General features: G+C 45.1%; 2 protein-coding genes across 3 annotated transcripts; both read right to left on the bottom strand.

The window, feature by feature from the left end:
• Positions 1-22,004: 22,004 nt before the first annotated feature.
• LOC125541423 (uncharacterized) lies at positions 22,005-23,140 on the bottom strand. Its single transcript, XM_048704842.2, has one exon. The coding sequence runs from the start codon at positions 22,696-22,698 to the stop codon at positions 22,120-22,122; it is 579 nt and encodes a 192-aa protein (XP_048560799.1). The 5' UTR covers positions 22,699-23,140; the 3' UTR covers positions 22,005-22,119.
• Positions 23,141-31,300: 8,160 nt separating this feature from the next.
• On the bottom strand, positions 31,301-33,431 carry LOC125541422 (WAT1-related protein At5g64700-like). 2 transcript variants are annotated; one of them, XM_048704841.2, is made up of 7 exons: positions 33,132-33,416; positions 32,973-33,038; positions 32,772-32,888; positions 32,448-32,691; positions 32,216-32,374; positions 31,958-32,109; positions 31,301-31,722 (listed from the first exon to the last, which is right to left on the bottom strand). In XM_048704841.2, exons 1-7 carry the CDS (start codon positions 33,305-33,307, stop codon positions 31,563-31,565), a joined length of 1,074 nt encoding a protein of 357 aa, XP_048560798.1. In that variant the 5' UTR covers positions 33,308-33,416; the 3' UTR covers positions 31,301-31,562. The 2 variants fall into 2 exon arrangements, with proteins under 2 accessions (XP_048560798.1, XP_048560797.1); XM_048704840.2 differs by having other exon boundaries at positions 32,772-33,038; positions 33,132-33,431.
• Positions 33,432-72,089: the final 38,658 nt, after the last annotated feature.

Genomic DNA, 72,089 nt, shown 5'->3' with positions numbered 1-72,089 from the left:
ATGTTATTTGGTGTTTGCATTGAGCATAATATGATTGGATCATGTTGATTGCAATACAGTTATTCATTTAAGTCAAAGAATAATTGTTATTCTGTTTACATGAATAAAACCTTCTGTGGTCACACACCCAAGGTGAATGGTTTATTGAATCTCGATCGTAGTGATACACATATTCATAATATTGAAGCCAAAAGATAAAAAGTTAATAATGATAGTGCAACCTATTTGTGGCACTGCCGTTTAGGTCATATTGGTGTAAAGCGCATGAAGAAACTCCATGCTGATGGGCTTTTGGAATCACTTGAGTATGAATCACTTGATGCTTGCGAACCATGCCTCATGGGCAAGATGACTAAGACTCCGTTCTCTGGAACAATGGAGCGAGCGACTGACTTATTGGAAATAATACATACTGATGTATGTGGTCCGATGAGTGTTGCGGCAGGTATCATTATTTTCTGACCTTCACAAATGATTTGGGAATATATGGGTATATCTACTTGATGAAACATAAGTCTGAAACATTTGAAAAGTTCAAAGAATTTCAGAGTGAAGTGGAAAATCATCGTAACAAGAAAATAAAGTTTTTACGATCTGATCGTGGAGACAAATATTTGAGTTATGAGTTTGGTCTTCAACTAAAACAATGTGGAATAGTTTCACAAATTCATGCCACCTAGAACACCACAGCATAATGGTGTGTCCGAACGTCATAACCGTACTTTATTGGATATAGTGCAGTCTATGATGTCTCTTACCGATTTAACACTATCATTTTGGGGTTATGCATTAGAGACAGCTACATTCACGTTAAATAGGGAACCGTCTAATCCGTTGAGACGACACCGTATGAACTATGGTTTGGCTAGAAACCTAAGTTGTCGTTTCTTAAAGTTTGGGGTTGTGATGCTTATGTGAAAAAGTTTCAGCCTGATAAGCTCAAACCCAAATCGGAGAAATGCGTCTTCATAGGATACACAAAAGAAACTGTTGGGTACACCTTCTATCACAGATTCGAAAGGCAAGATCTTTGTTGCTAAGAGTGGATCCTTTCTAGAGAAGAAGTTTCTTTCGAAAGAAGTGAGTGGGAGGAATGTAGAACTTGATGAGGTAATTGTACCTTCTCCCGAATTGGAAAGTAGTTCATCACAGAAATCAGTTCTAGTGATTTCTATGCCAATTAGTGAGGAAGCTAATGATGATGATCATGAAACTTCAGATCAAGTTACTACCGAACCTCGTAGGACAACCAGAGTATGGTCCGCACCAGAGTGGTACGGTAATCCTTTCTGGAAGTCATGTTACTAGACCATGACGAACCTACGAACTATGAGGAAGCGATGATGAGCCCAGATTCCGCAGAACGGCTTAAGGCCATGAAATCTGAGATGGGATCCATGTATAAAGAACAAAGTATGGACTTTGATTGACTTGCCCAATGATTGGCGAGCCATTGAGAATAAATGGATCTTCAAGAGGAAGACGGACGTTGATAGTAGTGTGATACGTCTCCAACGTATCTATAATTTATGAAGTATTCATGCTATTATATTATCAACCTTGGATGTTTTATATGCATTTATATGTTATTTCGTATGATTTTTGGGACTAACCTATTAACCTAGTGCCCAGTGCCAATTTCTGTTTTTCCTTATTTTTGAGTTTTACAGAAAAGGAATATCAAACGGAGTCCAATTGACGTGCCAATTTTTGACGATTTTTTATGGACCAAAAGAAGACCCCGGAGTAAAAGAGTTGGGCCAGGAGAGTCCTGAGGCGTCCATGAGGGTGGGGGGCGCGCCCACCCCCAGGCGCGTGGGCCTGCCTCGTGGACGCCTCGGGCACCTCCTTGACGTCAGACCGACGCCAAAAATTTCTATAAATACAGAAACCTCGGAAAATTAACCTAGATCGTGAGTTCCGTCGCCAGAAGCCTCCATAGCCACCGAAAACCAATCTAGGCCCTCTCTGGCACCCTGCCGGAGGGGGCCATCATCACAGGAGGGCATGGAGGAGGATCCCGGAGGGGCCATCATCACCATGAGGGCCAAGGACCAGAGGGAGAACCTCTCCACATCTACGGGGAAGGCCATGGAGGAGGAAGCACAAGGGGGATAACCTCTCCTCCTCTCTCTCGGTGGCACCGGAGTGCCATCGGGAGGGGAATCATCGCCGCGGTGATCTTCTTCATCAACATCACCATCCTCATCTCTTTTACGCGGTCCACTCTCTTGCACCCCGCTATAATCCCTACTTGAACATGGTGCTTTATGCCACATATTATGATCCAATGATGTGTTGCCATCCTATTATGTTTTGAGTAGATATCCTTTGTCTTTGGGTTGATTGATGATCTAGATTGGTATGAGTTGTATGTTTCACTTTGGTGCTGTCCTATGGTGCCCTCCGTGTCGCGCAAGCGTGAGGGATTCCCGCTGTAGGGTGTTGCAATACGTTTATGATTCGCTTATAGTGGGTTGCGTGAGTGACTGAAACACAAACCCGAGTAAGGGGGTTGTTGCGTATGGGATAAAGAGGACTTGATGCTTTAATGCCATGGTTGGGTTTTACCTTAATGATCTTTAGTAGTTGCGGATGCTTGCTAGAGTTCCAATCATAAGTGCATATGATCCAAGTAGAGAAAGTATGTTAGCTTATGCCTCTCCCTCATATGAAACCACAATAGTGATTACCGGTCTTGTTAACGATTGCCTAGGACAATTCCGCACACTGATCCACCATTATTCCACACTCGCTATTTATAATATTTAGTAATATATTCTAACTTTATGATAACAGCACCTACTTTCGTATTTTAGCTCTCCGATATCATGCAAAGTTATCCACTTCATACCCACAACATAGTTTTATTTCTCGTTGCTAGTTGGAAGCAAACGTTCGGTGTATGTAGAGTCGTATCAGTGGCAGATATGGCTTGAGAGAATATTGATCTTACCTTTAGCTCCTTGTGGGTTTGACACTCCATACTTATCACTTCCACCTTTGGAAATTTCTATGATGATTCCCTGCACTTGGGGATTATCAAGCTCTTTTCTGGCACCGTTGCCGAGGAGCAATAGCGTGGGGTTGATATTTTTGTGTATGCTTGTTTGCTTTCTCCACTAAGTAGATTTTGTTTTTCCTTTTTGTTTCTATTTAGTTGTGGGTGAAACATACAAAAAATTTAAAAGAATGAAAATACCAAAAAAAATTACTTGCCTCTCATGCCTAAAAAGTTTTTCAAAAAGAGAAGTGATTGGAAAGTTATGCATTGAAGAAGTGAGGGTCGACCATGAGCACTTGTGTTCATGCTCACGGAAACAATGTAGAATTTTTCATGGAAGTTTCTCTGTAAATAATTATCCCCTTATACATATATCCATTGTATTATAAAAATAATGTGCCAAGCTTTGGTTTTAGGATGATTAGATTGCTTGTTTACTATGTGCAGAACAAAAACAGAAACTTTGGCTGTAGCGCGTGATTTTACATTTTTTTACTGGAAATTCAAATTTGTCTAAATCTTTTTTCACATTACTTATATATAAATTTTTCAAATTTTCAAATTTATTTCATAATTTATGGAGTTACAGAAGTTTACTAAACCTTCAGATTACTACAGACTGTCCTGTTTTAGACAGATTCTGTTTTTCGTGTGTTGTTTGCTTATTTTGATGAATCTATGGGGTAGTATCGGGTGGTATGAACCATGGTGAAGTTGGAATAGATTATATATAGTTCTAATATGAATTTGGAATGAGTTTTCAACAGTACTTAAAGGTAGTGATTTGCTTTATTATACTAACGGATCTCACAAAGTTTTTGTTGAAGTTTTTTGTGGATGAAGTGTTCGAAGAACGAGGAGTTACCGATGTGAGAAGAATAAAGAGAGGAAAGGCTCAAGCTTGGGGATGCCCAAGGCACCCCAAGTAAATATTCTAAGGATACTCAAGCATCTAAGCTTGGGGATGCCCCGGTTGGCATCCCATCTTTCTTCTTCAACAATTATCGGTATACCTCGGTTTTTGTTTCATTCACATGATTTGTGTCCTTTGTGTTTTTTGTTATTCCTTTATGAACCATGCTAGTATGAGATAGACCTTCATTGATTTATAGAATGCTTCATGTGCTTCACTTATATATTTTAAGTACGATCTTATAGAATTGCTCTTTGTGCTTCACTTAAATCTTTTGAGTATGGTTTTATAGAATGCTTCGTGTGCTTCACTTATATATTTTGAGCTTGGATATTGGTTAGTCTATATTAATTGAAGAACGCTCCATGAACTTCACTTATATCTTTTGGAGTATGAATAACACTATCATCTAAAGCGGGGTTGGAAGAGTGTCAACTTTAGGAACTAGTGATCCCGCTATTCCGAATGAGGAGAATTTTGCTTATGTGGAGAGTAGTAAAATTTCTATGCTCGTAGATCATGAAAAGAATGCTTTATGTGATGGTAATATTGTTGAAATAATTCATGATGCTACTGAAAGTTATTATGAGATAGGAATACATGCTTGTAGGAGTGCAATAATATCAAGTTTTCTTCTCTATGTGCTTAAAGTTTTGAAGTTATACTTGTTTTGCCTTCCTATGCTAGTTGATTATTGTTCCCATAAATTGTGTGCTCACAAAATCCCTAGGCATAGGAAGTGGGTTAGGTATAAATGTGCTAGTAATATTCTTCATGATGCTCTCTTTATGTTCAAGTCTTATCTTTCATGTGAGCATCATTGAAATCATCGTGCCTAGCTAAAAGGAATTAAAGAAAAGCGCTTGTTGGGAGACAACCCAATATTTACCCTTACTGTTTTTGTGTGTTTACATGATTAAGCTACTGTAGTAATCATGTTTTATAGCTTTTGTTTCAATAAAGTGCCAAGTAAGACCTTTGGGAAGACTTGGGTGAAAGTTAATGTGATCTTGCTGTAAAAAAACAGAAACTTTGCGCTCACGAGATTAGCTGCCATTTTTTTACAGAAGAGTGCTTTGGTGCTGATTCTTTTTGCAGAAGATAAATAGAAAAATTCCTCACGTCCACCAATTTATTTCATAATTTTTTGGGTAGCAGAAGTATGGTTAGTGTTCAGATCATTACAGATTGTTCTGTTTCTGACAGATTCTGTTTTCATTGCATAGTTTGCTTGTTGTCTAGTTTCCATGACTTATATTCCTCAATATAAATTGTAGAAATGATATGGTACAGTAGGCATTGTGTGAGAACAATTATGATCTTTGTCTTTGATAGTACCAAGGTGAATGGCTTACTCTTTATCATACTAACCTATCTCATGAAGTTCCGTTAAGTTTTGTGTGATTGAAGTTTTCAAGCTTTGGGTGAGATATCGATATGAGGAGAATAAGGAGTGGAAAGAACCTAAGCTTGGGGATGCCCAAGGCACCCCAAGGTAATATTCAAGGAAGACTCAAGCGCCTAAGCTTGGGGATGCCCCGGAAGGCATCCCCTCTTTCGTCTTCAAAACTATCGGTATACCTTACTCGGAGCTATATTTTTATTCGTCACATGATATGTGTTTTGCTTGGAGCGTATTTTCAATTTTACTTGATGTTTGAATAAAATCATTGGATCTAAAATATTAAATCAAAAAGAATCCTCCCATGGCTAGTTAAATTATTTGACTACTCAGTGTCCTTCACTATTATCTTTTGGAGTAGTTTGTCATTTACTCACGTGCTTCACGTATATCCTATGAGTAAATGGTTGAATAATTGAATATCATAAGTCTGAATTTATATATTTTTCATATGCTTATACCATGGGGAGTAATGACTTTACACAGAATAAGTATAGGTAGTAAACTCATTGAAAATTAGCAAACGTAGAATTGGTCACTTGAACAATTCATGAAAGAGTACTGAAGGAAGATAGATTTCACATATAAATATACTATCTTGAACATCTTTTATAATTGTGAGCACTCATTAAAATATGACATGCTAAAAGGTTGACGTCGGACAAGGAAGACAACTTAATGGGTTATGTTTTCTTATATCTGAAATAAAGTATATTGTCATGGATCATCCAACATGTTGAGCTTGCCTTCCCCCCTCATGCTAGCCAAATTCTTTGCACCAAGTAGAGATACTACTTGTGCTTCCAAACATCCCTTAAACCAGTATTGCCATGAGAGTCCACCATACCTACCTATGGATTGAGTAAGATCCTTCAAGTAAGTTGTCATCGGTGCATGCAATAAGAATTTCCCTCTAAATATGTATGATCTATTATTGTGGAGAAAATAAGCTTTATACGATCTTGTGATGTGGAAGAAATAAAAGCGATGAGCTGCATAATAAAGAGCCATATCACAAGTGGCAATATAAAGTGACGTTCTTTTACATTAAGATTTTGTGCAACCAACCATAAAAGCGCATGACAACCTCTGCTTCCCTCTGCAAAGGGCCTATCTTTTACTTTTATCTTCTACCTTATGCAAGAGTCATGGTGATCTTCACCTTTCCTTTTTTACATTTTATCCTTTGGCAAGCACATTGTGTTGGAAAGATCCTGATATATATATATATATATATATATATATATATATATCCAATTGGATGTAAGTTACCATGAACTATTATTGTTGACATTACCCTTGAGGTAAAAGGTTGGGAGGCGAATCTATAAGCCCCTATCTTTCTCTGTGTCCGATTAAAACTTTGAACCCATAAATATCACGTGAGTGTTAGCAATTGTGAAAGACTAAATGATAGTTGAGTATGTGGAGTTTGCTAAATCAAAGCTCTGACATAGACCCTTCCTAAAAATAAGATGAATTGCAATTGTTTGATGACTGAGAATATAGTTTGTTAGTTTCAAGAGAGTTTATGATCTATACTTTAACATGTGAATAGCTTGTTACTTGATCATGAAAAGTTTTATGAAGATGAGCTACTGTTATGATATATAATGATGCTATAAAAAGTGATTGAAACTATCATTGATGAAACTTATGCACTTGCTAGCATTCACACTTCATAAATTATTTCTTTTATCATTTACCTACTCGAGGACGAGCAGGAAGTAAGCTTGGGGATGCTGATACGTCTCCAACGTATCTATAATTTATGAAGTATTCATGCTATTATATTTTCAACCTTGGATGTTTTATATGCATTTATATGCTATTTTATATGATTTTTGGGACTAACCTATTAACCTAGTGCCCAGTGCCAGTTTCTATTTTTCCTTGTTTTTGAATTTTACAGAAAAGGAATATCAAATGGAGTCCAATTGACGTGCCAATTTTTGACGATTTTTTATGGACCAAAAGAAGAACCCGGAGTAAAAGAGTTGGGCCAGGAGAGTCCCGGGGCGTCCACGAGGGTGGGGGGCGTGCTCACCCCCCCAGGCGCGTGGGCCTTCCTCGTGGACGCCTCGGGCACCTCCTTGACGTGAGACCGACGCCAAAAATTCCTATAAATACAAAAACCTCGGAAAATTAACCTAGATCGAGAATTCCGCTGCCAGAAGCCTCCGCAGCCACCAAAAACCAATCTAGGCCCTCTCTGGCACCCTGCCGGAGGGGGCCATCATCACCGGAGGGCATGGAGGAGGATCCCGGAGGGGCCATCATCACCATGAGGGCCAAGGACTAGAGGGAGAAACTCTCCCCATCTAGGGGGGAGGCCATGGAGGAGGAAGCATAAGGGGGAGAACCTCTCCTCCTCTCTCTCGGTGGCACCGGAGTGCCATCGGGAGGGGAATCATCGCCGCGGTGATCTTCTTCATCAACATCACCATCCTCATCTCTTTTATGCGGTCCACTCTCTTGCACCCCGCTCTAATCCCTACTTGAACATGGTGCTTTATCCCACATATTATGATCCAATGATGTGTTGCCATCCTATGATGTTTTGAGTAGATATCCTTTGTCTTTGGGTTGATTGATGATCTAGATTGGTATGAGTTGTATGTTTCACTTTGGTGCTGTCCTATGGTGCCCTCCGTGTGGCGTAAGCGTGAGGGATTCCCGCTGTAGGGTGTTGCAATACGTTTATGATTTGCTTATTGTGGGTTGCGTTAGTGACTGAAACACAAACCCGAGTAAGAGGGTTGTTGCGTATGGGATAAAGAGGACTTGATGCTTTAATGCCATGGTTGGGTTTTACCTTAATGATCTTTAGTAGTTGCGGATGCTTTCTAGAGTTCCAATCATAAGTGCATATGATCCAAGTAGAGAAAGTATGTTAGCTTATGCCTCTCCCTCATATGAAACCACAATAGTGATTACCGGTCTTGTTAACGATTGCCTAGGACAATTCCGCACACCGATCCACCATTATTCCACACTCGCTATTTATAATATTTAGTAATATATTCTAACTTTATGATAACAGCACTTACTTTCATATTTTAGCTCTCCGATATCATGCAAAGTTATCCACTTCATACCCACAACATAGTTTTATTTCTCGTTGCTAGTTGGAAGCAAACGTTTGGTGTACGTAGAGTCATATCAGTGGTAGACAGGGCTTGAGAGAATATTGATCTTACCGTTAGCTCCTTGTGGGTTCGACACTTCATACTTATCACTTCCACCTTTGGAAATTGCTACGATGATTCCCTGCACTTGGGGATTATCATAGTGTTGCTATCTACAAAGCTCGAATTGTCGCAAAAAGGTTCTCGACATGTTCAAGGTGTTGACTACGATGAGATTTTCTCACTCGTATCGATGCTTAAAAGTCTGTCCGAATCATGTTAGCAGTTGCCGCATTTATGAAATCTGGCAAGTGGATGTCAAAACTGCATTCCTTAATGGATATCTTAAAGAAGAGTTGTATATGATACAACCAGAAGGTTTTGTCGATTCAAAAGGTGCTAACAAAGTGTGCAAGCTCAAGCGATCCATTTATGGACTGGTGCAAGCCTCTCGGAGTTGGAATATACGCTTTGATAGTGTGATCAAAGCATATGGTTTTATACAGACTTGCGGTGAAGCATGTATTTACAAAGAAAGTGAGTGGGAGCACTACAACATTTCTGATTAGTATATGTGAATGACATTTTGTTGATCAGAATTAATGTAGAATTTTCTGGAAAGCATAAAGGAATGTTTGAAAGGAGTTTATCAAATAAAGACCTCGATAAAGCTATTTACATATTGAGCATCAAGATCAATAGAGATAGATCAATACGCTAGATATATTTTCAATGAGTACATACCTTGACAAGATTTTGAAGTAGTTCAAAATGGAAAATTCAAAGAAGGAGTTCTTGCCTGTGTTGCAAGGTGTGAAGTTGAGTAAAGACTCAAAACCTGACCACAACAGAAAATAGAAAGAGAATGAAAAGTCATTCCCTATGCCTCGGTCATAGGTTCTATAAAGTATACTATGCTGTTTACCAGTCCTATTATATACCTTAGCATCTTTCTGGCAAGGGAGTACAATAGTGATCTAGGAGTAGATCACTGGACAATGGTCAAAATTATCCTTAGAGGACTAAGGAAATATTTCTCGGTTATGGAGGTGATAAAAGAGTTCGTCGTAAAGAGTTACGTCGATGCAAGCTTTTTATATCGATCTAAATGACTCTAAGTCACGATCTGGATAGATATCGAAAGTGGGAGCAATTAGCTAGAGTAGCTCCGTGCAGAGCATTGTAGACATAGAAATTTGCGAAATACATACGAATCTGAAAGTTGCAGACGCGTAGGCTAAACTTCTCTCACAAGGAAAAGATGACCACTCTTTGGGTGTTAATCACATAGCGATGTGAACTAGATTATTGACTCTAGTAAACCCTTTCGGTATTAGTCACATGGAGATGTGAACTAATCACATAAAGATGTGAACTAGATTACTGACTCTAGTGCAAGTGGGAGACTGAAGGAAATATGCCCTAGAGGCAATAATAAAGTCATTATTTATTTCCTTATATCATGACAAATGTTTATTATTCATGCTAGACTTGTATTAACCGGAAACTTAGTACATGTGTGAATACATAGACAAACAGAGTGTCACTAGTATGCCTCTACTTGACTAGCTCGTTGAATTAGAGATGGTTAAGTTTCCTAGCCATAGACATGAGTTGTCATTTGATTAACGGGATCACGTCATTAGAGAATGATGTGATTGACTTGATCCATCCGTTAGCTTAGCACGATGATCGTTTATTTTGTTGCTATTGCTTTCTTCATGACTTATACATGTTCCTATGACTATGAGATTATGCAACTCCTGAATACCGGAGGAACACTTTGTGTGCTACCAAACGTCACAATGTAACTGGGTGATTATAAAGGTGCTCTACATGTGTCTCCGATGGTACTTGTTGAGTTGGCATAGATCGAGATAAGGATTTGTCGCTCCGATTGTCGGAGAGGTATCTCTGGGCCCTCTCGGTAATGCACATCAGTATAAGCCTTGCAAGAAATGTGACTAATAAGTTAGTTGCGGGATGATGCATTACAGAACGAATAAAGAGACTTGCCGGTAACGAGATTGAACTAGGTATTGAGATACCGACGATCGAATCTCGGGCAAGTAACATACCGATGACAAAGGGAACAACGTATACCGTTATGCGGTTTGATCGATAAAAATCTTTGTAGAATATGTAGGAGCCAATATGAGCATCCAGGTTCCGCTATTGGTTATTGACCGGAGATGAGTCTCGGTCATGTCTACATAGTTGTCGAACCCGTAGGGTCCGCACGCTTAATGTTCGGTGACGATCGGTATTATGAGTTTATGTCTTTTGATGTACCGCAGGTTGTTCGGAGTCCTGGATGAGATCAGGGACATGACGAGGAGTCTCGAAATGTTCGAGACGTAAAGATCGATATATTGGAAGGCTATATCCGGACATCGAAAAGGTTCAAAGTGTTTCGGGTATTCATCGGAGTTCCGGAGAGTTACGGGAATTCGCCGGGGAGTATATGGGCCTTATTGGGCTTTAGGGGAAAGAGAGAGGGGAGGCTGCGCCCCCCCAAGGCCTAGTCCGAATTGGACTAGGGGGAGGGGCGGCGCCCCTGATAACCCACAAGTATAGGGGATCGCAACAGTTTTCGATAAGTAAGAGTGTCGAACCCAACGAGGAGCTAAAGGTAGAACAAATATTCCCTCAAGTTCTATCGACCACCGATACAACTCTACGCACGCTTGACGTTCGCTTTACCTAGAACAAGTATGAAACTAGAAGTACTTTGTAGGTGTTGTTGGATAGGTTTGCAAGATAATAAAGAGTACGTAAATAAAAAGTAGGGGCTGTTTAGATAAAGACACAACTAAATTAGTTTTAGTAAAGAGCTTTTGTCATCAAGAAGGTTATTTGTCCCTAGGCAATCGATAACTAGACCGGTAATCATTATTGCAATTTTATTTGAGGGAGAGGCATAAGCTAACATACTTTCTCTACTTGGATCATATGCACTTATGATTGGAACTCTAGCAAGCATCCGCAACTACTAAAGATTCATTAAGGTAAAACCCAACCATAGCATTAAAGTATCAAGTCCCCTTTATCCCATATGCAAACAACCTACTTACTCGGGTCTGTGCTTCTGTCACTCACGCCACCCACCATAAGCAAATCATAAGCATATTGCAAACCCTACAGCGGGAATCCCTCACGCTTGCGCGACACGGAGAGCACCATAGGACAACACCAATAATAAAACATACAACTCAAACCAATCACGATCATCAAATAGCCATTAGGACAAAACAGATCTACTCAAACATCATAGGATAGCCATACATCATTGGGAAATAATATATAGTGTTGAGCACCATGTTTAAGTAGAGATTACAGAGGGTAAGAGAGAGGTTACACCGCTGCATAGAGGGGGGAAGAGTTGGTGATGATGGCGGTGAAGTTGTTGGTGAAGATGGCGGTGATGGTGATGGCCCCGGCAGTACTTCGACGCCACCGGAAGCAAGGGGGAGAGGCCCCCCCTTCTTCTTCTTCTTCCTTGACCTCCTCCCTAGATGGGAGAAGGGTTTCCCCTCTGGTCCTTGGCTCCCATGGCGTGGGAGGGGCTAGAGCCCCTCCGAGATTGGATCTATCTCTCTATTTCTCTCTGGTTCTGCGTTCTCTTCTGGCTCTGTTTCACCGTTTCGTGTATATATGGAGATCCGTAACTCCGATTGGCCTGAAACCTTCGCCGTTATTTTTTTTTCCGAAAATTAGCTTTCTTGCGGCAAAAGAAGAGCGTCAACCGCCTTACGGGTGGCTCACGAGGGTAGGGGCGTGCCCCCCTACCTCATGACCACCTCGGGCACCGTCTCGCGTGGATTTTTCTTCCGGAATTTTCCAAATATTCCAAAAATAAGCTCCGTCCGTTTTTATCCCGTTTGGATTCTGTTTGGTATGGATATTCTGCGAAACATAAAACATGCAACAAACAGGAACTGGCACTGGGCACTGGATCAATATGTTAGTCCCAAAAATAATATAAAAAGTTGCCAAAAAGTATATGAAAGTTGAATAATATTGGCATAGAACAATCAAAAATTATAGATACGACGGAGACGTATCAGCATCCCCAAGCTTAATTCCTGCTTGTCCTCGAGTAGGTAAATGATAAAAAAGATAATTTTTGATGTGGAATGCTACCTAGCATAATCTTGATCATATGTCTAATCATGGCATGAATATTAAGACACGAGTGATTCAAAGCAATAGTCTATCATTTGACATAAAAACAATAATACTTCAAGCATACCAACCAAGCAATTATGTCTTATTGAAATAACATAGCCAAAGAAAGCTCATCCCTACAAAATCATATAGTCTGGCTATGCTCCATCTTCACCACACAAAGCATTCACATCATGCACAACCCTGATGACAAGCCAAGCAATTGTTTCATACTTTTGACGTTCTCAAACCTTTTCAACTTTCACGCAATACATGAGCATGAGCCATGGACATAGCACTATAGGTGGAATAGAATATGATGGTGGGGGTTATGTGGAGAAGACAAAAAAGGAGAAAGTCTCACATCAACTAGGCGTATCAACGGTCTATGGAGATTCCCATTAATAGATATCAATGTGAGGACTAGGGATTGCCATGCAACGGATGCACTAGAGCTATAAGTATATGAAAGCTCAAACTGAAACTAAGTGGGTGTGCATCCAACTTGCTTGCTCATGAAGACCTAGGGCATTTGAGGAAGCCCATCGTTGGAATATACAAGCCAAGTTCTATAATGAAAATTCCCACTAGTATATGAAAGTGATAACTCAAGAGACTCTCTACATGAAGAACATGGTGCTACTTTGAAGCACAAGTGTGGTAAAAGGATAGTAACATTGCCCCTTTTCTCTTTTTCTCTCATTTTTTTATTTTTTTGGTGGGCTTCTTTGGCATCTTTTTTTATTTGGGCTTCTTTGGCCTCTATTTTTTATTTGGGCTTCTTTGGCCTCTTTTATTTTTTTGTAAAGTCCGGAGTCTCATCCCGAATTATGCGGGAATCATAGTCTCCATCATCCTTTCCTCACTGGGGCAATGCTCTAATAATGATGATCATCACACTTTTATTTACTTACAACTCAACATTACAACTCGATATCTAGAACAAAGATATGACTCTATATGAATGCCTCCGGCGGTGTACCGGGATGTGCAATGATCTAGCGTAGCAATGGCATAAAAAACGGACAAGCCATGAAAACATCATGCTAGCTATCTTACGATCATGCAAAGCAATATGACAATGAATGCTCAAGTCATGTATATGATGATGATGATGGAAGTTGCATGGCAATATATCTCAGAATGGCTATGGAAATGGCATGATAGGTAGGTATGGTGGCTGTTTTAAGGAAGGTATATGGTGGGTTTATGGTACCGACGAAAGTTGCGCGGTACTAGAGAGGCTAGCAATGATGGAAGGGTGAGAGTGCGTATAATCCATGGACTCAACATTAGTCATCAAGAACTCACATACTTATTGCAAAAATCTATTAGTCATCGAAACAAAGTACTACACGCATGCTCCTAGGGGGATAGATTGGTAGGAAAAGACCATCGCTCGTCCCCGACCACCACTCATAAGGAAGACAATCAATAAACACCTCATGCTCCGACTTCGTTACATAACGGTTCACCATACGTGCATGCTACGGGACTTGCAAACCTCAACACAAGTATTTCTCAATTTCACAATTACTCGACTAGCATGACTCTAATATTACCATCTTTATATCGCAAAACTATTGCAAGGAATCAAACATATCATATTCAGCGATCTACAAGTTTATGTAGGATTTTATGACTAACCATGTGAATAACCAGTTCCTGTCATCTCTCTAAATAGATATAAGTGAAGCACGAGAGTTTAATTCTTTCTACAAAAGATATGCCCGTGCCCTAACAAATATAAGTGAAGCAAAAGAGCATTCTACAAATGGCGGTTGTCTAAGTGAAGAAAAACAGGCAATCCAAACTTCAAATGATATAAGTGAAGCACATGAAGCATTCTATAAAGCCATACTCAAAAGATATAAGTGAAGTGCAATGAGCATTCTATAAATCAACCAAGGACTATCTCATACCAGCATGGTGCATAAAAATAAAAATAAAAATAAAAACCTAAATGCAAAAGACGCTCCAAGATTGCACATATCGCATGAACAAAACGAATCCGAAAACATACCGATATTTGTTGAAGAAAGAGGGATGCCTCCCCAGCATCCCCAAGCTTAGATGCTTGAGTCTCCTTGAATATTTACTTGGGGTGCCTCGGGCATCCCCAAGCTTGAGCTCTTGCCTCTCTTCCTTCTTCTCACATCGAAACCTTCTCAATCATCGAACACTTCATCCACACAAAACTTCAACAGAAAACTCGGTAAGATCCGTTAGTATAATAAAGCAAATCACTACTCTAAGTACTGTTGAAAACCAATTAATATTTTTTTTTGCATTGTGTATACTGTAATATAACTTTTTCATGGCTTAATCCACTGATATAAATTGATAGGTTCATCAAAACAAGCAAACTATGCATCAAAAACAGAATCTGTCTAAAACAGAACAGTCTGTAGCAATCTGAACATTCACTATACTTCTGATACTTGAAAAATTCTACCAAAATTAGGGAAAATAAACAATTTGTATAGAAAGACGGTGCAAAAAGAATCAGAACCATTTGACGTTCTAGTAAAAAAAATTAAAATTCATGCACTACAGCCAAAGTTTCTGTCCTGCACCGCACAAACCAACAAGCATCGTAAACATCCTAAAGGCAAACCTTGGCACATTATTTTTATAATACAATGGAATTGTACAAGGGGATAATTATTTTTGTTGAAAAGGTTCTGTAATCAAGATTCACAAAGTTGCCGTGAGCATGAACAAAGTTCAAGGAGCTCTCTCACTTCAACAGTGCTTGTCTTTCTCACTTTCACTTTCCTTTTTGAAAAGTTTTGGGTTCCCCTCTTTATTTTTGTTGTTTTTAAACTATATGAAAGCACTCAAAAGAAATAAATGACTCTCTAAAACTTCCGGGTTGTCTCCCTGGCAGCGCTTTCTTTAAATCCATTAAGCTAGGCATATAGTGCTCAAGTAGTGAATCCACCCGGATCCCAAGGTATATCAAAGCCAATTTTAATTAACAATGATTTGTAATTTAGTAGTGAGCACAAAGCAACATATATCAAGCAATGACGAAGTCTAACTCTCTTCCTATGCATCGGCATGTCATAAAAGAACAATTCATGCACACCTAGTAAAGGCCAATGCATAGTATAAACAGTTGCTTGCAATTTTATCATGTGGGAAGCATAGAGAGGTGGAGATACAGTTCCTCTCTCATAATAATTGCAAGTAGGAGCAGCAAGCACATGCATATTATATTCATTAAAATCATCATGTGTAACAGTAAAAGGCAACCCATCAATATAATCCTTAATAAGGGCAAACTTCTCCGATATAGTGTAGTTTGGAGAATTCAAAAAGATAATAGGACTATCATGTGTGGGTGCAATAGCAACAATTTCATGTTTAACATAAGGAACTATAGCAAGTTCATCTCCATAAGCATAATTCGTATTGGCATCTTGGCCACAAGCATAGCAAGCATCATCAAAAAGGGCTATTTCAAAAGAATCGACGGGATCATAGCAATTATCATAATATTCATCCTTCGGTAAGCATGAAGGGGAATTAAACAATGTATGAGTTGAAGAGTTACTCTCATTAGAAGGTGGGCACGGGTGATCAATCTGCTCTTCCTCCTTTTGTTCTTCGCTCTCCTCCTCCTCATCTTTTTCATCCAATGAGCTCATAGTGTCATCAACTTCTTCTTCCATAGATTCCTGCAAAATATTATTCTCTTCTTGGACAGCGGAGACTTTCTTAATAAGAGCATTAATTTCGTAATTGTATTCGTAATTCTCATAACAATATTTCAGGATAGCTAAATTTTCAGGTCTATAAACAGCATCATCAAAATCTTCAAACTCTTTAAACATAGATTCAATTTCATAAGCACCCATAAAAGCAACAAATTCTTCTATTTGTTCCACATCATAGTAATAATATATACCATTAGCAAGAAGCTAAGGTTTCATTATCATTAAATTCACATGAAAAGGGAAGGTGTAGAGCATTCACCTTAGAGCAACAAGTATAATCATATCTCAAGCATAGTTGCCTAGCATACCAATTCAATATATGAATTTGATCCCATAATAGTTTCCCTTTTTGTGTCAAGCGGTAATCCCTAAAGTATTCACGTTGATCCAACGTTACTCCCATTACATAATTGAATGGGGTTTTCTCACGATTATTAAAGTAGTACATAATATCTTTCACATAACAAGCATCAAGGGTTTTAGGAGGTTCCCCATCTCCATGAGCAGAAAGTACGCCTAATTTTTTTGGTATTTCGTGTTCCATATCCATAACTAAAGATAAAGAACAACTAAGAACATCAAATAAAAATTACTTCGTGATAAAGCAAACAAGCATACACGAGAATATTCACCCCACGCTATTGCCTCCCGGCAACGACGCCAGAAAAAGGTCTTGATAACCCACAAGTATAGGGGATCGCAACAGTTTTCGATAAGTAAGAGTGTCGAACCCAACGAGGAGCTAAAGGTAGAACAAATATTCCCTCAAGTTCTATCGACCACCGATACAACTCTACGCACGCTTGACGTTCGCTTTACCTAGAACAAGTATGAAACTAGAAGTACTTTGTAGGTGTTTTTGGATAGGTTTGCAAGATAATAAAGAGTACGTAAATAAAAAGTAGGGGCTGTTTAGATAAAGACACAACTAAATTGGTTTTAGTAAAGAGCTTTTGTCAACAAGAAGGTTATTTGTCCCTAGGCAATCAATAACTAGACCGGTAATCATTATTGCAATTTTATTTGAGGGAGAGGCATAAGCTAACATACTTTCTCTACTTGGATCATATGCACTTATGATTGGAACTCTAGCAAGCATCCGCAACTACTAAAGATTCATTAAGGTAAAACCCAACCATAGCATTAAAGTATCAAGTCCCCTTTATCCCATACGCAAACAACCTACTTACTCGGGTCTGTGCTTCTGTCACTCACGCCACCCACCATAAGCAAATCATAAGCATATTGCAAACCCTACAACGGGAATCCCTCACGCTTGCGCGACACGGAGAGCACCATAGGACATCACCAATAATAAAACATACAACTCAAACCAATCACGATCATCAAATAGCCATTAGGACAAAACAGATCTACTCAAACATCATAGGATAGCCATACATCATTGCGAAATAATATATAGCGTTGAGCACCATGTTTAAGTAGAGATTACAGCGGGTAAGAGAGAGGTTACACCGCTGCATAGAGGGGGGAAGATTTGGTGATGATGGCGGTGAAGTTGTTGGTGAAGATGGCGGTGATGGTGATGGCCCCGGCAGCGCTCCGGCGCCACCGGAAGCAAGGGGAGAGGGCCCCCCTTCTTATTCTTCTTCCTTGACCTCCTCCCTAGATGGGAGAAGGGTTTCCCCTCTGGCCCTTGGCTCCCATGGTGTGGGAGGGGCTAGAGCCCCTCCGTGATTGGATCTATCTCACTGTTTCTCTCTGGTTCTGCGTTCTCTTCTCGCTCTGTTTCACCGTTTCGTATATATATGGAGATCCGTAACTCCGATTGGCCTGAAACCTTCGCCGTGATTTTTTTTCCCGAAAATTAGCTTTCTTGCGGCAAAAGAAGAGCGTCAACCGCCTTACGGGTGGCTCACAAGGGTAGGGGGCGCGCACAGGGGGGTCAGGCGCGCCCCCCTACCTCATGACCACCTCGGGCACCGTCTCGCGTGGATTTTTCTTCCGGAATTTTCCAAATATTCCAAAAATAAGCTCCATCCGTTTTTATCCCATTTGGATTCCGTTTGGTATGGATATTCTGCGAAACATAAAACATGCAACAAACAGGAACTGGCACTGGGCACTGGATCAATATGTTAGTCCCAAAAATAATATAAAAAGTTACCAAAAAGTATATGAAAGTTGAATAATATTGGCATGGAACAATAAAAAATTATAGATACGACGGAGACGTATCAGCCCCCTCCTTCCTTCTCTTCTCTTTTCCCTTTCCTTCTCTCCTACTCCTACTACATGGAAGGAGGGGGGGAATCCTACTCCCGGTGGGAGTAGGACTCCCCAGGGCGCGGCATAGTAGAGGGCCGGCCCTCCCCCTCCTCCACTCCTTTATATACGGGGGAGGGGGGCACCCCATGGACACACAAGTTGATCATTTGATCTTTTAGCCGTGTGTGGTGCCCCCCTCCATCATAATCCACCTCGGTCATATTATAGCGGTGCTTAGGCGAAGCCCTGTGTCGGTAGCATCATCATCACCGTCATCACGCCGTCGTGCTGACGGAACTCTCCCTCGAAGCTCTGCTGGATCGGAGTTCGTGGGACGTCACCGAGCTGAACGTGTGCTGAACTCGGAGGTGCCGTGCGTTCGGTACTTGGATCGGTCGGATTGTGAAGACGTACAACTACATCAAACGCATTCTCATAACGCTTCCGCTTACGGTCTACGAGGGTACGTAGATGATACTCTCCCCTCTCGTTGCTATGCATCACCATGATCTTGCGTGTGCGTAGGATTTTTTTTGAAATACTACGTTCCCCAACATTGGATGGCCGGCTTCCGCAACTGTGTCCGTTGACAGGTCATCCTATTTGCCGACGGATGCGGGAGAAAATTTATGGGTCGTCGTTGGAGATGCCCTTACCCCCAAAAATATTCACAGGTTTCTGTTGCGCTATAATTGCCTTGTCCAGCCAAGAACCAGTTAGACTTCAAGTCATGTTCTTGTTGCAATGGAATGTGGGACTAGTCATGGGCAGATCCATGGCACCCCCTTTGAATATGCAAATAATTTACGCTGTATGTCTGAGGCTAATTGTCTAAGAACATCTTCGATGCTGACCCCTAAAATCGATACTATATTTTTTCATGGACTGGTTCCGACAATCTGTGAACACGGGTGCGGGAGCCGTTCATCCAACCACATCCCCTGAAACTCCGCGGTCATTTTCATTTAGCAAGGTAAAGTGCAGTTTTCATAACACCCGATCACAACAAAAAAGACTTGATGTTCATAGTTTTTACATGCGCCCCATCACAAAAGTATCAGGCCGATAGTCAGTGGAAAAAATGATTGTTTCCCCTGCCGTACTTGCTATCCGAGCCTACGCGCTCATCGTGCCGCCGCCTCCTCCTCACCATCAGGCTCCTTGGCCGCCTCTAGCTCGGCCGACAAGCACTTCAACATCTTAACAAGGATGGCAGCATGATCATCGCCACATCCTCATCCATCTCGTTCATCTTCATGGTCAACATCTTCGTATCCTCCGAAGAGCCCGCGAGCTCAACCGTCCACTCTTCGAGCTGGAGCTTCTTCTCGGTGGTCACCATGAAGATGTTAAACCTCTTGACCTTATTTTTCTCCTTGACGCCGGAAGTCTTAACACATGCCTCCTCCTTCTTTGCCAATATGTCCTCGAACCTACCACATGACACATGAGGTAAGCAATTCAAAAAAAAGGTGTCCTCAAACCTCCACCATCTTGGCTGGTGCCCCTTCTCTCTTTTCCTTCTCATCCTCCCACTTCTTTCTCTGGAACTCTCTTCTAATCTTTTTGCCACTCTTGTTGGGTCAGTTGGATCACTCGCTTCTTCCTCCATGCTGATGCAAACGGTCTTAATGGAGTTGACAATGGATAGTTGCCACTTGGGGTGCCCCATTCAACTTCAATAAATAATGCATGAGGATGAGGATCCTCTTCTCCACCTTCAAGAACAAGTTACACGCACGAGAGGGCTGTAAAGAAAAACATTGTCAGCAAGGTGCATATCCATCCAAATGACCAACACATAGAGTATAACCGGCCAATAAGTTGCATATCTGGCTAAATGACTAACACATAGAGCATGTCCGGTCAAATGGCTAACACATATAACAACTTACTTGCTCGGTGATTAGCGCACCACTTGGCCACCGTCCGATTATTTATTTCAGATGGCCGCGATACTTGCTCGCAGCCTCTTGGATGATGTACCATCGATGTTGAGTGATTTGATCCCATGGTTGTAGATGAGTTCGTTGATGTAGGGGTCAAAATTATTGTGCTCATGGAACCAAGTACGAATGTTGGCCCAAAATGTTGCGCCCTTTTGCTCCGTGCCCTGGATCAGATCAATGCTAGTGATCAACCATGAATCACACAACAATTCATCTTATCGCATGTTGAAGATTTCTTCTCTACTCATCTTCTTTGGATTGGCAAAAAATTCCTCCGGATCAAGGTCATCATCGTTGTCCTGCTCCAGCTGGCTGGTGTAGGGTGTACGTGTTGGACTGGATGTTTGTGCCCGACTGCTAGGTGCACACCTCCGGCTCCGATTCATCCACCTACTTGTCCTCAAAGCAGCCTCTGCTTCCTACGTCGTGGATCATCTCCATCATCTTCTTGTTTGCGTCATCGTACGCCGGCTCGCCTGGTTGAGACATACTGATGAACTGAGAGCGGACACCGAGCTGATCCATGCTCGGCGTCCGTGATCAGACAAGTTGTGGCGATATCAACTCGGCAAAATGGAGCGGTCCCGCATTGACATCGACGTAATACGGCTAGTGCCCGACGACGGATGCTGGGGACTGCTAGCCGAGCTGCTTGGCGGTGTAGAAGTAGGGAGGCTGGTATTGCTCCGGCCAGGGTGGCGTGCGCATGGATGGTGGCGGCGGTGACCCCCGTCCCAGGCTTCGCCCGGCCCCTGCACCCCATCCCAGGCCCCGCCAGTCGCCATTCTTTTTGCTGCCTGCCCCATCCTTTGCCTTTGCCTTGAGGTGGCGGGCTTGCCGTGTCTCCGAGTTGATCTTCCGGGCCGCCACCTTCTCTGGATCCTCCACCTCCGCCGTCTCCAACAACTTTTCATATGGGTCCATGCAGCGGCGGTGAAAAGGGCGAGAATTGGTGTGGAGAGCGGTGGGATGGTAGTGGAGAGGGTGGAAAGGGGGAGGGAGGGGGAGGAGGTTGTCGCGGAAACAATACATCTCGCTCCAAATGCGCGTTCTCCGTCTCGGTTTTGGGTGGGCCGGGGTGTCGGATTCCTACGTGGCGGGTGTTTGGACTCCTGCAAAGGCCCCCTATTTGCTTCCAGTTTGCGGGAAAATGGACACCCGAACTGGTCCGCGGAGAAATGCGGGACATTATTCGATGGCTTGTGGTGTCCGGACAACTTTATCCGGATGGTTACGTTTGAGGGTACGCGTTGCAGATACCCTAACCTCTTAATGCTATTTTAGGACATTTTTCAGAACAATAATGGTAATCTAGACCAATCTATAGTCTTTGGATTGTATTTTATGAAGTTTGAATCGTGGTATTGAAATTATGTTGTCTATGCATTATATTTGTATATAAACCGTGGGACTCCAGTGCTAAAGTTCATGGGCCCGCCACTGAAATTGGCATGGTCATTTGGAATCAGCTTCAGAATGTACGTATGCAGTAGGAACTCACAACCGGAACGTCCATATATAGTTTCCGACTTACAAACTGGAAAGAACAAATAAAACAAATTGTGGCACAAGAGGATGGATGGATGGATTACGAGTGGCGCACGCCTAGTAATTACGTCCAGGCCCTGTGCGGACCCTCGAGACGCAGTTCGAGCTGCTGTCCCCCTGGAGGACGTAGACCTGGACGTAGCACACCACCTCGACGGTGACGCTCACCTCAAACGCGCGCAGCACCAGCGCCTTCCCGTCCAGCCTCACCACCACCACGAACGGAAGCGCCCCGGCCACCACGTCGCTGGCGAAGTGCGGGCTCTCGGCCACCTTGATCCCGTCCACCACCGTCACCGGCGCCACCCACGTCGTCGTCCGCCTGCCGATCTTGCCGGCCGGCACCACCGTCGTCCCCACGGGTTCGCCGTGGTACGTCACCGCCGTCACCGTCTCCCCGTACCGGAACGGCGCGCGGCTTGGGTTGCTCGCCATCACGTGCACGCTGGCGGACAGCGTGAGCGACGGCGGGAGGAGGCTGAAGTCCTGGACGATGGTCTCCACGGGCGACGTCACCACGCGCGGCGGGAGCGGGCGGTACAGGATGTAGAGCACGATGGAGAGGATGCCCAGGATGACGAGAACGGTGAGCACCACGCAGCAGGACATGGCGTGATGCCTCTTCCTCCCCTTCATGGCCGCTGAATTCTTCACTCGACTCGATCGCCTACTTTCGGTATGGCCTGTATGTGTACCTGGTTGTCCTGCGTCGATTAGGATCTGGCTCCCGTTATATTTGCCACGTTTCTTGTTTGTATGTTTGGCGCGTGGTCTGAGATTTCTTGCCCATGGGTTTTCAGTCTGGTTGTTTAGAAATTCGTGTGCATCTTGGGAAGGAAATGGCTTGTTGGTCGTGCAGGCCTGCAGGGTACTGCGGTATGGTACAACTCACTCTGTTTTTTAGGCTCGGTTGGAGTATGCCTAAAACTGAAGGAGGGCTCGTTTGGTTCCTTTTGATTTGATAATGAAAATGCTATAAAAAACTAGGAGTGGTTTTCTCAAGAAACGCCTTTCGTACGTGGGTTCCGTACGTAAATTTTAAAACTACAAGAGCATCTACAGTCGGACGCCTCAAACTGATTTCCTCAAACCGACCTCATACGTGCGGGCGGCCGCCCGGTCACTGTCTGATCACGTTTTCTTGACCCAGACCCCCCCCCCCCCCCCCCCTCAAATGCCCGGGCGGACGGGTACCCCATGTCTAGCCTAAATATGAGGCGGGCACGCCCGTCATGTCGGATCCGACAGCCCAACCCCATCCCAAATTGCACCAAATCCATCCTCCGAGCTGCCGGATCCATTTGCTCTCTCCTCTCTTCTTCGTCCTCCGCTCCGTCCGGTTTGCAGCTCCGCCGCCGCGCGCGCTCAACAACCGTTCCTTGCCTCTGTGCGGACAGCTCCAGCAGAGCAGTCCTCTCTCCCGTCCTCGCCACGTGGGACGTCATCTCCGGCATGGATGCCACCGCGGTACGTTCTGTAACTCTCTCGCTCCGCCTTGCGCTTGATGTGTTCGACACATTGTCTGACCGCATTTTTGTAATTTTGTTAGGAAAAACGATGGATTTCGATACTTCGTCGGACGAGGAGTATGGACTGACGGAGCTTGACCAAATCATTCAAGACGAGTTCTTCGATTCCTCAGATTCGGACGAAGAAGTGGACAATGATTATGCTCATGAGCATGCAAGAGAAAATGGACCGTCAAGTGAAGCATATTCTCAACTTCAAGGGCTCAATCAAAAGAAGAAGAGTGATCAACCGGGATAAGGTGTCCGAAGCAAACCTACTGTGCAGAGACTACTTTGCTCGCAAGCCCGCTTTTCCGGATGATCCATGGTTATGTTGTTCTGGATTAATAGAGAAGATCTTGCCAACCGGAAGAATATAATTTTATCTTCTTCTGTTCATGGCCTGTGAGCTTATGTTTTACTTGGGCTTATGTTGTTTGAAGGGTTATTTTAACTTAGACTACATTTATATCGTTCTTCCTAGATTAGGGCATCTACAACGGCAACCCTCAAACCGACTGCATACGTCCAGACTGTGTTGTACGGTCTGCGGAAGCAGGGACTTTGCGGGTGTCCGGGCTGCTGCCACGCCCATTTTTGACTGCCCTGACCCACCCAAATACCCCACCCGCCCCTCCTGCATTTTCCATACCACGTGTCGCACCGCATTCATGCCTGCCCAAAGCATGCAGCGGCCGGCATTGATGCCTGTGATTTGACAGGATAAGAGGACGACGCAGACAGGAGCAACCTTTTCACTACCGGCATTGAAGCGGCGCGTCAGCCGAGAGAGCGTCAGCCTCTGCTTGCCCGGCTGAACACGCCTCCTCGCCGCATTCAAACAGCCACAAATTGCCCGCCTTCTACTCCGGCCACAGTGAGATATTGTCTGTTAGTCTCAAGTAATCACACATCATAATAATAATTTTGTTAATGAAAAAGTGCAGCTAAAGCACTATATATTTCATGAATTCCAAATCATTATTCCACTTGTATCAGCAAAATATTCCAACATTATATACAAATGATGTTTTTCTTACTTTTGTTGTTCTATTCTTTTGTGTGCATATAAAATACAAGTCAACAAAAGAACTATCACACGGGAAAATTAAAAAATGTCCAACTAATACAACACATATGGTCCACAATTTCTTAAAACATTTATTCCACCACAAATGTCCCGTCGATTCTTAAAGCATTGTTGCACCACAAATGTCCCCCCAATTCTATATACTAGGTGATTTCCCTTAGCGTTGTGGCCAGAGTTTAAAGGTTAATTTTAGATGTATTATGTATGAAGAAAAAAATCTAAATCAAAAGCTATAAATTTCTAATGTAGAAAATTTTCATACTTGCACTGTGTGAACAAAGAGTATGTAAGTGGTTTGCATGGAGGTGTAAAATAGTGTTAGTGGACTTGTTGAGGTGGAAAGTTGCATGTTGACAGAATTAGAGTGAGTGAGGACCAACTATTTAGGAATAGTGGAAAATATTCCAACATTATAAAAAAATGATGCATTTCTTACTTTTGTTGTTCTATTTGTTAGTCTGCATAGAAAATACAAGTCAACAAAAGAACTATCACACCCGGCAATTAAAAACTGTCAACCTAATACTACGCATATGTCCCACCAATTCTTAAAACATCGTTCCACCACAGATGCACCATCAATAAAACACGTTAAGCTACGGGAGAATGGCGGCCAACAAATATGGCCACATGGCACATGCTGGTTGGTCGTGGCAAAAAACTTTTTGATATTTTTGGAAGATGAAATTGAGAAACTTTTTGATTTTTTTGGAAGATGAAATTGAGATTTTTTTTCTTTTCAGAAAATATTTTTTGGAGATTATTTTGAAAGATGAAAGTGAAACTTTTGTTTCTTTTTCATTTAAAATAATATTTTTAGGATTTTTTTATATGGATGTGATGTTTACATGTTGTGAGAAAGTTTTTTTTTCAATTTTGAGATGAAATTGAGGTTTTTTCTTTGAGAGAAAAAAATACACGCACAACTCCCTCTCAAGAGGCCCGCACTGGTGGGCCCCAACCACTAGTTCTTAATATGCTAGGTGATTTTCCCGCGCGTAATTTAAAGATTAATTTTAGATGTATATATGAAGAAAATGATCTAAAACAAAAGCTACAACTTTTTAATGTAAAAATATTTTGTACTTGCACCGTGTGTGCACAAAGCGTATACACGTGGTTTACATTAGGGTTGTAAAATAGTATTAATGGATGCTGACATGAAACACTTGATAAGATAAAAGGCCACATGTTAAGAGAATTAGAATTAATGGGATCAACTATTTAAAAATAGTAGATATTGCAACCTTAAATAAAAGTATTTTGTAGGTTCTAGGAAGTGTTTCATTTATACACCACAAATATATTTTGTAATTTTATCTTCTTTTGTACATGGCTCTTGAGCTTACGTTTTACTTGGGCTTATGTTGTTGGAAGGGTTATTTTAACTTAGACTACATTTATATTGTTCTTCCTAGATTAGGGCATCTACAATGGCGACCATCAAACCGACATCATACGTCCAAACCGTGTTGTCCGGCCTGCGGAAGCCATCCAGCACGGCCCTGTATCGGTCCGCAGGGCAGTCGGCCGTATTTTCTCCCGCAAACCGGAGACAAACATGAGGGACTTTTTGCGGGTGTCCGCGCTGCTGTCACGCCCGTTTCTGACTACCCTGACCCACCCAAACACCCCACCCGCCCATCCCGCATTTTCTATCCCACGCGTCGCACCGTTTGTCGCGCCGCATTCATGCATGCCCAGAGCATGCAGCGGCCGACATTAATGCCTGTTATTTGACCGGACAGGAGGGCGGCGCAGACTGACGCGACCTTTTCACTACCGGCATTGAAGCCGTGCGCCAGCTGAGAGAGCATCGCCCTCTCCTCGCCCCGCTAAACACGCCTCCTCGCCGCATTCTAACGTCCACAGACTGCCCGCCTTCTACTCCGGCCACAGTGAGATATTGTCTGTTAGTCTCAAGTAATCACACATCATAATAATAATTTTGTTAATGAAAAAGTGCAGCTAAAGCACCATATATTTCATGAATTCCAAATCATTATTCCACTTGTATCAGCAAAATATTCCAACATTATATACAAATGGTGTTTTTCTTACTTTTGTTGTTCTATTCTTTTGTATGCATATAAAATACAAGTCAACAAAAGAACTATCACATGGGAAAATTATAAAATATGTCCAACTAATACGACACATATGGTCCACCAATTCTTAAAACATTTATTCCACCACAAATGTCCCACCGATTCTTAAAGCATTGTTCCACCACAAATGTCCCCCCAATTCTATATACTAGGTGATTTCCCTGAGCGTTGCGGCGGGAATTTAAAGGTTAATTTTAGATGTATTATGTATGAAGAAACAATCTAAATCAAAAGCTATAAATATTCTAATGTCGAAATTTTTCATACTTGCACTGTGTGAACAAAGAGTATGTAAGTGGTTTGCATGGAGCTGTAAAATAGTGTTAGTGGACTTGTTGAGGTGGAAAGTTGCGTGTTGACAGAATTAGAGTGAGTGAGGATCAACTATTTAGGAATAATGGAAAATATTCCAACATTATAACCAAATGATGCATTTCTTACTTTTGTTGTTCTATTTGTTAGTCTGCATATAAAATACAAGTCAACAAAAGAACTATCACACTTGACAATTAAAAACTGTCAACCTAATACTACGCATGTCCCATCAATTCTTAAAACATCATTCCACCACAAATGCACCATCAATCAAACACATTAAGCTACAAGAGAATGGCGGCCAACTAGTATGGCCACATGGCGCATGCTGGTTGGTTGTGGCAAAAGACTTTTTGATATTTTTGGAAGATGAAATTGAGAAACTTTTTGATTGTTTGAAAGATGAAATTGAGATTTTTTTTTCTTTTGAGAATTTTTTTGGAAATTATTTTTGAAAGATGGAAGTGAGACTTTTGTTTCTTTTTCATTTAAAAAAATGTTTTTTTGGCTTTTTTTAGATGGATGTGATGTTTACGTGTTGTGAGAATTTTTTTTTTTAATTTTGAGATGAAATTGAGGTTTTTTCTTCGAGAGGAAAAAAAATACATGCACAACTCCCTCTCAAGAGGCCCTCAATGGCGGGCCCCAACCACTAGTTCTTAATATACTAGGTGATTTCCCATGTATAATTTAAATATAAAGTTTAGATGTATTATGTATGAAGAAAATGATCTAAAACAAAAGTGACAACATTTTAATGTACAAATATTTTGTACTTACATTGTGTGTACAAAGAGTATGCACGTAGTTTACATAAGGGCTGTAAAATAGTGTTAGTGGATACTGACATGGCACATTTGATGAGATAAAAAGCCACATGTTAAGAGAACTAGAATTAATGGGATCGATTATTTAGAAATAATAGATATTGTAATCTTAAATAAAAGTATTTTGTAGGTTATAGAAAGTGTTTCATTTATACAGTACAAATATCTCTTGTAATTTTATCTTCTTCTATTCATGGCCCTTGAGCTTACGTTTTACTTGGGCTTATGGTGTTGAAAAGGTTATTTTAACTTCGACTACATTTATATTGTTCTTCTTAGATTAGGGCATCTTCAACGGCGACCCTCAAATCGACCGCATACGTCCGGATCACGTTGTTCGGCCCGCGGAGGCCATCCAACATGGCCCTATATCGGTCCACAGAGCGATCGGCCGTGTTTTCTCCAGCAAACCGGAGACACGTGAGGGACTTTGCGGGCGTCTGGGCTGCTGCCATGCCTGCTTCTGACTGCCTTGGCCCACCCAAACTCCCCATCCGCCCCTCCCGCGCTTTCCATCATGCACGTCGCGCCGCTTGTCGTGCCACATTCATGCCTGCCCAGAGCATGCAGCGACCGACATTGATGTGTGTGATTTGACCAGACATGAGGGCGGCGCAAACGGACGCAATCTTTTCACTGCCCGCACTAAAGCAGCGCGCCAGTCGAGAGAGCGTCGCTCTCTCCTCGCCCGGCTGAACACGCCTCCTCGCCGCTTTCAAACAGCCACAAACAGCCCACCTTCCTCCATTAAATCCCAAGTGTGTGCAAAGAAACCTACTTCGGCCACACGTGCATTCGCGAGCCGCCCGTCATTAAGTACAACACCGCTAGCTCCGTACCCCCCCCCCCCCCCCCGCCATTTAAGCGATGCAAGACACCGGGTAAAAATCGCACCACACTCCGCTCACATCTCCTCCCTGCACAATATTTTCTCCACAAGCTCCATCACATCCAGCAAGCAGGAATCCGAACAAGCTGGCTGGGTGGCCCATCGAGCCCGCCGAATATGAGCTAGGCAACTCTCTGCTCCGCCTCCATCGACGATCCAGGTAGCTGCAAGCCAGCTCGCGGAAGCAGAAGCTCCGAGCCGGCGCGTGGTTCAGCAACTCACCACTCCAAGCCAGCTAGCCAATGAGTTATGTGTTGCTCGAGGTGGCATGCAATAGACCATGGCGGCACAGACATCGCGCCTACTATGGACGACGATGTGTCGCACGCGTCCCATGTTGCGAATGCTCGCACCAGCCGTCCTCAACGTGTCCGTGACCGCGCCCTGCCGGTGGAGGTCAGCTACGCAGCGTCCCGCATGTCCGCGCCCACCGCCATCATCGAGGAGAAGTATAACACGGGAGGCCGATGCCGCTTGGGTCCCATGAAGGCCACCGCCGAGGCAACGCCGGCGTACACAACCGGTGTCTTGCCCGGTTCAGCGCAGATCATCGTCGACCCCCGCCTGGGCTTCACGGCTGCGGAGCCCCCAATCCCCTTCGGCTAAAGCACACTCTTTGCCACTCCGATGAGCGGCGCAGCCGGACATAGAGAAGATACGATGGAAGAATATACCTCCAAGGCTCACGGCAGTCCGGCGAGCGGGCCGCCGGACATGGGGAAGATAATTGGATCTGCCGCGGCTGGCCATAGACTAGTGTAGTGTATCCGTGTCGTGGGGATGGAGGTCCGTGCGACTGGACGTGCACATAATTTTAGTTATTTTAGTTAAAATGTGTCCAAAATGTAATGAATTTCATTTGGCTTATATGAAATCCGCTATGTTTGCATGAGTTTCATCCGCTTTGTTAAAAAAATGTTTGAAATGTATGCGGGCAGTGTTGGATGGCGGCCTCCCGCATCCGTGTCTGCGGACTGATCCCGACCTATCCATGGACAGATGTGGGAGTAAATTTACGGGTTGCCATTGGAGATGCCCTTAGAGTATCTCTAGCAGATCCCGCAACCGGCCAGCCCGCAAAATTTGTGTACGGGCTCCCGTAAACGAAATTTACAGGTTGACAGAGGCGCGGAGACAGAACAGATCCCGCATACATCACCGCAATTCAAATTGATTTTGAAACTAGTAGTTCACGCCATAAGCATCACCGGAGTTCCACATAAACATAATTCATACAAGTTTAAGTAAACATAGTTCAAATGGAAATTAAACTTGTTCATACTACGCGGGGCTGTACTTCTACTTCATACTTGGTTCTACAAGTCAGGCTCCAGAGCCGGAGTCGCCATCGTCGCCGGAGTCGTCCTCGCGTGGCGGAGGCTTGTTCCCGTGAAGCGTGTGGTAGAGCAGCGTCCCAGAGAGGGTCTGCTGGAGGTGGTACTCCTCCCGGAGCTCCGGTAGGCGTGTAGCCGCAGCCGCATCTCCGGCGGCGGCTACCTGCCTCGCCTTGCACCATGCGGTCTCTCGGCCGCCTGGAGCCGTTGGAGGGTCGTATCGAACATCCGCCGGAGGCGAAGGACGTTCGCCCACGCCCTCACTCTGGCGTTGCGGGACTTCATAATGTGGTGCGTGCTGCCTCCCTTTGCCTGTCCGACACCGGAGGGCGGATAGAGGAGCTACCGGCCTCATCGTTGTTGCGACGCTTGTGGCCGGCGAACCTCCCGCGGTTCCCAAATCCACCGCGCCCGCCGAACCCCTCACCGCCGCCATGCCCTACACCCACAAATGCCATCGCTGCCAAGATCCGGCGGCTGGAGGCGCCGGAAATCGCTGCGAGATGGGTGGAGATTTCTCGCCGGAAGGGTGGATTTTGCGTTGGAGATGGATGCCAGGAATGCCGGATAGGAACCCTAAAATGACCCGCGCCCGCATATATACCGAAAAGCCGACCGGTTTACGGGCCGCCCGTAAAAAAAATATAGATCGAGCGTCATTTGCAGGATCTGCGCGGGCCATTTTTTTGGGCCGTCCCATATAAGGTTCGAGAAAACGCAGTTCGTCGAAGTTATACGGGATCTGCTAGATGCTCATAGCCTTCCCTTACCTCTTATTTCCTCACTCTCTCTCATCCAGATTAACAAACTTCTTCGATTGGCGTTGTTAAGACAAACCGACACCACAAAATTGGAGTGTGAGGAGTTTTTCTTCGATAGAGTGTTCTTTTCTTAACTCAAAATGTAGTATCAAGCAGATACAAAGCATGACGAGTAATACTAAAAGATTGAGGAGGCAGATGGATATGTTCATTCAAAGCTGAGATTTGAGTTGACAAGAATATTAGCAGAAGCAACTATAGTTTGTAGTCTGCTTCTTACGACCGGGGGAAGCAAAACATTCCACTCGAAAGTTAAGTAATTATATTATAGTGTGAAAAGAATGGATGACAAACTGGTTAATCAGCAAACATTCTGTGCATCGTAAACTCATACTGGACAGTCCCATTAGCAGCATGTTAATGAATTCTTCTAGATTCCATTATAACTTGACATCTGCCGTGCATCTTGCCGGTGATCCCTTTTCCGACGATAAACTAGCAACATTGCAAGAACTACGTAGTACACATGACAAACAACTGACGTAAATGATTCCGAACTCTGAAGAACAGCAAGCATCATCGTCGTCGTGGCATAAAACACCAGTCGTACTGTAGATAAGATGTTCGAGGTCCACTACAAAGCGCACCCAGGGGAGGCCAGGTGGGCATCAAACCTTGGCCGTCGCGTCCGGGACGATCTCGCTCTCCTTGGATTCCTCCGTCCTCCTTTGCGGCAGAGCGGCGTCCACGGCCGCCCCTCGCTCCTCCCTCCCCTTGCCCCAGAGCACGGCATAGAGACCGGCAACGAGCAGCGCGCCACCGATAATGCTGCACCCAAGCGACAGGACGGGTCATGCATACATACATACATACATACTGTTCATGATTAGATGTGCAAGTGCAACACATTTGGATTCGCATCTGAGAAAGCGAAGGCGTCCGGTGCTCGGTCGGGGTCGTGGCTCGTGACACGGACTCTTTTACTTTGCGATGCGGTGCACGAATCAAAAGAAGAATCAGACAAATTTTGGTTATGTGATGATGGTTCTTATTAGGTACGTACCTTCCCAGGCCCACGTCTTCTCCCAGCAGGAAGGAGGCGATGACCATGGTGAAGACGAGGCTGAGCGGCATGGACATGGACAGGAACACCGGGCCTTTCTTCTCGATCACCCAGATCTGCAGGTAGTAGGAGATCGCCGCCACAACAATGCCCTGAAACACATGGGACCCACGCCGCGCGCGGACGCTTCTGAGTGCCGGCCGGTAGTCATGGCTACTGTACATTACTACTAGCTGGTTGAACAGTGTGCATGCTTACCGTGAAGAGCACTGCAAAGAGGCTCATGCCGCCGGCGAGCTTCCACCGCGAGAAGTCCCTCTCCATGACCAGGGCGATGACGAACGACTGGACGCTGGCGAAGGTGCACTGGAGCGTCGTGTTGAGAAGCTTGGATGGGTACTCCAGCAACAGGGGGCCCTGCCAAACAACAGACACAATGTCAGCTACGAGTACACTTCCACGAGGCAGCTGGAGCAGGGCAATAGTTTACCTGCTGTACTGTCCACAGGGCCCATATCACGACCGACGCGGTCATGAGGAAGATGCCGAGCGCCCAGTTCTTCTCCGGGCGCGCGTGCACGGCCGTGCCGGTGCTGTGCAGGAGCGGGTGGTGGTTCAAGGACTTGAGCTGGGGGCCTTGGTACAGCGCCAGCGCGACCACTCCTCCGATGCACAGAAGTATCCCCGAGGCTTTGGCCATGCCGTGGACGCTCTTCAACTTCAGAGTCTCCATCCTACAGTATGTATGAACCCACTTGTTGATAAATAAACAAGAAAATCGCACTAAAAGAATTTCACCTTTCCAGTTTCTTACCTGAACATGACGGCCAGGATGAATGCAACCACGGGGACGATGTTGAAGATGGCCGACGAAGAGGTTGCCGAAGCATAATTCAGGCCAATGCTATACAGGTTTATCGTTCCAGCCATCCTGAGTGAGTGACACAAGAACAAACCATAAGCAACAAACTGGAGTTTCAGTGATCTAGATGTCGTCGTAATCGTCGACGCATACCCATAGAAGGCGTGGGCAAAGATCTTGACGGAGAGTCTGAACGTCAGCGGTGGCGCCGACCCCTGCCTGAAATCAGAGAAGACGAGAGGGATAAGCGATTCAGTTGACCTCATCTCACGACGACTGAACAAACCCTTCATGTCATGTCTATTCGGCTACCTGATCTCGAGGAAGAAGGCGAAAGGCGCCAAGAAGATGGCGGCGACGGCGTGCCGGTAGAAGACGAAGACGGTGGTGCTGGTGCCCTCCTCGAACGCCGCCTTGGTGAATATGTGCATGCCGGCGTAGATCAGCCTGATGAGCACGATCGTCGAGTACACCTTGCCGTTGCCCATGGTGTGAAGTAGTAGCTGGACCTAACGACTGATGCTTCACTTCCGTTACGTCTGTCTGTCTGTCCGTCTGTCTGTCACCGAGCTCCCCCTCTCCTTATATATACAAGTACGTGTGGTGTGATGGCAAAGCGGCTGGTCGGTCTGTGTGAACTCTGAAGACTGAAGATACTCCGCTGAAGTGACATGCAAGGGGAAAGCATGCAAGTTCTCGGCATGTTCATGGAGGGCAACGATTTCAGGTATGGAAGCGATCAGGTTTATGTGCAATTTTTAGGGAAAGAAAAGTTGATCCCAGTTCATTTATGTGCATGGTTCAGGTTAACATGGCAGGATAGGCTTTTGTGGACGACAGGAAGAGGTTTTTAAGAGCAAAAAGATGCAATCTAATTGGTGGAATGGTGATGCAACGGAAAGGACGAGTAGTGCGCGGGCCAGGGATGAATAAATTGCGACTTGAATCAGCAGCATGGCGATTTTTTGGATAAAGCGTCTGTAAGTTGAACTTTGTTTAGGGTCACTGAGAAGCTTCCTTATCTCCTGATCCTGATTCCATTTATTCAGATGAATGATCAGCGTGCGCCATTGTGAAACAGTTTAAAATTCCCAGATTATAAACTGATTTAAGTAGAGAAAGGGGTGCCGAATTCATTAATGCTTTTTCTTAGCATTGCTCAGGACAGATACTTCCCAGCTTCTCTACTGGCCTGAACATGCAACATCTATAGGGGTGGACGCAACATATAGACCTTCATGGTCATTGTTAGAGTACCCTTTTTTTTATACGCGGTTCCTGAGAGCCCTTAAGCTCGATTCATTAAAAAAAGTACTTCCTCCGTTTTAAGATAAATGTCTCAACTTTAATACAACTTTGTACGAAAGTAATATAAAGTTGAGACACTTATTTTGAGACGGAAAAAGTAGAATATAGTTGCCTAGTTAATCAACGAAAATCGTTACAACATGCTCATAAAATAGGGCACCCGGCCCGACCTAGCACTAAAAGAGCATTTACAATGCCAGGCGTTTAGATAGATGCTTATAAGGAAAAAATATAATAAAAAATTCAAAGCACCCAAGTGCCTCAGCTTTCAACGCAAGACACTAATCTCTACTCCTATTAGTAAGATGCCCGTGCATTGTACAGAACATCAAGATGCATTTTTTTACAAAACATCGGCTGTGATTAACCCATGCGGGAATTATCCCATGTGTAGAAACCAATGTTTTAAATAGCGGCTATTGCCAAATAGCGGCGGACCTCAAAATGAGCTATAGCGAAGCTATAGCGGGCTATAGCAGGCTATAGCGGGCTATTTGTACATGGGACCATTTAGCGGCACCCTAGTGAAAAGGCTATATAGCGGGCTATAGCGGAGCTATAGCCGGCTATTTAAAACATTGGTAGAAACTAATGATATCTTAAGAAAGAGGAGAGATAAGGTGAGGAGGAGTGGGGCGTGGTGGTGATTGGTGATCAGACTGGGCGGAGGCATGGGAATGGACGACGCCGGCAGCTGCCACCATGCTAGATTGTTCCAGGCGCTTCCTTTTTTAATTGCTCAGCAATGAGGCTGTGGGAGATAAGGATCAAAGAGGGAAGGGCTTATCTGCAAATGTGAAGAGAGGTGCATGTATTTTTTGTGTGTGCAAAATTCACATAGTTTGCTTTCTATCCGTCGGATATAGATCGGACGGTCTATATTGCAAGATGGCAGGCACACCATCATCACCAACTCGGTTTTTTATGAGAGTGGAGATAAAATACTTAGTTGATGATGATGGTGTGTTTGCCATCCATCATTCTAACCATCAGATTTGCATCTAACGGTTGTGAGGTCAATTGTGGCATTTTTGCAACAATACCCCACTATATAGACACACACACACACACCAAAGTTAGAGTGTTTTTATTTCAAGTATATGAACATGTATTATTCTACTTTGGATCTGTTACAAATGCACGGCCGCCCATGCACGTTCCCCGTCCCCCTGCCTCGGCATCCGGAGGCGAGTCGGAGGCCGCTTCTCGGCGCTCGCTGACGATGATGCGGACGATGCGGATGGGGAGACGGATGCAGACTCGTCGGAGTCTCCACCGTCACCGACGCCTTCCGATTTGATTTGCAAGTTCTTTCATTCAGGTTACGATGAGGAGGAGGTGGCATCGACTTTAGACAAAGTGTTGCCCTAGATGATCTGGCCAGGGTAGGACTACACGCGGGGGAGAAGAAGGATATGATCCGGCGAGTCGTTCATCAGAGGACGACGGCGACAACGATCAGGCCATGGAAGGCCCCCCTCCCCAAGGTTTGTCTACCAAATCTTACTCTTTTCGATTTGATTCGTCCGGAGTCTAGGACCATGGTTGTGAGGAGGAAGAAAGGCCGCTGGGCGGTGGCTAGGCCGGCGCCAGCAGCGGTCGCCGCGTCAACTCCGGATATTACGGCGATCGGGATCGGAGCCGCCTGGTCGCGTCGTTTGAACGAGATTCTGGAACGTGATGGGCCAGTGTTTTGCGACAACGAGTTGGGCCTGGCTAGGACTGGGTATGAGGCCCATGTCCCCAGGCAGGAGACCGACTGGTCTGTCGGCGCAGTACTCAACATGCATGAGATCGAGTCGATGAGAGGGTTGACTAGTCTTGCTATCTCTAGTCTGCTGCGTACGTCGGAGGCGGCTAGGGTTCATCGGGTCACCGTGCCGGGGTTTCCAAGGATCAGACTCGAGAGGGCTGCGAGGGTTCGTCCTACTGCGGCCATGGCCGGTCGGGGCGCTGGCCCTCCTGCCAAACCTGCGCCGCCCAAGCCAAAGGCCGCGCCGCCGATGCCCGGTGTGGCTCCGCGACATGCGACGCCGCCCCATCAAGTCGCGCCTCCGCCGCAGAGCAGGGCAGGGCCTACACAGCAGGCGCCCACCCCTCCGCCGCTAAATGGGGGCCAACCTCTCGCGGCTAGGGCTGCGCCGCCGGCGCATCGGGGAGGCGACAACCTCGGGCCAGCACCGCTTCCCGGTGTACCGAGACAGGGAGGCGACATATGGCGGCTGTACCCCCCCCCCCCCCCCCCCGTGGCCAATGGGGTGACGACTGTTATGGCGCGTATGGCGAAGGTCATCATCGCATTTCATCGATGGCGGGCGGCGGACGCGGGTATGCGTGGCAGAGTGACGGGTCGATGGACCATCCATTCTACGGCCCTCCGGGAGGCTGAAACGTCTCCAACGTATCTATAATTTTTGATTGTTCCATACTATTATAATATATGTTTTGGATGTTTAGTGGGCTTTAATATGCTCTTTTATATTATTTTTGGGACTAACCTATTAACCGGAGGCCCGGTGCCAGTTTCTGTTTTTTGCCTATTTCAGTGTTTCGCAGAAAAGGAATATCAAACGAAATCCAAACAGAACGAAACCTTTGCGAGGATCTTTCTTGGAACAAATGCAATCCAGGAGACTTGGAGTGGAAGTCAGAGACGCAACGAGGCGGCCACAAGGCAGGAGGGCGCACCCAAGGGGTAGGCGCACCCCCACTCTCATGGGCCCCTCGTAACTCCACTGACGTACTTCTTTCGCCTATATATACTCATATACCCTAAAAACATCCAGGAGAGCCACAGAACCACTTTTCCACCGCCGCAATCTTATGTACCCGTGAGATCCCATCTGGGGACCTTTATCGGCGACCTGCCGGAGGAGGAATCGATCACGGAGGGCTTCTACATCAACACCATAGCCTCTCCGATGATGTGTGATTAGTTTACCACAGACCTTCGGGTCTATAGTTATTATCTAGATGGCTTCTTCTCTCTCTTTGGTTCTCAATACAAAGCCCTGCTCGATGTTCTTGGAGATCTATTCAATGTAATATTCTTTTGCAGTGTGTTTGCCGAGATCCGATGAATTGTGGATTTATGATCAAGTTTATCTATGAACAATATTTGGTTCTTCTCTGAATTCTTATATGCATGATTTGATATCTTTACAAGTCTCTTCAAATTATCGGTTTAGTTTGGCCTACTAGATTGATCTTTCTTGCAATGGGAGAAGTTCTTAGCTTTGGGTTCAATCTTGCGGTGTCCTTTCCTAGTCACAGTAGGGGCAGCAAGGCACGTATTGGATTGTTTCCATCGAGGATAAAAAGATGGGGTTTATATCATATTGCTTGAGTTTATCCCTCTACATCTTGTCATCTTACCTAAAGCATTACTCTGTTCTTATGAACTTAATACTCTAGATGCATGCTGGATAGCGGTCGATGTGTGGAGTAATAGTAGTAGATGCAGAATCGTTTCGGTCTACTTAACACGGACGTGATGCTTATATTCATGATCATGCCTAGATATTCTCATAACTATGCGCTTTTCTATCAATTGCTCGGCAGTAATTTGTTCACCCACCGTAATACATGCTATCATGAGAGAATCCACTAGTGAAACCTATGGCCCCGGGTCTGTTTTATATCATATAAGTTTCCGATCTACAATTCTAGTTTACTATTTATTTTATTTTGCAATCTTTACTTTCCAATCTATACAACAAAAATACCAAAAAATATTTATCTTATTATCTTTATGAGATCTCACTTTTGCAAGTGGCCGTGAAGGGATTGACAACCCCTTTATCGCGTTGGTTGCAAGGTTCTTGATTGTTTGTGTAGGTACTAGGCGACTTGCGTGTAATCTCCTACTAGATTGATACCTTGGTTCTCAAAAACTGAGGAAAATACTTACGCTACTTTGCTACATCACCCTTTCTGTTGGGGATCGTAGCAGAAATTTAAAATTTTCTACACATCACCAAGATCAATCTATGGAGTAATCTAGCAATGAGGGGAAGGGGAGTGCATCTACATACCCTTGTAGATCGCTAAGCGGAAGCGTTGCAAGAACGCGGATGAAGGAGTCGTACTCGTAGCGATTCAGATCGCGGTTGATTCCGATCTAAGTGCCGAACCACGACGCCTCCGCGTTCAACACACGTGCAGCCCGGTGACGTCTCCCACGCCTTGATCCAGCAAGGGGAGAAGGAGAGGTTGGGTGTCGGTGTCAAAACCGGTGGATCTCGGGTAGGGGGTCCCGAACTGTGCGTCTAGGCAGATGGTAACAGGAGGCAGGGGACACAATGTTTTACCCAGGTTCAGGCCCTCTTGATGGAGGTAAAACCCTACGTCCTGCTTGATTAATATTGATGATATGGGTAGTACAAGAGTAGATCTACCACGAGATCAAGGAGGCTAAACCCTAGAAGCTAGCCTATGGTTTGATTGTTCTTCGTCCTACGGACTAAAACCCTCCGGTTTATATAGACACCAAAGAGGGCTAGGGTTACACAGAGTCGGTTACAATGGTAGGAGATCTACATATCCGTATCGCCAAGCTTGCCTTCCACGCTAAGAAAAGTCCCTTCCGGACACGGGACAAAGTCTTCAATCTTGTATCTTCATAGTCCAGGAGTCCGGCCGAAGGTATAGTCCGGCTATCCGGACACCCCCTAATCCAGGACTCCCTCAGTAGCCCTGAACCAGGCTTCAATGACGATGAGTCCGGCGCGCAGATTGTCTTCGGCATTGCAAGGCGGGTTCCTCCTCCAAGTACTTCATAGAAGATTTTGAACACAAAGGTAGTGTCCGGCTTTGCAAAATAGGTTTCCACAAATTGCCATAGAGAGAATAATATTTACACAAATCTAATCTGCTGACGTATTCCGTAGCGTGACATCACACCATGACCAAGTCTTTATTCGAATCATTTTACTATCCCACCTCAGCGCGTTTAGCGAGGCAGTTTCCTTGGCACGTCTTGTCAAAGCAGAGATCATGTCCCCTTATTCCGAGATTCTCATCAATACGGGCGTGGGTAACCCAACCGCGCCATTGATTACGGCGCTTGGGAGATAAGCGAGTTTTACCAGGCTAGTGGGGACGCATAGTCGCGTCCGCCCATATAAGGGGATAAGGATCCACCTTTTCATCCACGCCTTCTTCCTCCTTTGCCTATCCATTTCCGCGCACTCGAGCTCCAGCGCCCAAGTCCGCACACCCCACCTCAACCTTCTCCAGCCATGCCCGGAGCGGGAGGCAAGTGGATGGTCTCCTCCGTCACGGAGGGACACATCAAAAAACTGAGGAAGGCCGGATACTTGTCTAACGACATTGCGTACCGGCTTCCCCAAGAGGGGCAGCTCATCCCCACCCCTAGGCCCCATGAGAGGGTGGTGTTCCTCCCCCATTTCCTCCACGGACTGGGCTTCCCTCTCCACCCATTTGTCCGGGGGCTCATGTTCTACCATGGCCTGGATTTCCACGATCTGGCCCCGAACTGTATCCTCAATATCTCGGCATTTATCGTCGTGTGCGAGGCTTTCTTCTGCATCCGCCCCCATTTCGGCCTATGGCTCAAGACTTTCAATGTCAAGCCGAAGGTGGTGCGCGGCACCCAGGCAGAGTGCGGAGGCGCCATGGTGGGAAAGATGCCCAACGTCCTATGGCTCGAGGGCTCCTTCGTGGAGTCCCTAAAGGGGTGGCAATCGGGGTGGTTTTACATCACCGAGCTGCGCGACCCTGAATGGGTCGTAGCCCCCGAGTTCCGATCCGGACCCCCTACGCGGCTCACCTCCTCAAAAGAGACGGGCCTGTCATGGGGCAAAGAAGGAGAGCTGACCGGACTCCAAACATGCGTCCAAACCCTGGTGGACAAGAAGCTCAAACTTGTCAATGTAGTCCAGGTTATGCCCATCCGCCGGATCCTCCCGTGTCAACAACGGGCTTTCAACCTGTGGGAGTTCGACCCGACGCAGCACCGAACTCTGAGCAGGCTCTTCGACACGACGTACGAAGATGCCTGGAAGGTGCTTTTCAAGGGTGCCGAGGCCCCCGCATCCGCTACCGAGGATCGCGGATTCAGCACGCAGCGTCACGCTCGTGCGGTAAGCTATTTTTACCTTTTACAGGGTATTAGTTTTTCATGGTTTGACTCCATGCGGGATCTAAGCTCCCTTACCTTTGACAGGATTGGCAGGAGACGTCCGGACAGATCAACTGTCCGGCTCCTTTGCCCGAAGGCCCAGCGGACGCTCGCTTGGCGAAGCTGCTGGTTCCGGCACCCTATGTGGTGTCGTAGAAGAAGGCCAAGAAGAAGGCCACGGGGACTCGAAAGAGTGCCCGATGCCAGGAGGTGTCGGATTCATCATCCGACGACTCCAAGGCGCACTTCTCCCGTGAAGACGAGGAGGAGGAAGAAGAGACCTCTCCCCCTCCAGCGGGGGGAGAGAAGAAAAGGAAGGCCGCCCCAACTGGGGAGGCCGAAGGGTCCAATAAGGGGAATACCCTTCCTCCGGACTGCTCCACCAACGCCGCCGACGACGAAGAGGAGTGGCCGCACAGGGCCAAGCCCCTGGCGAGATCGTAAGTATTCGGACACCAGAGCGATTCATAGTGTTCCTTTCTTGCACAGCTCCTCCTTACGCCGAACATGACTGTGCAGTCCGCCCAAGGCCGGGCTCGACGAGTCGTCGAGCGGCTCCCTAGATTCATCTGATGTGAATTCGCTTCCAACGGCTATCTCCCCCCACCCTACGGACGACGCCGAGGTGGCGTCCCAACAGGTTCCAAGCCAGGAGGAGGTGGTCCTGGAGGCGCCGCAAGGCGACCTCCCGGACTCCAGGCGTAAAGGGGATAGAACCCCCAAGGGCACCGCGCCGGAACCTTCAACGGTTCCGGACTCCGGTAGGCAGCCTCCTTCCAAGAGGAGCAAGCCTACCGAGCCAGCGACCTCCGTCCAACCGGAGGCACCGGAAAATTTGCTGGAGGTGCTTAACGGCACCTCCATCGAAGAGGAGCACCGCACTATTATGAGTGCGGTGATCCAGAAGATTCAGTCCGCCAAGAGCGGACTGACTGAAGCCTGTGCCAGCCTTCTAACAGGCTTTGAGGTAAGTAAAGAATATGTAAAAATATTACCGCATAGACAGTAGCCCTTGATGCTCTGTTCGGTGTTCGGAAAGAAAAGCCGAGTAGAGGATCTAATAACATTCGCAGGAGTCTAACATAATCAAGTCAATATGCGTATGCAGGCTTCGCTGCTGGCCTCCGCCGCACTGACAGCGGAGGTGGATACGCTGAAGCAAAACCTCGCGCGGTCCGAGAACGAGCTCGGCCATGCCAAGAGGCAACTCGAGGAGAAGGAAGGTAAGTAATACCTTGTGCAAGTATATAGAGAAGATGTGGTTGCAAAAAATGACAGGATCAACATGCTATTATAGGGGCCACGACCGAGGTGGCAACCCTTAAGAAAGCGCTGTCCGAGGCCGAAAACAGAGTGGCCGCAGAGCGTACAGAGAGAGGGAAGCAGGAGGCGCGGGTGGAGGAGGTGCAGAAAGAGCTCCAGGCTCTCGTGAAAAAATACGAGAGTTTGGAGCTTGACTCGAAGACGCAAGCGTTCGAGCTTGCGGCAGCCCTCGAAAGCGCGAAGTCTGCCAAGGCCGAAGCCCAAAAAGCCCTCCAAGAAATTGGAGATATGAAGAAGATAGCGGCGGGTAAGGCATTCATTATGCAAAGCAAGCACGTGAAAGTGAATTACTTGTTACTTACCCGAGTTCGGAGCTCTCCAAGAGCATTCGCAGATTTGCCCCATAGTGCGTCTGATGCCGCCGCCTACTATCGAGCCGAGGAGGGGAGCTCGATGGAGAAGGTGTTCTGGTCTCAGTATGCTGAGGCCGGACACCTGGTGCCTTGGAGCGACCAGCTGAAGCAAATGGTCGAGCTCCACAAGGTGGCCGAACAGGCCATAAAGGGCCTCATAGTTCAGCTTTGGCCTGGAGAGGCTCTGCCTGGGAGCTACTTCAGGCTGGTGAGGCGGCTGGTGGATGCCTGTCCACGGCTTGAAGTAATCAAGCGCTCCGTCTGCATCGAAGGTGCCCGTAGGGCGCTTGCCCGTGCTAAAGTGCACTGGGGCAAGATGGATGCGGAGAAGCTGGTAAAGGACGGGCCACCGCCGGGCAAGGAGCATCGCGTCCCGGAAGCGTATTATGAGGGCGTCCTGAAGGGTGCCCGCCTTATAGCGGATGAATGCTCCAAAGATGTAATTTTTGAGTAAACTCGCATTTGTGATCCTGTGAGCTAAAAACTTGTTCATATGCGCTAAGCAACGCTTTTGAATTTAAAATATTATCTTCTGTGCGGTTATCAAATTTGAGAGATAGTGAGTCGTCGGCTTCTGCCCCCATGCCACGAGTGCTGGGGAGTTCGGGATAAACATGAGCACTCTTTTTCCCATTCTTGGGTCCTTCGAGGGAGGCGCTCAACACAACGAACAAGGCAATCGGACTATAATGCTTGAACACTCTCACTTAGCCATAGAATTCTATAATTTTAAATTTCGGCAAAGCCCCTAGTGTTCGGAAGACCGAGTTCGGGGCGCTATCCACGCCTAGGCCGGACAAAGCCGACTCCTCGCTCTAAGCGACATAAGTCTTTAGGGACTCGAAAACCTCTCGAACAGCGACCAGCTCTCGCCTCATCATGACGGTCAGTTTTAGCTTTCTCTACTGAGTTGCTTAGCCCAGCTCAACTGGGGCACAATCGCAGTAGTTCTCCTAGTGCTACCTTAGCCGATATAACGGAACGTAAGGTACCAAAACATAGGAGCCTGGCAAACCCAACTATTGACCCAAGACATGATTCGGAGCTGATGCATATAATGCTATAAGTTCGGGGTGCCGCACTTGTGAAAGTGTTCGGACTTCTCACACCGTATTGTGGGGTACTTAAGCCCCTGGCGTATTGGTCGTACCAAGGTGAACGGGTGCGACATGTCATTAATGAACATATATTCGTAAAAAGACTAATGCAATAATAGACGGAAGCTATGCATTGCTTATTTAAAAAAGTTGCGATCAAAGCAGAACGATACAAATACTGCAATAAGCAAAAGATGGGACTATTTAACATGTCCTTTCCAGGGGCAAGCTGCGGAATGTTATGTGAAACAGGTATACTGCTCGTTATAGAGACCACCTTAGAGTTCCCTAGTGCGGCGTAGCTTTCTGCTTCCCTGGTTGTATCGTTTGTGCGGCAATTGTACTGCCGGACAAGCCTTCCGAAGAATGGAGTCCTGAAAATAAGAGAAAATTAAGAAATCGGCAACCCCTAGTGCGGTTTTGTAGGATCTAGAAGTAGATGTGTCTAAAGGGGGTGATTAGACACATAATGCTCAAGTTGCAATTTTTAAGCTTTTTCGGTTTAAGTGGAGTTTAGGCACAATTTCAACACACTCAATACATATCAAGCAAGCATGCAAAGAGTATATGAGCAGCGGAATGTAAAGAGAAAGGTTTGGAGAATTCAAACGCAATTGGAGACACAGATGTTTTTCCCGTGGTTCGGATAGGTGGTGCTATCCTACACCCACGTTGATGGAGACTTCAACCCACGAAGGGTAACGGTTGCGTGAGTCCACACAGGGCTCCACCCAAGGGTAATGGTTGCGCGAGTCCACACAGGGCTCCACCCACGAAGGGTCCATGAAGAAGCAACCACCCACAAAGGGTCCACGAAGAAGCAACCTTGTCTATCCCACCATGGCCATCGCCCACACAGGACTTGCCTCACTAGCGGTAGATCTTCACGAAGTAGGCGATCTCCTTGCCCTTACAAACTCCTTGGTTCAACTCCACAATCTTGTCGGAGGCTCCCAAGTGACACCTAGCCAATCTAGGAGACACCACTCTCCAAGAAGTAACAAATGGTGTGTAGGTAATGAACTCCTTGCTCTTGTGCTTCAAATGATAGTCTCCCCAACACTCAACTCTCTCTCATAGGATTTGGATTTGGTTGAAAGAGGATTTGAGTGGAAAGCACCTTGGGAAGGCTAGAGATCAAGATTCATATGGTAGGAATGGAATGTCTTGGTCTCAACACATGAGTAGGTGGTTCTCTCTCAGAACATATGAGTTGGAATGGTGTGTGTGTTCTGATGGCTCTCTCATCGAATGAGAAGAAGGTGGAGGGGTATATATAGCCTCCACACAAAATCCAACCGTTACACAGTTTTCCAATCTCGGTGGGACCGAATCAATAAACTCAGTCAGACCGAAAATGTAAACCTAGTGACCGTTAGAGATTTCGGTGGGACCGACTGGATCAACTCGGTGGGACCGATGTGCTGGGGTTAGGGTAAATCCAAAACTCGGTTTGACCGATTACTCAAACTCGGTGGCACCGATTTGGGTAATAAGTGAAACTGAGATTTGGCCAAGCAAACTCGGTGGAACCGATTGCATATCTCGGTGGGACCGAGAATATTGCAATGGGTAACAGAGAGTTTGCAAGCCCATCCCGGTGAGACCGAGATTCCATCGGTGAGACCGCAATGATTAGGGTTTGGCAGTGGCTTATGACAATTGGAACTCGGTGGCGCCGGATAGGAAAAATCGGTAGGACCGAGTTTGGCTTAGGGTTTAGGTCATATGTGGAAGTGGGAAAGTAGCTGAGGGTTTTGGAGCATATCACTAAGCACATGAAGCAAGAGGCTCATTAAGCAACACCTCATCCCTTCTTAATAGTATTGGCTTTTCCTAAAGACTCAATGTGATCTTGGATCACTAAAATATAAAATGAAGAGTCTTGACCTTTTGAGCTTGAGCCAATCCTTTGTCCTTAGCATTTTGAGGGTTCCACTTTCACATCCATGCCTTGCCACTCCATTGTTGAACTTATCTGAAACATGCTAGATTGAGATGTTAGTCCAACAAGAGATATGTTGTCATCAATTATCAAAACCACCTAGGGAGCACTTGTGCTTTCAATCTCCCCCTTTTTGGTAATTGATGGCAACATACATCAAAGCTTTAGATAAAGATATAAAGAACAGCAAGTAAAGCTTTGGAAGGACATGTAACCTACATGTATGCACTCATGTAAATATGAAATAGAGAGGCATGTGAGAGCATAATCATGACAGAGTAGGCAAAGTGTTACATGTATCTTGGCCATATGCATCAGAGCAAAAGATTATCAAGGAAAATACCTTCATGCTCATGAGTCCTTCTTGCAAACAGTATGTACATAAGCAAGAACTCCTCGTACTCATGATTTTGATGCATATACTTACCTTGTGGTCTTGAGTTGGCTTAGGATGGAATGAACCTGCACAAACAAGGTTAGATAACACAGGTACGTCCACTAGCCAGAGCAAACAAAAGAAACCACAAGAATACCAATATTGGGATGACATGTAGAGAGTGAGTACAAGGTACCATATTGAATTCAACATGTCCCCAAGAATAAAGATATGCAATGAATTTGACTGATTTCTTTCCCTTAGGTGTCTTGCTCCCCCTGAATATTACATGGGATATTGGGAGAAGATAGGAAACAGAAAATCAGAGCTGAAGGATATGAATAGAACTAAATTCAAATGAGTTCATATGAACATGTCTTTCCCCCAAAAGGACATGTGGCATCTCTCCTCTTGAACATCAAGCATATGGGATCCTTGAGTATTCTTCTCTCCCCCTTGGAGATTTCTTTCTCCCCCTTAATATATGGGATCCTTGAGTATTCTCTCCCCCTTAGGTGATAAGCTTTTGATGTGATCTCTCTCTTCCTGATGATAAGCTTTGATGTGATCTCTCTCTCCCCCTTTGACATCAATTTCCAAGAAGGTTGTTCCTGGAAGCTGTCGAATAGGTTTGGTCCTTGAGATTCAGTACAAAGCAGGGAATAAAACTGTGATGCTTGTAGAGGACAAGATTCATTGAGTGGAGCTGGATCGAAAAAAAATATAGAATATGTGGCAAACTGTTTTTCCTGTTGCGAAATCGGTGGCACCGAGTGGCATGTTTCGGTAGTACCGAAGGGATTCGGTTGGACCGAAAATGGCTATTCGGTGAAACCGAGTTCATCACAGAGAAAAACACTTGTCACCTTAGCTCACTAGTCAAGTAAGATCTCACAAAGATTTTCAATGAATTAGCTGAAAGATTTGCGCGGAATTTGATGCAGAAATATGCAGAACAAAAAATCAAAAAGAAAAGAGTGAAAGATTCTAGATGAAGTTTTTTTTGAAAAAGAAGGAAACAAATATGCAAGGGACAAATGCAATAACTCATAAAAGAACACAAGAGAACTTCATCTAGAATTGGGCGGTGACATAGTCACCTATGTTAGAGTATATTGACTTAGGAGTCAAGTGAGGACACTTGATCGTAGGTCATACTCATCGTTTTAAGCTCAAAATGGGGTTACCATTTTTCGTTTAAGCATCTTGATGTATTCTCACCTTGTTAAGTTGCTTTGACTCATGTCTTGGAGTAAAGCTTCTCTAAGATGGAATAACATACCTTGGGTGGTGGTGTGGTTCTTGCTCATGTAGTTGAACTTGTGTGGGTGCTCAAGGTTGATGTAGCTCATCAAGAGTTGGGAGCACCACTTGGAGTTTGAGTTCATCTACCTACATGGGTTAGTTCTTGCAAGGAAGAGCACTTGTGTATCCAAAAATGACAATCATGAAGCTTAACATAGAATTTGTCAAAGGATATGTTTGAGTGGTTTTGTGCTTCCTTGTTTTCAACCACTATTGTGTAGAGTCTTGGTCTTGTAAAGATTGCTCAAGATGTGAGTGAGTCGCAATCTCATGGAATTAGATTCAACCAAGCACCTACATGGGTTAGGCAACATGCAAGGTGCAAATATATCCAAGACATAAGATAGTTATCATAAGAGATATATCATGGATTAGTCATAAGCTCATGTCTTGCATGTATCCAGTGGAGTTTCTACTCCAAGTTCGAGGCATCAATGATGTTCAATTCTCCTCTCAACCTGCAAAACACTTTCTCATCAAGTGGTTTAGTAAATATATCTGTTAATTGCTTGTCGGTGCGAACATGCTTAAGATTGATGTCACCCTTAGCAACATGATCTCGAATGAAATGATGACGAACTTCAATATGCTTTGTCCGAGAATGTTGTACAGGATTATGACCAATTTTGATGGCACTTTCATTGTCACAAAGCAGTGGAACATGTTTCACATAAATCCCATAATCTTTAAGAGTTTGGGTCATCCAAAGTAATTGAGCGCAACATGAACCAGCGGCAATGTATTCCGCTTCGGCGGTGGATAAGGATACCGAGTTTTGTTTCTTGGAAGACCAAGACACGAGAGATCTACCAAGAAATTGACACGTACCCGAAGTGGACTTTCTATCAACCTTGTCTCTGGCATAATCCGAGTCGGAATAGCCAACAAGATCAAAAGAAGACCTCTTAGGATACCAAATGCCAAAATTTGGTGTATGGATTAAATATCTCACTATCCTTTTCACAGCCTTAAGATGACAATCTTTAGGAGCAGCTTGATATCGTGCACACATGCACACACTTAGCATAATATCGGGACGTGAAGCACATAGGTATAACAATGAACCAATCATAGAGCGATAAACCTTTTGATCAACAGGTTCACCATCTTTGGTCAAATCATTATGTCCACTAGTAGGCATGGGTGTAGACATACCTTTGCATTCTTGCATATTGAACTTCTTGAATTAAGTCCTTGGTGTACTTTGTTTGAGAGACAAATGTACCTTCCTTAGTTTGCTTGATTTGCAACCCAAGAAAGAATTTGAGTTCACTCATCATAGACATCTCAAACTTCTCTGACATTAGCTTTCCAAACTTTTCACTAAAGAGAGGGTTAGTTGAACCAAATATGATATCATCAACATAAATTTGGCATACAAATAGTTCTCCATTAACCCTTTTAGTAAAAAGAGTAGAATCAATTTTACCAATTTCAAAACCACTTGTAGTAAGGAACTTGGTCAAGCATTTATACCATGCTCTAGGAGCTTGTTTAAGACCATAAAGAGCTTTGTGAAGTTTGTAAACATGTTTTGGTTTCTTAGGATTGACAAAGCCGGGAGGTTGTTTGACATAAACTTCCTCCTCTATTTCACCATTTAGAAAAGCACTTTTAATGTCCATTTGGTACAAGGTGATATTATGGTGATTAGCATAGGCAAGTAAGATGCGAATGGACTCAAGTCTAGCAACGGGAGCATACGTCTCACCATAGTCCATACCTTCGACTTGTGTGTACCCTTGGGCGACGAGACGTGCTTTGTTGCGAACCACTTGTCCATCTTCATCTTGCTTGTTGCGAAACACCCATTTGGTACCAATGATGTTGTGGTTGTTGTCAGGCTTCTCAACCAATGTCCAAACTTGGTTTCTCTCAAAATTATGTAGCTCTTCATGCATAGCGTTTATCCAATCCGGATCTTCCAATGCTTCTTCAACCTTCATTGGTTCAATGCTAGAGATGAATGAATAATTTTCACAAAAGTTAGCTAAACGAGTTTTTGAGCGAGTGATTCTCCCGGTTTGTATATCATTGAGGATTTGCTCGACGGGATGATCTTTGGCAATTCTTGCTCGAACTCGTGAGAGCTTTTGCTTGGGTCTTTGTTGAATATCTTCTTCATCTTGTTCTTCTTCTTGGCCTTCTTCATTATTGACGTCGTCGTTCTCTTGTCGTGGTGGAGAAGGAGGTTGTTGATGTTCGTCTTGACGTATTTCCTCGTTTTCTTCATCTTGATGTGTCCCACTTGTGGATGCTTCTGTGTCGATTCTTGGTTCACCTTGTCGTGAAGTAGAAGCTTCCACTTGGACGGATGAAGTACTCTCCTTCACCTCCGTTGGACGAATTTTTCCAATGGACAAGTCTTGAATTGCTTTTGAAGAGTCTTTGTCTCCTACATCAATTGGCAATTGCTCTACTTGCGAGCCATTAGATTCATCAAACTTCACATCTACCGTCTCTTCAACCTTTCGGGTGAAATTGTTGTAGACACGGTAAGTGTGAGAGTTTGAGCCATAACCAAGTAGAAAACCTTCATGAGATTTAGGAGCAAACTTTGAACGACGATGCTTATCAAGTATGTAGCACTTTGAGCCGAATACTCGAAAGTATCCAACTTGAGGCTTGTTACCGGTGAGGAGCTCGTATGCCGTCTTGCCGAGTAGCTTGTGAAGATATAAGCGATTTGTTGCGTGACAAGCTGTCTCAACTGCTTCTGCCCAAAAGTGCTTTGGCGTCTTGTATTCATCAAGCATCGTTCTTGCCATTTCGATGAGCGTCCGGTTCTTCCTCTCAACAACTCCATTTTGTTGAGGTGTGTACGTAGCCGAGAACTCGTGTGAAATCCCTTCTTCGTCAAGAAAGGTGTCCACATTTGCGTTCTTGAACTCCGTTCCGTTGTCACTCCGAACCTTCTTGATCTTCACATCAAACTGATTTTGGGCTTTCCTAGCGAAGTTTCTGAAGATCTTCTGGACCTGCGACTTGTCATTAAGAAAGAACACCCACGTAAATCTTGAAAAGTCATCAACTATAACTAGACCAAAAGAATTTCCACCAAGACTCTTGTAGGAGTTGGGACCAAAAAGATCCATGTGAAGTAGCTCGAGTGGCCTCCTTGTGGTCATGATGTTCTTCACGGGATGTCTTCCTCCAACCTGTTTACCTGCTTGACAAGCACTGCAAAGTCTATCATTATCAAATATGACATCGTTAACTCCAAGGATATGATTTCCTTTAATAAGCTTGTCAAGGTTTCTCATGCCAACGTGACCTAGTCGTCTATGCCACAACCAACCTTTTGAGGATTTGGCAACAAAGCAAGTTTTAGGTTGTGCCTTTTTAGAGAAATCGACAATGTAAAGATCACCTCTACGCATACCCGTAAAGACCATTTTATGATTGTCTCGACGAAATACTTGGCAATCTACCTCAGTAAATAGGACATTCAAACCGAAATCAGCAAGTCTAGATATTGAAAGTAAGTTGTAGCCAAGAGATTCAACGAGCATGACATTTTGAATGGAACTATCATGTGAGATGGCCACCTTACCAAGGCCAACCACTTTACCCTTTGAATTATCACCAAAGGTGACATATTTTCGAGGGCCGTTATTTTCAGCAAGCTCACGAAACATCTCTTCATCTCCGGTCATATGATCAGTACATCCACTATCAAGAACCCATTCCTTTCCTCCTGATTCATATCCCCGAAGATTTGCCATAAGACCAAAATGTCTCATTGCATCATCAAGATCGAAGTCACTATCATCCTCATCGTAATATACATGTTCATCATGATCTTGTGATTCATCATTTCCTAGAGAGGGTAATTCATCAGATAAATGATCATCAAAGTGCTCACTTTTATGAATTCTTATAGCTTTGAGTATGATATCATTAATGATTCCAACCTCTCCTTTAGCATGCTTAAGATTGGCAAGTTCAAGAAGACATTTACCAAAACTAGGATCACTAGAGTTCATCTTACTCAAGGCAATAGATTTATGGAGAATTTCATCCAAAGTTTTCAAGGAATGATTGGGAAACCGTTCCTCAAGAAATTTCCATATAGTATAGGCGTAATTTTGAGTAGGCAAACTAGCAATCAAATTTTTGGGCAATCCTCTAATGATGAGCTCAATAGTTCTAAGATTGCGAATCATGTCAATATCTTCATCTAGGGTAGGATGCAAGGGATCAATATGAGGTGCACAAGGGCTAGGAATGTACTTGTTCAAATGATATTGATTGAAGATTACAAGCATCTCATTTTTCCACTCATGAAAGTACTCTCCATCAAGAATAGGCACTCTATGCTTAAGACTCCCTAGAGTAGACACATCCATCTTCCTCCAATGGTGATTAAACCAAGGCAATGGAGACCAAGGCTCTGATACCACTTGTAGGATTTAGAAGTAGATGTGTCTAGAGGGGGGTGATTAGACACATAATGCTCAAGTTGCAATTTTTAAGCTTTTTCGGTTTAAGTGGAGTTTAGGCACAATTTCAACACACTCAATACATATCAAGCAAGCATGCAAAGAGTATATGAGCAGCGGAATGTAAAGAGAAAGGTTTGGAGAATTCAAACGCAATTGGAGACACGGATGTTTTTCCCGTGGTTCGGATAGGTGGTGCTATCCTACATCCACGTTGATGGAGACTTCAACCCACGAAGGGTAACGGTTGCGCGAGTCCACACAGGGCTCCACCCAAGGGTAATGGTTGCGCGAGTCCACACAGGGCTCCACCCATGAAGGGTCCACGAAGAAGCAACCACCCACAAAGGGTCCACGAAGAAGCAACCTTGTCTATCCCACCATGGCCATCGCCCACACAGGACTTGCCTCACTAGCGGTAGATCTTCACGAAGTAGGCGATCTCCTTGCCCTTACAAACTCCTTGGTTCAACTCCACAATCTTGTCGGAGGCTCCCAAGTGACACCTAGCCAATCTAGGAGACACCACTCTCCAAGAAGTAACAAATGGTGTGTAGGTAATGAACTCCTTGCTCTTGTGCTTCAAATGATAGTCTCCCCAACACTCAACTCTCTCTCATAGGATTTGGATTTGGTTGAAAGAGGATTTGAGTGGAAAGCAACTTGGGAAGGCTAGAGATCAAGATTCATATGGTAGGAATGGAATGTCTTGGTCTCAACACATGAGTAGGTGGTTCTCTCTCAGAACATATGAGTTGGAATGGTGTGTGTGTTCTGATGGCTCTCTCATCGAATGAGAAGAAGGTGGAGGGGTATATATAGCCTCCACACAAAATCCAACCGTTACACAGTTTTCCAATCTCGGTGGGACCGAATCAATAAACTCAGTCGGACCGAAAATGTAAACCTAGTGACCGTTAGAGATTTCGGTGGGACCGACTGGATCAACTCGGTGGGACCGATGTGCTGGGGTTAGGGTAAATCCAAAACTCGGTTTGACCGATTACTCAAACTCGGTGGCACCGATTTGGGTAATAAGTGAAACTGAGATTTGTCCAAGCAAACTCGGTGGAACCGATTGCATATCTCAGTGGGACCGAGAATATTGCAATGGGTAACAGAGAGTTTGCAAGCCCATCCCGGTGAGACCGAGATCCCATCGGTGAGACCGAAATGATTAGGGTTTGGCAGTGGCTTATGACAATTGGAACTCGGTGGCGCCGGATAGGAAAAATCGGTAGGACAAAGTTTGGCTTAGGGTTTAGGTCATATGTGGAAGTGGGAAAGTAGCTGAGGGTTTTGGAGCATATCACTAAGCACATGAAGCAAGAGGCTCATTAAGCAACACCTCATCCCTTCTTAATAGTATTGGCTTTTCCTAAAGACTCAATGTGATCTTGGATCACTAAAATATAAAATGAAGAGTCTTGACCTTTTGAGCTTGAGCCAATCCTTTGTCCTTAGCATTTTGAGGGTTCCACTTTCACATCCATGCCTTGCCACTCCATTGTTGAACTTATCTGAAACATGCTAGATTGAGATGTTAGTCCAACAAGAGATATGTTATCATCAATTATCAAAACCACCTAGGGAGCACTTGTGCTTTCAGGTTTAAGCCGCGTTTCGGGCGTGCCGTGATGGTGCCCCTCCCCCTGTGCCCATGGTATTTCAGAGCATAGTTATGTACGCGCAACACTAGTTTCGCAAGTTCGCGAGGGCTGGGGTTGGGGCCGCATTGCTACGCTTGCTCGGAATGTGCCCGGCAGTCTTGTTGTAGGTTACTCCGGGCGCGCTTGACGGTGTCCAGACATTTAATGGCCGGACTAGAGAATTGCCTTGAGAGGCTGCTTTGTACTTCTGCTACGATAGCCGCCGTATGCTCCTCCGTTCGGAGAGAGCGTTCGGTGTTTCCATTGACCGTGATGACTCCTTGAGGGCCTGGCATCTTGAGCTTGAGGTATGCATAGTGCAACACCACGTTGAACTTGGCAAATGCAGTTCGCCCGAGCAGTGCGTGATAGCCACTGCGGAACGGGACTATGTCGAAGATTAACTCCTTGCTTCGGAAATTATCCGGAGATCCGAAAACCACCTCAAGTGTAACTGAGCTTGTACAGTTGGCCTCTACACCTGGTATGACGCCTTTAAAGGTCGTTTTAGTGGGTTTAATCCTCGAGGGATCGATGCCCATTTTCCGCACTGTATCCTGGTAAAGCAGGTTCAGGCTGCTGCCGCCGTCCATAAGGACTCTAGTGAGGTGAAATCCGTCAATAATTGGGTCTAGAACCAATGCGGTGAATCTGCCATGATGGATGCTAATGGGGTGGTCCCTTCGATCAAAAGTGATCGGGCAGGAAGACCATGGGTTGAACTTTGGGGCGACTGGCTCCATCGCGTATACGTCCCTTAGCGCACGCTTCCGCTCCCTCTTGGGGACGTGGGTTGCGTATATCATGTTCACCGTCCACACTTGTGGGGGAAAACCTTTCTGTCCACTGTTGTTCAGCGGCCGGGGCTCCTCCTCGTCATCGCTATGCACCCCTTGTCTCTGCTTTCGGCATTTAACTTGCCTGCCTGCTTGAACACCCAACAATCCCTGTTGGTGTGATTGGCTGGTTTTTTCGGGGGTGCCATGTATCTGGCATGAGCGGTCGAGTATTCGGTCCAAACTGGACATGCCCGAAGTATTTCTTTTGAATGGCTTTTTCTGCTGACCGGATTTAGAGCCTCTGAATCCGGCATTAACTGCCGTATCCTCAGCATTGTCGCCGTTAATGCGGCGCTTTTGCTTGTTGCGACACGACCTGCCACTGCTGTCCTTGGTATCCGAATTACCAGGGCTCTTGGTCATGTTATTGCTGCGAGCTAGTCAGCTGTCTTCTCCCGCGCAAAAGCGGGTCATAAGTGTCGTGAGGGCTGCCATAGATTTCGGCTTTTCCTGTCCTAGGTGCCGTGCAAGCCACTCATCGCGGATGTTATGCTTGAAGGCTGCTAGGGCCTCTGCGTCCGGACAGTCGACGATTTGATTTTTCTTAGTTAGGAACCGTGTCCAGAATTGTCTGGCCGATTCCTCTAGCTGCTGAATTATGTGGCTTAGGTCATCGGCGTCTGGTGGTCGCACATAAGTGCCCTTGAAATTGTCGAGGAATGTCGTTTCCAGGTCCTCCCAACAACCAATTGATTCTGCTGGCAAGCTGTTAAGCCAATGCCGAGCTGATCCTTTAAGCTTGAGTGGGAGGTATTTGATGGCGTGTAGGTCATCACTGCGGGCCATGTGGATATGAAGGAGATAGTCCTTGATCCATACCGTAGGATCTGTTGTGCCATCATATGATTCGATGTTCACGGGTTTGAAACCCTCAGGGATTTGATGATCCATTACTTCATCTGTGAAGCATAGTGGGTGTGCGGCGCCTCTGTATTGGGCTATATCACGATGCAACTCAAACGAGCTTTGTCTACTGTGTTCGACCCGGCCGGATTTACTGTATCCGAAGTGACGATTACCGTCTCGTGCCGTGGGGAGCCCACGCGATCCGTAGATCGATCTTGTTTGCCTTGTCTTGTCCTCCAATATATCTCGCAGGTATGGCACGTTTTCCCATGCCTTGGTATTTTTTGAGCGGCACCAGGGTGCGGCTGGAGTGGAGGGCCGAGAGGCCTCTCTGTCGCAGCCACGGGGTGGCCGATCGGCCGCATCATGTGCTGGTGATGTAGGTTTAAGTGCTTCCTCCTCTAATCGGGGTAGCAACCTGCGCTTTGGGTAGCTCTTGGAGGGGCGTTCGAGTTCATACTCTTCGGCCGCAAGGACTTCAGTCCATCTGTCGGCTAGCAAATCTTGATCAGCTCTAAGCTGTTGCTGTTTTTTCTTGAGGCTGCTCGCCGTGGCCATAAGCCTGCGTTTGAAACGCTCTTGTTCGACGGGATCCTCCGGCACGACGAATTCATCGTCGTCGAGGCTTGCCTCATCTTCGGATGGAGGCATATAATTATCGTCCTCGATCTCTCTGTCTGCCGCTCTCTCATGAGGGCTGGCTTCTCCATCCTCCTGTGCTGAATATTGCTGGAGGTGGTTGTCTTCGGCACTGTCCGGGGTGTTATTATCTCCCGTGCCGGAATCACCATTTTTGCTTTGGCGGGATTTAGAGCGGCGCCGATGACGCTGGCGCTTAGGCTGCTTCTTGGAGGGGTCATCCTCCGCTGTTCCATCGCCATTGCCTTCTTTTGGGGTGTCCACCATGTATATATCATACGACGAGGTGGCTTTTCAGTGCCCTATAGGCGCTGGTTCTTGATCATCTCCTGCATCGGCGTCCATACCGTCGATGTCTTCGGAGTCGAAGTCGAGCATGTCGGTTAAATCATTGACAGTGGCTACCAAGTGGGTGGTGGGTGGGCTTTGAATTTCTTCATCATCCGCATCCCAACCTCACTGACCATAGTCCGGCTAGGGCTCTCCTGATAAAGAGAGAGACTTTAGTGAATTCAGAATATCGCCGAAGGGCGAGTGCTGAAAGATGTCCGCGGCGGTGAACTCCATGATCGGCGCCCAATCGGGTTCGATCGGTAGGGGCGCGGAGGGCTCGGAGTCTGGAGAGGAGTCTGGCTCCTTGGAGTCACGGGCTTTGCAGAGAATAGGGTTGGTGTTCGGCTCGATCGCCGTAGAGATTGCAGCCCCCGAGGCGGTGTCCAACCACCCATCCTCATTGGCGCAGTTGGCTCCGAATTAAGGGTCGGAGCTGATGCGGGTGCGGCCTCCAGGGCACTGTTCGGCGGCAGAGCTAGATCATGCCCATCGAGATAGTGTGGCGCGCTCGGCTGCGGCTCGAATCCATCGAAGATCAAGTCTCTGCGGAGGTCGTCCGTGTAGCTCAAACTTCCAAATCTGACCTGATGGCCAGGGGCGTAGCTTTTGATCTGCTCCAGATGGCCAAGCGAATTGGCCCGCAGTGCAAAGCCGTCGAATACGAAGATCTGTCTGGGGAGAAAGGTCTCACCCTAGATCGCATCGATGTTGATGATCGGAGAAGCCATCGGGCCTAAAAGTGACGACACGAAGGAACTCTCAATGAAAGCACCAATGTCGGTGTCAAAACCGGCGGATCTCGGGTAGGGGGTCCCGAACTGTGCGTCTAGGCGGATGGTAACAGGAGGCAGGGGACACAATGTTTTACCCAGGTTCGGGCCCTCTTGATGGAGGTAAAACCCTACGTCCTGCTTGATTAATATTGATGATATGGGTAGTACAAGAGTAGATCTACCACGAGATCAAGGAGGCTAAACCCTAGAAGCTAGCCTATGGTATGATTGTTCTTCGTCCTACGGACTAAAACCCTTCGGTTTATATACACCGAAGAGGGATAGGGTTACACAGAGTCGGTTACAATGATAGGAGATCTACATATCCGTATCGCCAAGCTTGCCTTCCACGCCAAGAAAAGTCCCTTCCGGACACGGGACGAAGTCTTCAATCTTGTATCTTCATAGTCCAGGAGTCCGGCCGAAGGTATAGTCCGGCTATCCGGACACCCCCTAATCTAGGACTCCCTCATTGGGGAAGACTCCGTCCAGCAGCAGCACGACGTTGTGGTGGTGGTGGAGGAGCGCGGAACTCCAGCAGGGCTTCGCCAAGCACTACGAGAGACGAGGAGGGAGGGAGGTAGGGCTGCGCCAAGAGGGAGATGATCTCGTGTGTCTTGCAGCCCCCAATACCTCAAGTATATATAGGGGAAGGGGAGGGGCTGCGCCCCCATCTAAGGTTCCCTCCCTAGGGGTGGCGGCAGCCCCAAAACCCATCTAGGGTGGCGGCCATGGAGGGAGAGAGGGGGGCGCACCTAGGGTGGGCCTTAAGGCCCATCTGGACCTAGGGTTTGCCCCCTCCCACTCTCCCTTGCGCCTTGGGCCTTGGTGGGGGGCGCACCAGCCCACCTGGGGCTGGTCCCCTCCCACACTTGGCCCACGCAGCCTTCTAGGGCTGGTGGCCCCACCTGGTGGACCCCCGGGACCCTCCCGGTGGTCCCGGTACGTTACCGATAGCACCCGAAACTTTTCCGGTGACCAAAACGGGACTTCCCATATATAAATCTTTACCTCCGGACCATTCTGGAACTCCTCGTGACATCCGGGATCTCATCCGGGATTCCGAACAACATTCGGTAACTGCATAGATACTTTCCTTATAACCCTAGCGTCATCGAACCTTAAGTGTGTAGACCCTACGGGCTCGGGAGTCATGCAGACATGGCCGAGACAACTCTCCGGTCAATAACCAATAGCGGGATCTGGATACCCATGTTTGTTCCCACATGCTCCACGATGATCTCATCAGATGAACCACGATGTCAAGGATTCAATCAATCCCGTATACAATTCCCTTTGTCTATCGGTACGATACTTGCCCGAGATTCGATCGTCGGTATCCCGATACCTTTTTCAATCTCGTTACCGGCAAGTCTCTTTACTCGTTCCGTAACACATCATCCCGTGATCAACTCCTTGGTCACATTGTGCATGTTATGATGATGTCCTACCGAGTGGGCCCAGAGATACCTCTCCGTTCCACGGAGTGACAAATCCCAGTCTCGATTCGTGCCAACCCAACAGACACTTTCGGAGATACCCGTAGTGCACCTTTATAGCCACCCAGTTACGTTGTGACGTTTGGCACACCCAAAGCACTCCTACAGTATCCAGGAGTTGCACAATCTCATGGTCTAAGGAAATGATACTTGACATTAGAAAAGCTTTAGCATACGAACTACACGATCTTGTGCTAGGCTTAGGATTGGGTCTTGTCCATCACATCATTCTCCTAATGATGTGATCCCGTTATCAACGACATCCAATGTCCATGGTCAGGAAACCGTAACCATCTATTGATCAACGAGCTAGTCAACTAGAGGCTTACTAGGGACATGGTGTTGTCTATGTATCCACACATGTATCTGAGTTTCCTATCAATACAATTCTAGCATGGATAATAAACAATTATCATGAACAATGAAATATAATAATAACTAATTTATTATTGCCTCTAGGGCATATTTCCAACAGTCTCCCACTTGCACTAGAGTCAATAATCTAGTGCACATCGCCATGTGATTAACACTCACAGGTCACATCGCCATGTGACCAACATCCAAAGAGTTTACTAGACTCAATAATCTAGTTCACATCACTATGTGATTAACACTCAGTGAGTTCTGGGTTTGATCATGTTATGCTTGTGAGAGAGGTTGTAGTCAACGGGTCTGCAATATTCAGATCCCTATGTATTTCGCAAAACTTTATGTCATATCGTAGATGTTGCTACCACGTTCCACTTGGAGCTATTCCAAATTGTTGCTCCATTATACATATCCAGTATCTCTACTCAGAGCTATCCGGATAGGTGTTAAGCTTGCATCGACGTAACTCTTTACGTCGAACTCTTTATCACCTCCATAACCGAGAAACATTTCCTAGTTCCTCTAAGGATAATTTTGACCGCTATCTGGTGATCCACTCCTAGATCACCTTTGTACCCTCTTGCCAGACATGTGGCAAGGCACACATCTGGTGCGGTACTCAGCATGGCATACCGTATAGAGCCTATGACAAAAGCATAGGGGACGACCTTCGTCCTTCCTCTTTCTTCTGCTGTGGTCAATCTTTGAGTCTTACTCAACTTCACACCTTACAACTCAGGTAAGGACCCCTTCTTTGACTGATCTATTTTGAACTCCTTCAAAAACATGTCAAGGTGTGCGTTCTTTGAATGTATCATCAGGCGTCTTGATCTATCTCTATAGATCTTGATGCCCAATATGTAAGCAGCTTTATCCAGGTCTTCCTTTGAAAATCACTCTTCAAACAACCGTTTATGCTTTCCAGAAATTCTACATCATTTCGAATCAATAATATGTCATCCACATATACTTATCAGAAATGTTGTAGTGCTCCCACTCACTTTCTTGTAAATACAAGTTTCTAGCAAACATTGTATAAACATAAAAGCTTTGATCACTCCATCAAAGCATATATTCTGACTCAGAGATGCTTGCTCTAGTCCATAGAAGGATCGCTGGAGCCAGCATACCTTTTAGCATCCTTAGGATCGACAAAACTTTGATTGTATCACATACAAGTCTTTCTTACGAAAACTGGTAAGAAAACTTGTTTTTGACATCCATCTGTCAGATTTCATAATCGAAAAATACAGCTAATGCTAACATGATTCCGACGGACTTAAGCATCGCTACGGGTGAGAAATTCTCATCGTAGTCAACTCCTTGAACTTGTGAAAAGACTCTTTCCCACAAGTTGAGCTTCATAGACGGTAACATTACCGCCCACGTCTGTCTTCTTCTTAAAGATCCATTTATCTCAATGGCTTGCCGATCATTGGACAAGTCCACCAAGGTCCATACTTTGTTCTGATACATGGATCCTATCTCGGATTTCATGGCTTCTAACCATTTGTCGGAATATGGGCCCACCGTCGCTTCTCCATAGCTCGTAGGTTCATTGTTGTCTAACAACATGATATCTAAGACAGGATTACCATACCACTCAGGAGTAGTACATATCCTTGTCGACCTACGAGGTTCTATAGCAACTTGATCCGAAGCTTCATGATCACTATCATTAACTTCCTATTCAACAGACGTAGGCGCCACAGAGAACATCTTTCTGTGTTGCATCACTCTCTAGTTGAAGTAAAGGTTCGACAACCTCATCAAGTTCTATCTTCCTCCCACTCAATTCTTTCGAGAGAAATTCCTTCTCGAGAAAGGACCCGTTCTTAGCGACAAACAATTTTCCCTCGGATCTGAGATAGAAGGTATACCCAACTGTCACCTTTGGGTATCCTATGAAGATTATTTTGTCCGCTTTTGGGTTCGAGCTTCTCCGGCTGAAGCCTTAAGCATCGCAGCCCCAAACATTAAGAAACGACAACTTTGGTTTCTTGTCAAACCATATTCATACGACGTCATCTCAACGGACTTAGATGGTGTCCTATCTAAAGTGAATGCAGCTGTCGCTAATGCATAACCTCAAAATAATAGCGGTAGATCGGTAAAAGACATCATAGATCGCACTATATCTCATAAGGTTCGATTATGATGTCCGGACACACCATTACGCTGTGGTGTTCCAGGTGTCTTCAACTGCGAAACAATTCCACAATGTCTTAAGTGATTGCCAAACTCATAACTCAGAAATTCTCATCGATCAGATCGTAGGAATTTGATCTTCTTGGTATGATGGTTCTTAACTTCACTCTGAAATTGCTTGAACTTTTCAAATGTTTCAGACTTGTGCTTCATTAAGTAAATATACCTATATCTACTCAAATCGTCAGTGAAGATGAGAAAATAGCGATATTCACCACACGCTTCAATTCTCATTGGATCACACGCATCAGCATGTATGATTTCCAACAAGTCACTTGCCCATTTCATTGTACCTGAAAACGGGGTCTTAGTCATCCTGCCCATGAGGCATGGCTCGCATGTGTCAAGCGATTCAAAATCAAGTGACTCCAAACATCCATCGACACGGAGTTTCTTCATGCATCTTACGCCAATATGACCTAAGCGGCAGTGCCACAAGAAAGTGGTACTATCTACATCTTTTGGCGTGAACATGTGTATTACCACGACCGAGATTCACTGAACCATTCACATAGGGTGCATGACCATGAAAGGTATTATTCATGTAAACAGAACAACCATTATTCTCTAACTTAAATGAATAACCGTACTGCAATGAACATGATCTAATCATATTCATGCTCAATGTAGACACCTGATAACATTTATCTAGGTTCAATACTAATCCCGAAGGCAGATGGAGCGTGCGATGGTGATATCATCAACTTTGGAAACACTTCCAACACACATCATCGCCTCACCCTTAGCCAGTCTCCGTTTAGTCCGTAGCTTTTGCTTCAAGTCACCAATAATAGCAACTGAACCGGTATCCAATACCCAGGTGCTACCAGGAGTACTAGTGAGGTACACATTAATAACACATATATACTTTGTTGAAGTTGCCAGCCTTCTTATCTACCGTGCATTTGGGGTAATTCTGCTACCAGTGACTGTTCCCCTTACAATAGAAGCACTTAGTCTCGGGTTTGGGTTCAACCTTGGGTTCCTTCACTGGAGCGGCAACTGGTTTGCCATCCATGAAGTTTCCCTTCTAGCCCTTGCCCTTCTTGAAACTAGTGGTCTTGTTAAACCATCAACACTTGATGCTCCTTCTTGATTTCTACCTTTTGCGGTCTTAAGCACCACGAACAGCTCCGGGATCAACTCCATCCCTTGCATGTCATAGTTCATCACGAAGATCTAGTAGCTTAGTGATAGTGGCTAGAGAACTCTATCAATCACTATCTTATCTGGAAGTTTAACTCCCACTTGATTTAAGTGATTGTAGCACCCAGACATTCTGAGCACATGCTCACTAGCTGAGCTATTCTCCTCCATCTTGTTGGCAAAAGAACTTGTCAGAGGTCTCATACCTCTCAACACGGGCATGAGCCTGAAATCCCAATTTCAGCTCTTGGAACATCTCATATGTCTTATGGCGTTCAAAACGTCATTGGAATCCCGATTCTAAGCTGTAAAGTATGGTGCACAACATCCACATACGGCATTGTAGGGGTTTGCACATCAAGCGGTGCATCAAAGACGTAAGCCTTCTGTGTAGCAGTGAGGACACTCCTCGGACTACGGACCCAATCTGCATCATTGCTTACAATATCTTTCAAATTGGTCTTTCTCTAGGAACGTATTGAAACAGGGAGCTACAACGTGAGCTATTTATCTACAACATATTTGCAAAGACAATTTAGACTATGTTCATGATAATTAAGTTCATCTAATCAAATTATTTAATGAACTCCCACTCAGATAGACATCCCTCTAGTCATCTAAGTGAAACATGATTCGATTCAACTAGGCCGTGTCCGATCATCACGTGAGACGGATTAGTCAACATCGGTGAACATCTTCATGTTGATTGTATCTTATATACGACTCATTCTTGACCTTTTGTTCTTCCATGTTCTGAGGCCATGTCTGTACATGCTAGGCTCGTCAAGTCAACCTAAGTGTATTACGTGTGTAAATCTGGCTTACACCCGTTGTATTCGAACGTTAGAATCTATCACATCCAATCATCACGTGGTGCTTCGAAACAACGAACCTTCGCAATGGTGCACAGTTAGGGGGAACACTTTCTTGAAATTATTACGAGGGATCATCTTATTTAAGCTACCGTCGTTCTAAGCAAATAAGATGTAAAACATGATAAACATCACATGCAATCAAATAGTGACATGATATGGCCAATATCATTTGCTCCTTTTGATCTCCATCTTCGGGGCTCCATGATCATCATTGTCACCGGCATGACACCATGATCTCCATCATCATGATCTCCATCATCATGTATTCTTGAAGTTGTCTCATCATCTATTACTTCTACTACTATGGCTAACGCTTTAGCAATAAAGTAAAGTAATTACATGACGTTTATGTTGACACGCGGGTCATAAATAAATTAAAACAACTCCTATTGCTCCTGCCGGTTGTCATACTCATCGACATGCTAGTCGTGATTCCTATTACAAGAACATGATCAATCTCATACATCACATATATCATTCATCACATCCTTTTGGCCATATCACATCACACGACACATGCTGCAAAAACAAGTTAGACGTCCTCTAATTGTTGTTGCAAGTTTTTACGTGGCTGCTATAGGTTTCTAGCAAGAACGTTTCTTACCTACGCCAAAACCACAACGTGATATGCCAATTTCTATTTACCCTTCATAAGGACCCTTTTCATCGAATCCGATCCGACTAAAGTGGGAGAGACAGACACCCGCTAGCCACCTTATGCAACTAGTGCATGTCAGTCGGTGGAACCTGTCTCACGTAAGAGTATGTGTAAGGTCGGTCCGGGCCGCTTCATCCCACGATGCCGCCGAATCAAGATAATACTAGTAACGGCAAGTAAATTGAAAAAATCGACGCCCACAACAACTTGTGTTCTACTCGTGCATAGAAACTACGCATAGACCTAGCTCATGTTGCCACTGTTGGGGATCGTAGCAGAAATTTCAAATTTTCTACGCATCACCAAGATCAATCTATGGAGTAATCTAGCAACGAGGGGAAGGGGAGTGCATCTACATACCCTTGTAGATCGCTAAGCGGAAGCGTTGCAAGAACGCGGATGAAGGAGTCGTACTCGTAGCGATTCAGATCGCGGTTGATTCCGATCTAAGCGCCGAACCACGGCACCTCCGCGTTCAACACACGTGCAGCACGGTGACATCTCCCATGCCTTGATCCAGCAAGGGGAGAAGGAGAGGTTGGGGAAGACTCCGTCTAGCAGCAGCACGACGTTGTGGTGGTGGTGGAGGAGCGCGGAACTCCAGCAGGGCTTCGCCAAGCACTACGAGAGACGAGGAGGGAGGGAGGTAGGGCTGCGCCAAGAGGGAGATGATCTCGTGTGTCTTGCAGCCCCCAATACCTCAAGTATATATAGGGGAAGGGGAGGGGCTGCGCCCCCATCTAGGGTTCCCTCCCTAGGGGTGGCGGCAGCCCCAAAACCCATCTAGGGTGGCGGCCATGGTGGGAGAGAGGGGGGCGCACCTAGGGTGGGCCTTAAGGCCCATCTGGACCTAGGGTTTGCCCCCTCCCACTCTCCCTTGCGCCTTGGGCCTTGGTGGGGGGCGCACCAGCCCACCTGGGGCTGGTCCCCTCCCACACTTGGCCCACGCAGCCTTCTAGGGCTGGTGGCCCCACCTGGTGGACCCCCGGGACCCTCCCGGTGGTCCCGGTACGTTACCGATAGCACCCGAAACTTTTCCGGTGACCAAAACGGGACTTCCCATATATAAATCTTTACCTCCGGACCATTCTGGAACTCCTCGTGACATCCGGGATCTCATCCGGGATTCCGAACAACATTCGGTAACTGCATAGATACTTTCCTTATAACCCTAGCGTCATCGAACCTTAAGTGTGTAGACCCTACGGGCTCGGGAGTCATGCAGACATGGCCGAGACAACTCTCCGGTCAATAACCAACAGCGGGATCTGGATACCCATGTTTGTTCCCACATGCTCCACGATGATCTCATCAGATGAACCACGATGTCAAGGATTCAATCAATCCCGTATACAATTCCCTTTGTCTATCGGTACGATACTTGCCCGAGATTCGATCGTCGGTATCCCGATACCTTTTTCAATCTCGTTACCGGCAAGTCTCTTTACTCGTTCCGTAACACATCATCCCGTGATCAACTCCTTGGTCACATTGTGCATGTTATGATGATGTCCTACCGAGTGGGCCCAGAGATACCTCTCCGTTCCACGGAGTGACAAATCCCAGTCTCGATTCGTGCCAACCCAACAGACACTTTCGGAGATACCCGTAGTGCACCTTTATAGCCACCCAGTTACGTTGTGACGTTTGGCACACCCAAAGCACTCCTACAGTATCCAGGAGTTGCACAATCTCATGGTCTAAGGAAATGATACTTGACATTAGAAAAGCTTTAGCATACGAACTACACGATCTTGTGCTAGGCTTAGGATTGGGTCTTGTCCATCACATCATTCTCCTAATGATGTGATCCCGTTATCAACGACATCCAATGTCCATGGTCAGGAAACCGTAACCATCTATTGATCAACGAGCTAGTCAACTAGAGGCTTACTAGGGACATGGTGTTGTCTATGTATCCACACATGTATCTGAGTTTCCTATCAATACAATTCTAGCATGGATAATAAACAATTATCATGAACAATGAAATATAATAATAACTAATTTATTATTGCCTCTAGGGCATATTTCCAACACTTTCCTCTTCAAGGGAAAACCAACGCATGCTCAAGAGGTAGCAAGAAGGATTCCTAGCGCTGTTGCCGGGGAGATCTATGCTCAAGTCAAGACATACCAAGTACCCATCATAAATACTTCTCCCTCGCATTACATTATTTGCCATTTGCCTCTCGTTTTCCTCTCTCCCACTTCACCTTCACCTTTTCTTCACCCTTCTTCCGTTCGATCTTTTGTTTGCTTGTGTTACCATGTACCTTCTTTTTGCTTGCATCTTCGCTTGTTAAAAGTTTATGGATCCTCATCCACTTGATAATCTCTTTAAGAGATCCAATTATGATGAACCTATTGCTAGTGAGTTGAGTGCACTAGATTATCTTTATGAGGTTTTGCTTGAAATTCATGAATCTGAAAAGTGTGATGAATTACTTTATGAAGCGATTCACGATAGATCTTTGAATAAAAAGCATGATTGCAATGATTTTATTATAAATTCTATTGATGTAAATTGTGCTAATAATATGCAAAGCCCTAAGCTTGGGATGCTAGTTTTTCTATGTCCTCTACTTGTTGCAATGATCATGATTGGGGTGATAGTGCTTCTTATGATCTTGAAAATTTATTTAAGCCCCATGATGAATATGAGATTGATAGTAATGTTTGCAATAATATTGAAAGTGGGTTTGGAAGAGTGTCAACTTTAGATCCCACATATTTGGAGAATGTTCAATCTTATGAAGTTTTTGATAAAAGTGGGTTTGGAGAGGTCATGACTTTAGTTAATGTTAATCCCACTATTTTGGAAGAGTGTCAACTTTGCATGCATGTGGATCGTGTTGAAAATATTTTATGTGATAGCTATTTTGTTGAATTTTTTTATGATCCCACATGTAATTATTATGAGAGAGGAAAATATGATTGTAGAAATTTTCATTTCACTAAATTACCTCTCATTATGTTGAGATTGCTATTGTTTCTTTCCGCTTCCTTGCATAAGCTAGTTTTTGCTTGCTATGATAATTTGTTTACCTATAAGATGCCTATGCATATAAAGTATGTTAGACTTATATGTGTTTGTCACGTGTTTCATGATGCTCTCTTTGTGCTTGAATTCTTGTCTTTCATGTGAGCATCATCGAAATTGTCAATGCCTAGCTAGGGGCTTTAAACGATAGCGCTTGTTGGGAGGCAACCCAATTTTATTTTTGTTCTTTACTTTTTGTTCCTGTTTAGTAATAAATAATTTATCTAGCCTCTGTTGTGACTGTGTTTTTTATGTTTTAATTAGTGTTTGTGCCAAGTAAAGCCTTTAGGATCTTCTTGGGTGATTGTTATTTGATCTTGCTGAAAAAACAGAAAATATGCGCTCACGAGAATAATTTTCGTTTTTTTACCAGAGAGCGATAAAATACCAATTCGAACTTCAGTAGATCAATATACAAATTATTTAGGTCGTCCTGATTTTTCAGAATTTTTGGAATTACAGAAGTATTCGAAACCTCCAGATTGCTGCAGAATGTTCTATTTTTGACAGATTCTGTTTTTTCGTGTGTTGTTTGCTTATTTTGATGAATCTATGGCTAGTATCGGGGGGTATGAATCATAGAGAAGTTGGAATACAGTAGGTTTAACACCAATATAAATAAATAATTACTTCATTACAGTACATTAAAGTGGTGGTTTGTTTTCTTATACTAGCGGAGCTCATGAGATTTTCTGTTGAGTTTTGTGTTATGAAGTTTTCAAGTTTTTGGGAAAAGATTTGATGGATTTTGGAACAAGGAGTGGCAATAGCCTAAGCTTGGGGATTCCCATGGCACCCCAAGGTAAAATTTAAGGACAACCAAAAGCCGAAACTTGGGATGCCACGGAAGGCATCCGCTCTTTCGTCTTCATCTATCAGTAACTTTACTTGAGGCTATATTTTTATTCACCACATGATATGTGTTTTGCTTGGAGCGTCTTGTATGATTTGAGTCTCTGCTTTTTAGTTTACCATAATCATCCTTGCTGTACACACCTTTTGGAGAGACACACATGAATCGAAATTTATTAGAATACTCTATGTGCTTCACTTATATCTTTTGAGCTAGATAATTTTGCTCTAGTGCTTCACTTATATCTTTTTAGAGCACGGTGGTGGTTTTATTTTATATAAATTATTGATCTCTCATGCTTCACTTATATTATTTTGATAGTCTTTTAGAACAACATGGTAATTTGCTTTGGTTATGAAATTAGTCCTAATATGATAGGCATCCAAGATGGGTATGATAAAACTTTCATATAGAGTGCATTGAATACTATGAGAAGTTTGATACTTGATGATTGTTTTGAGATATGAAGATGGTGATATTAGAGTCATGCTAGTTAAGTATTTATGAATATGAGAAATACTTGTGTTGAGGTTTGCAAGCCCCGTAGCATGCACGTATGGTAACTGTTGTGTAATAAATTTGAAGCATGAGGTGTTTCTTTGATTGTCCTCCTTATGAGTGGCGGTCGGGGATGAGCGATGGTATTTTCCTACCAATCTATCCCCCTAGGAGCATGCGCGTAGTGATTGGTTTTTATGACTTGTAGATTTTTGCAATAATTATGTGAGTTCTTTATGACTAATGTTGAGTCCATGGATTATACGCACTCTCACCTTTCCATCATTGCTAGCCTCTTTGGTACCGTGCATTGCCTTTTCTCACCTCGAGAGTTGGTGCAAACTTCGCCGGTGCATCCAAACCCCGTGATATGATACACTCTATCACACATAAGCCTCCTTATATCTTCCTCAAAACAGCCACCATACCTACCTATTATGTCATTTCCATAGCCATTCCGAGATGTATTGCCATGCAACTTTCCACCGTTCTGTTTATTATAACACGCTTCATCATTGTCATATTGCCTTGCATGATCATCTAGTTGACATCGTATTTGTGGCAAAGCCACTGCTCAATTCTTTATACATGTCACTCTTGAATCATTGCACATCCTGGTACACCACCGGAGGCATTCATATAGAGTCATATTTTGTTCTAGTATCGAGTTGTAATTTTTGAGTTGTAAATAAATAGAAGTGTGGTGATCATCATTATTAGAGCATTGTCCTGTGTGAGGAAAAAAAGAGAAAGGCCAAAAAAAGAGAAGGCCCAAAAAATGAGAGAAAAAGAGAGAAGGGACAATGTTACTATCCCTTTTCCACACTTGTGCTTCAAAGTAGCACCATGATCTTCATGATAGAGAGTCTCTTATTTTGTCACTTTCATATACTAGTGGGAATTTTCATTATAGAACATGGCTTGTATATTCCAACAATGGGCTTCCTCAAAATTCCCTAGGTCTTCATGAGTGAGGGAGTCCTGGACGAAGGGGTCCTCGGGCGTCCAGCCTGTTGGACATGGGCCAGACTTTTGGGCCATGAAGATGCAAGATAGAAGACTTTCTCCCGTGTCCGGATAGAACTCTCCTCTGCGTGGATGGCAAGCTAGGCGGTCGGATGTACTATTTCCTTTCTATGTAATAGACTTTGTACAACCCTAGTTCCCTCCGGTGTCTATATAAACCAGAGGGTTTAGTTCATAGGGACGATCATTATCAGATAGGCTAGACCTTTAGGGTTTTAGCGATTACGATCTCGTGGTAGATCAACTCTTGTAACCCCTATACTCGTCAATATTAATCTAGCAGGACGTAGGGTTTTACCTCCATCGAGAGGGCCCGAACCTGGGTAAACATTGTGTTCCCGGTCTCCTGTTACCATCAACCTCAAACGCACAGTTCGGGACCCCCTACCCGAGATCCACCGGTTTTGACACCGACATTGGTGCTTTCATTGAGAGTTCCACTGTGACGTCGAAGTCAGGGTTGATGGCTCGCCTTGTGATCAAGTACAACATCACCGCCGATGGAGCCCTGACCTCAAGCCAAACCCTCCGGTCAGGTGGCTTTATCATGACCTCCCGTTCGGCCGGTGAGCCGACGATGACTTCTCGGGTCATCGAAAATCTACTCCGGATTGACTCCGAATACTCCAGACAGATGGATCCAACGGAATTATCGTCTTTGAATGAACTCCTGGATCGCATCGCCGCCCTGGGGGTCGACATAGACTACGGTTAGAATGGGCTCAAACCCGATCAGAGAGAAATCAAATCTCCATCGATCACCCACCAAATAGCGGTAGTGGAGGAGCAAAACAACAATTCTCCCTCTATACTGAGGACGAACTATGTTCGGATCCCTGAGCTTGAAGAGCCAGATACCTGTCCATGGAACGACATGCTTTGTCCTTCGAACTTGGAATCAGACGGTAGACCTGAAGAATCGGTCGATCTCCTGGAACCCGAACTATTAAGCTCAGAAATTTCTCAAACTCCAGATCCCAAATTGGGTCAGGGTTCGGATTTAAATCCACCCACCCACCCAGATATACGCGATCTCACCTACTTACGTCAGCAGTCTCAGGAAGCAGTCCATCACTTTTGGCCCAGATTCCTCCTTGTCAAGAACAAGATCAAAGATTACCGCGACGAAGATGCGATCTCAATATTCCGCAGTAATTGTACGGACGAAGGAATCCTCAACGCTATCAGCCGTCGTCACGTATTACACTTCGCCAATTTGATAGCCATAGTACAAAAGTACTGCGTAATGGAAAGCGCCTGGAAAACTCAGGCAGCTCGATGGGAGCTGCCATCTCCCACTTAACCTTTCGTCCGAACAAAATGGGTGCACCCTCGAGAGGCGCCCAACACAACAGCAAAGAAATACAAACCCATTACGGGGCACGGAACCATTCTGAAAGGATGGCTTGATAGGCCGTGCCAAATACACACAACACCGGATACCTTACCTACCCACAGCCTTAGAGGATGTTAGATACTCCGGCAAGTGGCCAAGAGTGGCGAGGATATCCTCACCAAACATACCTCAGAACAACTCCCCCCGGAACAAGACGACCGCAGAGCGTTGACAGTCTTCAAGACTTTTGCTTCAAACAATTGGCACAAGAGGGCACTCCGCGACCTCGCCGAAGTCTGTCAAATCACAACAATAAATCCTTGGAATGACATGGCCATAACTTTCAATGCCAGTGACGAACCAAAAGCTCGGTCAGTCCGAGCACCATCGGCCTTGGTCCTCAATCCAATTGTGGACGGTTTCGACTTACCAAAGTGCTCATGGACGGCGGCAGCGGGTTAAACCTCATCTACGAGGATACACTCAGTAAAATGGATATAGACAGGAGTCGTATTGAGCAAAGTAACACGAATTCCAAGGAATTATTCCCAGCTGGGAGGCACGATGTGCGGGAAAAATCACACTTGATGTGGTATTCGGCATGCCGGATAACTACCGGTCCGAAGAAATAACCTTCCAAGTGGCCCCTTTCAACAGTGGATACCACGCCCTGTTAGGGCGAGACGCATTCACACGCTTTCAAGCCATACCTCATTACGGGTGTATGAAGCTCAAAATGCTCGGGCGCAACAGTATTATCACTCTCGCAAGTGATCCGGATATAGCCCTCCGCGCCGAAAACAAAACAGCCTCCATGGCCCTCGAGGCACTCTCTGAGGGCCTTGTGGCCGAAGAGTTAATCGCGTTGCACTCAACGGTGGATAGGGACGACATAATCCTCGACAAGCGCTCTAAATCCACCTCGTTCAAACTAGCAGATGAAATAGTCAAATTTCAAGTCCACCCGATGGACCCAAAGAAAACAGCCTCCTTCGGTGCACAACTAGATTCAACAATGGACGCCGCACTACGAGCGTTCCTACGCGAGAATTGGGACATATTCGCCGGGCACCCTTCTGATATGCCAGGAATCCCACGCAGGTTGGCTGAGCACAACCTCAATATATTGAAGGGATACAAGCCAGTTAAGCAAACACTGCGGCGCTTTTCCGAACCCAAACGACATGCCATGGGGGAGGAGCTAGCCAAGCTAATTGAGGCCAGATTCATCAGAGAAATAAAACATCCGGATTGGCTGGCAAACCTGGTGATGGTGCCAAAGAAGGATAAATCCTGGCGCTTGTGCGTTGATTTCAAAGACCTTGATACGTCTCCAATGTATCTATAATTTTTGATTGCTCCATGCTATGTTATCTACTGTTTTGGGCAATATTGGACTTTATTATCCACTTTTATATTATTTTTGGGACTAACCTATTAACCGGAGGCCCAGCCCAGATTTGCTGTTTTTTGCCTATTTCAGTGTTTCGAAGAAAAGGAATATCAAATGGAGTCGAAACGGAACGAAATCAACTGGAGAAGTTATTTTCGGAAGGAAAGCTACCAGATGGACTTGGACCCCACGTCAGGAGCCAAGGGAGGTGCTCACGAGGGTGGGGGCGCGCCCCCTGCCTCGTGGGGCCCCCGAAGCTCCACCGACGTACTTCCTGCACCCATATATACTCACGTACCCTAAAACTTCCAGAACAGACAATAGATCGGGAGTTCTGCCGCCAGAAGCCTCCGTAGCCACCGAAAGCCAATCTAGACCCGTTCCGGCACCCTGCTGGAGGGGGAATCCCTCTTCGGTGGCCATCTTCATCATCCCGGTGCTCTCCATGACGAGGAGGGAGTAGTTCTCCCTCGGGGCTAAGGGTATGTACCAGTAGCTATGTGTTTGATCTCTCTCCCTCTCGTGTTCTTGATTTGGCACGATCTTGATGTATCACAAGCTTTGCTATTATATTTGGATCCTATGATGTTTCTTCCCCCCTCTACTCTCTTGTAATGAATTGAGTTTCCCCTTTGGAGTTATCTTATCGGATTGAGTCTTTAAAGATTTGAGAACACTTGATGTATGTCTTGCCGTGGATATCTGTGGTGACAATGGGATATCACGTGATTCACTTGATGTATGTTTTCGTGATTAACTTGCGGGTTCCGCTCATGAACCTATGCATAGGGGTTGGCACATGTTTTCGCCATGATTCTCCGGTAGGAACTTTGGGGCACTCTTTGAGGTCCTTTGTGTTGGTTGAATAGATGAATCTGAGATTGTGTGACGCATATCGTATAATCATACCCACGGATACTTGAGGTGACATTGGAGTATCTAGGTGCCATTAGGGTTTTGGTTGATTTGTGTCTTAAGGTGTTATTCTAGTACGAA

Source organism: Triticum urartu, chromosome 2A (genome assembly GCF_056163025.1).
Source record: "Triticum urartu cultivar PI428250 chromosome 2A, HENAU_Tu73, whole genome shotgun sequence".
Taxonomy (NCBI): Eukaryota; Viridiplantae; Streptophyta; class Magnoliopsida; order Poales; family Poaceae; genus Triticum; species Triticum urartu.
This window is presented reverse-complemented; position numbering and strand designations above follow the sequence as displayed.

What these genes read in the sequence shown, in the direction of transcription:
- LOC125541422 (XM_048704840.2), bottom strand. Translation starts at nt 33,307, where the DNA reads ATGGGCAACGGCAAGGTGTACTCGACGATCGTGCTCATCAGGCTGATC. An exon ending in CCCTGTGGACAGTACAGCAG is followed by an intron (nt 32,375 to 32,447) that starts GTAAACTATTGC and finishes GTTGTTTGGCAG; the next exon opens with GGCCCCCTGTTGCTGGAGTA. An exon ending in TCTTTGCAGTGCTCTTCACG is followed by an intron (nt 32,110 to 32,215) that starts GTAAGCATGCAC and finishes CATGTGTTTCAG; the next exon opens with GGCATTGTTGTGGCGGCGAT.
- LOC125541423 (XM_048704842.2), bottom strand. Translation starts at nt 22,698, where the DNA reads ATGAAGGGGAGGAAGAGGCATCACGCCATGTCCTGCTGCGTGGTGCTC.